Source organism: Dermacentor variabilis, chromosome 8 (assembly GCF_050947875.1).
Source record: "Dermacentor variabilis isolate Ectoservices chromosome 8, ASM5094787v1, whole genome shotgun sequence".
Taxonomy (NCBI): domain Eukaryota; kingdom Metazoa; phylum Arthropoda; class Arachnida; order Ixodida; family Ixodidae; genus Dermacentor; species Dermacentor variabilis.
This window is the reverse complement of record NC_134575.1, coordinates 119,501,887-119,573,975: the sequence shown is the minus strand read 5'-3', so window position 1 is coordinate 119,573,975 and position 72,089 is coordinate 119,501,887. Positions and strand designations below refer to the sequence as shown.

Below are 72,089 nucleotides of genomic sequence, written 5' to 3'. Positions count from 1 at the left end.
TTTTTCGCACGTCACGTTTCATCCTAGACGCCAGCGCTCGCATGGTGCTCGTTTCTCTCCTGGCGGTACGATTGCACCTCCCACAGGTGTACGTTTTCGCCGCTTCCATTCAAGGTCGCGCCGGCGCTTAGCTTGCGCTGCGCGCGAAACGTCTCTTGTTTCCGACGGCGCCTCCTCGGATGACTGGAAATTATTATTGTGTTGTTAACTGTCACAACAGCAGTGTAAACAAAAACAGGGTTAATGCCACCAGTGAAATTCTGCCGATCCACACTTTCAAAGATACTGCCAGAAGGATACCCCAAACGATAAATAGAAATAGTCTCCCGCGAAAAAAAAATGCAGGGTATGCTAAGCTTCAGAAAAGATTGCGCTGGTGGCATAATGGGTATGCTTGCGACGCATTTTCTGCGTTTTTAGAGATGATCAAAATATTTCTGAAGTTTCTAAATGAGAGGCTGCTGTTAATTATTATTATTTGAAAAGCATTGTAAATGGACGTCAACTATACAATGGGACAGTCGGTCTCTGGTCACATCGATATCTGGCGAGCGTGATGGTCCAAAAAGGATACGTTTGATAACGCGTAAGCACTCTAAGCACAGAAATGTTTCTGTGGCTCTGCAAGTAATAATACTGAGACGGTCACACAGGCTTGGTAACTTTTACGATCACGCTGTGCTTTAGAACAAGTCCACTAACCTGCCTCCATGGTTACCTGTATGCTCTCCACTGGAAGAAAAAAATCCCATGGGCAGGTAGAATTCGATCGAATTTGGTTTATTTTATGCTGTGTTTGAGGACTCATTGATATTTCGCAGACAAACGTTGATGCCTCTACTGAACAAAGCTAGCTGTAGTTAGCTTGAATGAACTCAAGGCCGGTTCTACGTCGATATTTGCAAGTGCAGAAATGCTCAGCAACAGAGCAGTTCGTCTCTCAAGTCCGAACGAAGTCCTACTCGGGACAGTCGCGAAATGTCCAACACGAATGACCTAAGGATGTCCGCAGGAGGATAAGAACTGGATGTTGAAATCAGTCCGATAATGATATCCACTGGAAGTCCCCAGGACGACTGCTCTAGGACTTGGACGTCAGGATCTTATCCGGACGTCCGAGGGAGTTTCAATGCCCATTGGGTATATGTTGATTGTGTTAAAGTCTTTCGCAAGGTACAGTACAAATGCTTCATCTTTGAAAGAAAGCAATGGCCCTTGATTCTTCTATGATCACCTGGACACCAGCATTTCCTTGAAGCCATTCTCTACACATTGTAAGCAGCAGCAGAACATCCTCTCATGTTTCAGTTCATTAAGGAGTTCCTCAGGCGATAATGCTTATTGTTTTGTCTATATATATATAAATGATGTCCCTGACAGCACTTCATCGACTGTGCACCAGTTCATTGATGAGTGTGTGATAGTAGTAGTAGTATAAGACTTTTATTCAGCCCAAAATTACAGGCAGAGTACATGGACCACCTGGGTGCCCAGTCGACGCTGTTCTTTCCCTTCAGCGCCAAGGCGGTCGAGCCAGGTGGTGATGGAAATGGAAGGGGGAGGATAGGAACCTGATTGCTGAGCAGCGGGGCAGTAGAATAGGCAATGGGAAAGGTCTGCATACGTAAAGGGGCAGTTGGAATAGGAGGGGTCGGAGCGATAGCGATAGAGAAAGAGGCGGGAAGGGGTAACCAGCGCATTCATTTGGATGTGCCACAGAAGGCGAGCCTCCGGCACAGTGAGTGATGGATGAGGGGGAGGGTAGAGGTACTTGTCGAGACGGAGCAGGAGGTAAACTTCCTAGATGGTGCGGCGCAGGGAGAGTCCCTCACAATCCTCCGGGAGCCTGGACTAGGGGATCAACGGTGCCCGGTCAAAAGCGTCACGGGTGAGCCGATGGGCAAGCTCATTGCCGTCAATCCCCGAATGCCCAGGGACCCAGCGGAGGGAAGCTGTGGAAGGTTGCAGTGCGGAGACCGCTCGTTCGACCTCCTGTTGGAGTGGATGGTGTAGGGTGCGGTTCTGTATGTGGTGGATGGCGGCTTGGTAGTCTGTGTATATCGTGTACTTTGGGAGCAAGGGAAGGGAGTGAAACGATTGTAGGGCATGTACAATGGTAAGGACCTCGAGAGAGTGCATCTGGATGGTGCAGGTACGGCCCACTGGTGTGGGTTTCAGGTTCTGGGAGGTGGGGATGGTAGATAGCGTAGCCGCAGGAACCTCGAGGAGCTACGAAAGAGGCATCCGTATAGGCTACTCCCTGGATAGTAAAGAGGGGGGAATGGTGCTGCGCGGCCGCGTGACGACGGCCGGCATGGAGAATAAGGGACATATTGGATGGGAGGGGGAGGATGCGAAGATTGGGAGCCGGGGTGGATTTTGGAGAGGTAAAGATGTAAACGGGGAGGGATACCCGCCCGGGCCAATAACCACTAACCCTGACGGGTAAGAGAAAGTCGGGCGAGCTGGGAGTCACGGTGGAGAGAGAGAAGAGAACGGAGAGGATGGAAGAGGCCTGTAGCAGAGAGCTTAGCAGTACAGAGATGGTGATAGGGAGGTTGAGAGCTGCCTTGTAGAGGCTAACAAGGGCGGTTTCGAGGGTGTTGAGTGTGGGTGAAGGAAACGGATAGGGCTGGTAATGAGGAGGGAAGATAACCCATGGTCATTAAGGGTTACGAACTGGATTCCAAGGGAAGCGTAGCAGGGGGCGGCAGAAAGTTAGGTGGACGGATGAGATTAAGAAGTTTGCAGGGAAACACGGCCACAATTAGCATGTGATCGGGGTAGTTGGAGAAGTATAGGAGAGGCCTTTGCCCTGAAGAGGGCGTAGCCAAGCTGATGATGATGAAGGAAACGTAGGGTACAAAGTACAGGAACTTGTTGAGGGCAAGCGCATGGGCAACTCGGCACGCATGAGCCTCGTGGAGGCTCTAAAGCCCCTCCATACACGTTTCCACCGACCAGGTTGCGCGTGGATGGAGGGGCTTTAGGAGGGCCGAACGTCGAGTGACCCCGCGCCCCAGTAGGTGACTTACCGAGTGACAGGTCCTGATAGCGTGGTGGAGGGCTTGGACATTCTTGGCTGCATGCAACGGGAAGCCAAGAACTTTGCATTGGGGCCAATAGGAATGGGAGAGCCGGAAAGATAGGAGGAAGATTAGGGTTCTTATCAGACTTTTGCGCGCACAAAGACAGGACGTCGAACGAAGAAGGGACACATAATTAACATGCGCAAAAGTCTGATAAGAACCATGTACAACAAACTCGCCCAAAACGCAACGCTTTTGAAGGTTAAGGCTTTGTGGGAGCGCTGGTCGAGTAGTTAAGGAGAAGCTCTGATTTCTCCGGAGTAGGAGACAGGCCAGCAGTGGAGAGAAAAGAGCTGATGAGATCGCGGCCACATTGCAGGGTGTCCTGTACGTGACCGGGAGAACCAGACGAACACCAGAAGGTGATGTCGGCGTAAAAGATGAGGTGGAGGTCAGGAATTTGGGCTAGTTTGGAGGCGAGAGGGTTCATATCAAGATTAATATGGTAGGAGAGAGAACAGCACCTTGAGGAGTGCCACGGGTGAGCAGGTGGGGGTCGGACAGATGTCTGTATACTCGAAAGCAAGCCACTCGGTTAGAGAGGTACGAGCGAAGATAAGAGTACATGCGGTTGCCGCAGTCCAGGGAGGAGAGTTGAGACAGGATGTGGTCGTGGCACACACCGTTGAAGGCCTTGCGGACAGAGCGTAAGAGCGGTAAGAGCAGAGGTAAGAGCGTGGACCTGGCTGGGGGTGGGCGAGAGAAAGGTGTGATGAAGGATCAGGAACATGTCATGTGCACAGACGCGTCGTCGAAAGCCGATAAGAGAATGCGGGAAGAACTCTCTCGCCTCAAGAAAATCAGAGGCGAGTCAAAGCCATTCGCTCAAAGGTCTTGCCAACACATGACGTCAAGGACATCAGGCGAAGGTTAGAAAGAAAGGGAGGTTTGCCCTACTTCGGAATCATAGAAATAGAGGAGGATGTCCAAGAACTCGGCAAGCAGCCGCTGTCCCCGGCATTGTTGAAAATCTGGAGGAGGAATTCCTTGGCGTGGTCGGGAAGGTTGCGAAGTGTGGTGTATGTGTTAGCGTCCTCACCGGGAGCCGAGCGAGTAGCATTAGCAGCCAGTGCAGCTTCGAGCTCCCGGAGAGTGAAAGGACGGTCCAGGTCTGGGTTAGCTTCGCCCGAGTTGGCTGGGTAGGAAGGTGTGAGAGGGGGCGGGAGATACAAAGAAATGAGCTTGTCAAAGACATCGGAAGGAGCTCCCTGAGTAAGGGCTCCTGCTAGAGTGGGAGCAAGGGCAGGCTTCGTACCCAAGAGAGATTTAGAAAGGGACCACGTGGATAGCGAGTGCAATGCGGGGTCGAGGCTGTCACAAAGCGCACTCCAACGAGAATGCTCGAGGGACGCGCCATGGGCGACTATCTCGGCCCGCAAAGCAGCAATCCGGGAGGAATGGTGGGTATTGTGGGGTTGGGAGCGGAAAGGAGCGTTGGAGACGTTTCCGCCGACGCCATAAACGAAGAAAGTGAGGATCCGGGTCTGTGATAGGGTGACGTGAGCGAAGGCGACGGCTACTGGTCGAAAGCGCTGCGGAGATGCGCGACGTTTAGTCGTCGTTAGATTCAAAGGAGGCGGATGGAGATTCGTGCGAAATGCGTGCCAGTCAGTGTGAGTGATTGAGTGCGATCGAGGGATGTGGGAGAGAGAGGTGCTAATATGAATGAGAAAATGGTCGCTGAGAAGGGTTTCAGCTGTGACCTGCCAGTGAAAGGAAAGGAATCGAGCCCCGTGAGAAAGAGAGGTCGGGTGTCGCGGAGCGCTGTGAGACAGTGCCCGCTCGAGTAGGGGAGTCAGGAGTATTAAGAAGGGTGAGGTGGCGTTACTGGGCAAGGCAGTGGAGAAGGCGGCCGGGCTTGAGGGTCTAAGGGTAGCCTCAGAGCGTGTGAGGGGCGTTAAAATCGCCCCCAAGGAGGATATGGGGGGTGGAGGGAAGAGAATGAAGGAACTTGCCCAAGGCAGTGAATAAAGAGGATGTGACAGGGATATTGTAGAAAGACATAAGGGCGAATGAGATGCGGTTAGAAGGTTGGTAAAACACCACGCCAACTATATATTTATAGAGGCTGGATGGGATATCAAGTGGCTCGAGGACTCGCTCCGTACATAAGTGGACGCAAGCGGCGTGCCCGTCGTGGCGTGGTATATATACAAACTAAATTCATGCTGCAATGACATATCGTGTAATGCGCATTGCTTTTTTCGATTATCGTACGATTCATCGGCAAGTTGCCATCTGACGGTACTTTGCAGCGCAACGTGGATCAACTAAGTTCATAGTGCGCTTATACGACTTCTAAGTATGAATACTTCCGATGACCATGCACAACTCCTTTGCTACCAGGAAAAGTTCTCCAGTGCTAGTGTATCAATAACGTTCCTTTTATAAATAGTTGGGTGTCTATCTCACTTGTTTGTCATGTGATACTTGACAGCCTGCCAGCTCTACGTTGGGTTCCCTTCACCGTCCTTTGTGTTCTTCTTAGCAGTGCAAGTAGCTCACAAAATTTTAGCTCAGAGCTTGAATATGATTCCGTAATAGAAATTCTCATTCAATTACCCTGACAAATCGTTTGGGATCTTTACAGAACAAAGCAACTTGTCGATTCTCCTATGAAAATTAATTTAAATTCGGGTGTTTTACTTGCCAGGACCATGATCCGATTATGAGGCACACCATAGTGAGGGACTCCTGATTAATTTCGAAGGCCTGGGGTTCTTTGATGTGCACACAATGCACAGTAAAGGAGTGCTTTTGCAGTTCGCCCCAATTGAAATGTGACCGCGGCGGGCAAGATTACATCCCACGACCTTGTGCTTAGCAGCACAATGCGATAACCACTAAGCCTGCACGACGGGTATCATTTCATTTTTTCATTTTACGTCGGGCAAGGCAGTGTCTGCTGTAAAGAAGGCTTTCTCGACAAAGCTTTCATGATAGCGGCTCTCTTCACTCTTTTATTTGAGGTATTACTCAATGCCCTCTAATAAAGTTTCTGCTGCTAACCACCCACTCATTTCTGCCAGAAGGGACAACTCTTGAAAACGGTTTTCTTTCTGCTGTGTGCATAATGTAGTATAAACATTCATGTCTACACATCTGTAGAACTAGCTACCTCATAAAGTACTTTGCATGCCTGATCATGCTTATTTGGGCAGCGCTGTTGAACAATACATATTAAGGCAATGAATTTTTCTCACATTTGAAGTATTGCAAAGACGCTTGTTTTACAATTGAGCTCTTTGTTTTCGGAGAGTGTTAGTATTGCTAGTAAGATTTCGTATATGCATGCCCCTCTTATGCAATAACCTTGGTAAGTTTCAGAGTTCAATAAATGATGGTAAATTTATTCTAAGTGCAAGAGCTTTTGTTTTGCTAACGACTCCCATCGAAATGCGACTGCCACGGCTGGCCCTTCCACCAGGCGCCTTGTGTTAGCAGCAGGATGCCATAGTCACAGTAGCAGGTGAATATATTGAACAATTTGTTGAGACAGATTTGTTTTTTCTTGCCTGTGTGTAGGTAAAATTGCAATAAATAATGTGTCATTGAAAAAATCTCAGTGCCCTTCCACTCTGTGAAGAAGGATGACCAGCGAAGCTGTGTATGTGGGCCCCTACTTAATGGTGAACTGCACCTCCACCGCAGGTCGGCCCGGCATTGCACTATCTTCGGGATCGGCCCATGTATAAGGAGCGCTTAATGCCTGCTTCACCTCCGTCGCGGGTATACGCCCGGCACTGCACTATCTCCGGTATCGGCCCACGTATGCGGGTACTGAACGCCTGCTTCACCTCCGCCGCGGGTCGGCCCGGCATTGCACTTTTCGGGATCGGTCCACGTATGGGGGTACTGAACGCCTGCTTCACCTCCGCCGCGGGTAGGCCCGGCATTGCACTCTTCGGGATCGGTCCACGTATGGGGGTACTGAACACCTGCTTAAACTCCGCCGCGGGTAGGCCCGGCATTGAACTATCTCCGGCATCGGCCCACGTATGGGGGTACTGAACGCCTGCTTCACCTCCGCCGCGGGTCGTCCCGGCATTGCACTCTTCGGGATCGGTCCACGTATGGGGGTACTGAACACCTGCTTAAACTCCGCCGCGGGTAGGCCCGGCATTGAACTATCTCCGGCATCGGCCCACGTATGGGGGTACTGAACGCCTGCTCCACCTCCGCCGCGGGTCGTCCCGGCATTGCACTCTTCGGGATCGGTCCACGTATGGGGGTACTGAACACCTGCTTAAACTCCGCCGCGGGTAGGCCCGGCATTGCACTATCTTCGGCATCGGCCCACGTATGGGGGCACTGAACGCCTGCTTAAACTCCGCCGCGGGTAGGCCCGGCATTGCACTCTTCGGGATCGGTCCACGTATGGGGGTACTGAACACCTGCTTAAACTCCGCCGCGGGTAGGCCCGGCATTGCACTATCTCCGGCATCGGCCCACGTATGGGGGTACTGAACGCCTGCTTCACCTCCGCCGCGGGTCGTCCCGGCATTGCACTCTTCGGGATCGGTCCACGTATGGGGGTACTGAACACCTGCTTAAACTCCGCCGCGGGTAGGCCCGGCATTGCACTATCTTCGGCATCGGCCCACGTATGGGGGCACTGAACGCCTGCTTAAACTCCGCCGCGGGTCGTCCCGGCATTGCACTCTTCGGGATCGGTCCACGTATGGGGGTACTGAACACCTGCTTAAACTCCGCCGCGGGTAGGCCCGGCATTGCACTATCTTCGGCATCGGCCCACGTATGGGGGCACTGAACGCCTGCTTAAACTCCGCCGCGGGTAGGCCCGGCATTGCACTCTTCGGGATCGGTCCACGTATGGGGGTACTGAACACCTGCTTAAACTCCGCCGCGGGTAGGCCCGGCATTGAACTATCTCCGGCATCGGCCCACGTATGGGGGTACTGAACGCCTGCTCCACCTCCGCCGCGGGTCGTCCCGGCATTGCACTCTTCGGGATCGGTCCACGTATGGGGGTACTGAACACCTGCTTAAACTCCGCCGCGGGTAGGCCCGGCATTGCACTATCTTCGGCATCGGCCCACGTATGGGGGCACTGAACGCCTGCTTAAACTCCGCCGCGGGTAGGCCCGGCATTGCACTCTTCGGGATCGGTCCACGTATGGGGGTACTGAACACCTGCTTAAACTCCGCCGCGGGTAGGCCCGGCATTGCACTATCTCCGGCATCGGCCCACGTATGGGGGTACTGAACGCCTGCTTCACCTCCGCCGCGGGTCGTCCCGGCATTGCACTCTTCGGGATCGGTCCACGTATGGGGGTACTGAACACCTGCTTAAACTCCGCCGCGGGTAGGCCCGGCATTGCACTATCTTTGGCATGAGCCCACGTATGGGGGCACTGAACGCCTGCTTAAACTCCGCCGCGGGTAGGCTCGGCATTGCACTATCTTCGGCATCGGCCCACGTATGGGGGCACTGAACACCTGCTTAAGCTCCGTCGCGGGTAGGCCCGGCATTGCGCTATCTCCGGCATCGGTCCACGTTAGGGGTACTGAACGCCTGCTTCACCTCCGCCGCGGGTCGTCCCGGCATTGCACTATCTTCGGTATCGGCCCACGTATGGGGGTGCTGAACAACTGCTTGCTGCGGGTCTTCCCGGTATTGCACTATCTTCGGCATCGGCCCACGTATGGGGGTACTGAAACGCCTGCTTCACCTCCGCCGCGGGTCGGCCCGGCATTGCACACTCTTTGGGATTGGCCTACGTATGGGGGTACTGAACGCCTGCTTAAACTCCGTCGCGGGTAGGCCCGGCATTGCACTATCCCCGGGATCGGCCCACGTATGGGGGGTTTTTTGCTTATAACACGAAAATTTCCTTGGATGGTAGAGGTAGACAGCTTCGCTGTAAAAAGTTTTTTTGTGGCCCTTTATTGAATAAACTGAATATTGTGTACACTTGAAATTTTGAAATTTCGCTTACCATCCCAGTGTGTGAAATGGTCTTGCAAGTAGCATGGTACTTCATTACTTACAAAGGCAGTAATGACAGAGGATATCGATATGTGGTTTTACACACTAATAAACGTGATCACAAACTTATTGAAACTGTTATTAGAAACATGGTATAGGCACGGATATTTCTGCACACTTGATTAGCTGTGGACGTGAAAGACCTGTTTATACTTCAAGGATGCAATCATTGACAGGAAGGGATGCAACTGACTGACTTTACTGCAAAGTTGTGATTTTATTTTCTTTAACGTGTTGTCTTACAAGCAGAAACAGGCAGCCTCGAAACGGAGAAGCGAGGACGACTGGTTTCAGCAGGAAGTCAGTTCGGATACCGAAACGCGATAACAATCTACATGGATTATTCACTAGCGGGATATGACGATCAGTCGGTTAAAATGGCCAATACGGGTGTCATACGGCATACTTTCGATCACGTCGCGAGCCCGATCGAGATCTAATTTCTTGGTCATGATTGGCTCCTCTGAGCAACCTACAGGCGGGAGCGATCCGTGATCGAGAAATCAACTCCCGATGCGGCTAAATCGCGGTTGAAGGTGGCTGTGTGATGCTGGCATTACACGCAGCCTCACACATCAGCCGCCACTCGCACTACAAGTGCGCCGATGCCAGAACGTTGCTTATCGATGCAGGCTGGTTTGCTTTCGTACTGCGTCTAATTCAACCTTATCTCGACATCAAAGTGCACGAGGTGCACCACTATCTCTTATTCTGGCGACACATTGCCAATGGTAGATCACTCTGGAGCAGGAGAAAAATTCGAATGCAAAAATAAGTAAATTTCTGTGCGTATGACAGGGCCCTGGAGAAGCAAATCTATAAATTCTCGTTTTCCACTACCTCTAGAAATTATCTTGAGATGTAGGTTTCAGATGAGCTTCACATAGGTGTATTAGATATTTTCAATTACAGATATATAGAACTCTGTTGCGATCCCCTTCAATATCGATATATCTGGGTTGTACTACATATGTGAACTACATGTGTTGCTTGGCTTTACATGTTACCCGTTACGTTTCGCTATCATGCACACTTTGTATCTTGTCTCCAGAGCACTGAAATGCATGACAGCGTGAGCTGTTTGTTCTCTTTCCAATAGAGAAATGGGTCATTGAGTATAGTTTATAAGTGTTCACAAGCTCAATTTTAAAGCAACAGATTTATTACTTCCGCGGTGCGAGAACTGTGAGCCACGCACAGTAGAACCTGGTTCATACGTTTTGAAAAAAAAAAAGACAGCCAGAAAAACGTACTAACCGGGAAAACGCACCATACGAACAACGAAAAAAATTCACGGGCTCAACTATTGTTGACGTCTACGTAATGCGAAGCGTCGCGCGGATCGCCGCGGCACGAGATGCCGAAGCGCGTCGAGCTGGTGGTGCTCAGGCGGTCCGAGACGCGTTTTGTCCTTTTTCGATTGTGTGGCGTTTTAAGAGGGCGGCGGGAAACCGAAAAGAAATAGAGCTGGTAGGCGACGCCGGATGTCGCCGAAGCGAGACGTGATGCCCACATCGCGCCGCCTGCAGCAGGGAGCGGCGGCGCGTTTTGATTATCGCCTACTAAAAGTGTGCAGTACGCTACTAATGGCACTACGCACCATGCACTGTAAAACAGATGGGTGAAGATACTTATCGCAATAGGCTTGGCGGCGATAGCTGTCAGTGTGGCATGCGACAACCGGGGCGGGGATTTGCTGAGACAAAAGACAAAGAATGAAAGTGTCCAACTCGAGATCAGATAGAATTCACGGGACTGTCAGATCTAATCAACAAGGAGAAAATAAGGGATATTCGAAATTATAACGCGAGAAAGACTCGAAGCAGTAAAAAATGGACGCAGCCTGAAACCAGTCAGAAGGAAACTAGGCATCGGACAAACCAAGGAGTATGCACTGAAAGATAGGCAGGGTAATATCATCAGCAATCTCAAAGGTATAGTAAAAGCAGCGGAAGAATTCCATGCTGACCTGTACAGTACCCAAAGCAGCCACGATACCTCCATTCGAAGTAGTAATGAACAAGTTACAGAGGCTACTTCTATAACTAGCGATGAAGTCAGAATGGCCTTGCAAGACATGTAACGGGGATAAGCGGCAGAAGATGGACTACCAGTCGATTTAATCAATAATGATGGAGACATAATGCTTGAAAAAGTAGCGGCCCTTTACACTGTCTATCGACTTCAAGGAACGGGAGGAATGCCAACATTATACTAATCCACAAAAAGGGAGACATTAAAGAATTGAAAAATTATAGGCCCATTAGCTTACTTTCAATATTGTATAAAATATTCATCAAGATAATCTCCAATAGAATAAGGCCAACACTGGACTTTAGTCAACCAAGGGAACAGGCAGGTTTCAGGAAGGGATACTCTACAATGGGTCACATCCATGTCATCAATCAAGTAATCGAGAAATCCGCAGAGTACAATCAGCATCTATATATGGCTTTCATAGATTACGAAAAGACATTTGATTCAGTCGAGATACCAGCAGTCATAGAGGCATTATGTAATCAAGGAGTAAAGGACGCTTACGTAAATATCTTGTAGAGTATCTACAGTGATTCCACAGCTACCTTAATTCTCAACAAGTAGGAAGATACCTATAAATAAAGGGGTCAGGCAAGGAGACACAATCTCTCCAATGCTATTCACTGTATGCTTGGAAGAAGTATTCAAGCTACAGTATTAGACTGGGAAGGCTTAGGAGTAAGGACCAACGCCGAATATCTCAGCAACCTTCGATTTGCAGATGACATTGTCCTGCTCAGCAACACTGGGGCTGACGAGTTAAAACAAATGATTGAGGACCTTAACAGAGAGAGTGTAAGAGTGGGGTTAAAGATTAATATGCAGAAGACAAAGATAATGATGAATAATTGGCAAGGGAACAGAGTTAATTATCGCCAGTCAGCCTCTAGGGTCTGGGAAGGAATACGTTTACCTAGGTATATTACTCACAGGGGACCCCAATCATGAGGAAACTTACACAATAGAAATGGGTTGGAGTGAATTTGGCAGACATTGTTAGATCCTGACTGGAAGCTTACCATTATCATTAAAAAGAAAGATGGACAATCAATGCATTCTACCGGTGCTGACATATGGGGCAGAAACTTGGAGACTGACAAAGAAGCTCAAAAACAAGTTAAGGATCTCGCGAACAGTGATGGAACGAAGAATGTTAGGCATAACGTTAAGAGACAGGATGAGAGCAGTGTGGATCAGAGAGTGAACAGGGATAGCCGATATTCCAATTGACATTAAGAGAAGAAATGGAGGTGGGCAGGTCACATAATGCGTAGGTTAGATAACCGGTGGACCATTAGGGTTACAGAATTGGAGCCAAGAAAAGGGAAGCATAGTCGAGGATGACAGAAGACTAGCTGGGGTGATGAAATTAAGACATTTGCAGGCGCTAACTGGAATTGGTTGGTGCAGGACAGGGGTAATTGCAGATCACAGGGAGAGGCCTTCGCCTTGAAACTAAAAAGACACCGTGCCTGCAAAATCTAAATGCCCAAAGAGCGGGGTTGGCGCTACAGCGCCAACTAGGTGCCACAACGCCAACTAGGCGCCCAACAAAATGACAAAGTAAATTTGGAGGCCCGCCGGCATTGAAGTGCTAGGCCAATGCAGACAACAAGGAGATAATGCAAGCTGCTTGCGGGGTCAGACCAGCAGTGACCACTAGGACATGATGAAAGGCTGGAGGGCAGTGACATCGACAACACAGACACACTCTTTCCAGCAAGTTTCGGTTTCAAGGAGCCTGCCAAGGGGAACTAGTTGTTCACGTAGCTCTCATATGAACTCTGCTACTCAAAATTTGAGAGTTGGCGTAGGTACTGTCAAGGACAGGCCCCAAAGTATTCATTTGCTGTAGCCACCTATAGTTATTAATTAAAGGGTTCATTACTGTAACTTCACTAATTACGCATGTCACTGCAAAAATTGCTCATGTGTTTACACTCGTATGCCAAACATAACGTTAGCATGATTTACATTTGCTTAATTTTAATAATTTGGTGCAGCTAAAAAAAAAAAACACCCTGCATATTGTGTTCTCCAAGAGGTCAAACAAGAACTAGTCCAAGCCTAAACCGTTTTTAAACAACTCCACCAAGAATTTGCATTTATAAAAGCGCTAAAAAAGCAGTGTGTATTGGTATTGCAAGAGTTCCTTTGATGGTCATATTTATCCCACTAAATAGCAAGACGCCCACTGACGATTTCCAAATACAGTATGCTGTTATAAATTTCTGTCTCTCTGGCTACAAAAATACCATTCCCCAAGTGTTTGAGAGCCATCACATGTTAACTGTGAGCATGAAATACCACTCATTACACAGCAGTCGAAACAGGATTTGGTGCTAGGCACTAGAAACGTCATCTTGACATTGGTTCAAGTACATTCTGCCATTGTACATTAGAGTAGATATGCATGGTAATGCAAGAAAAAGTTTTTAAAGCCACTTTCGGAATAAAGATACCAGAAGTATTTCATGGACCTTACATATATTTTGGTAAGTCTACCCAAGCCTGAATATTCATTCAGTAACTGTTAACATAAAATTAACATTCAAGAATTTTAGGAACCCATAAATATTCTAAGACATCTAAGGCCTTGAAAATGTGGCTTTCCGACTAAAGGCCTTTCAAGGTATTCAAACATTCACATGAAATCTGTATCAGAGAAAGATCAAACAGGAGTGGTGTCAAAATTGCCAGTGTCATAGATGAACCACTGTAGGCATGAAGAATAAAAAAAAAAGAAAACAAAACACATGGAACTTAAGAACTGGCTCAAATATTAAATTGCTTATGAATAAGCTATAGCAAATGCATTCAAAGCAATAATAAATAAAACTTGAAAATGCCTCACCAACATTCTCTTGTAGCTTCAAAGCTAATAAAATGGTAAGAAGACTATAAGAAAAAGAATATGTTTATTGACAAATGATTGCAATGGAGGTCATCACTATAAATGCAAGCAAAAAGGAAACATATAAAGAACATTAACAATGCACTCATTCAAGTACAGTAATTCATATAACCCTCCAGAAAAGACAGTGTCAACTTAAGGCAGATCATTCAACTGCTGTAAAGGAATACTTACATGCACAAAGAGAATGACATGGCTCAGAGTATCAATAAAAAAAGTACTAAGAAGGACAACTACATCCAAAAGCCAATAAAAATGTGACATGAATAAAACAGATCGCAATTCTTCATGCCCAACATACACAAACTGACACCAGTCCCACACACGAAGAGAAATGCCCAACAGTACAGCCACTAACAAAAGCTATCACGCAGAGAAAGCAGGGAACAAAAATGTAGCCAATCATGAACCTCTCACACCAGCTGCAAGGCACAATACTAAGTGCACAGCCTTTGCCAAAAGAAATAATGTCACTATGTTACTGATGGGAGCTGAATATAAAATGCCTTGTTTGCCTCCTGCTGCAATGGTCAAAATGCCAGAAAGTACTAGCACCTAAAAGACCTCCAGCACCCCACACTCCTCAATGAGAAAGTGGCGTTTGTGCTTCTGCAGGGCTCATTTCATTTAGCAAAGGCTGCACATAAGACAGGTTATGAAATTTTGCACAATATGAATCAATAAAGGTCCACATGCCAGCACAACATTCTCGTGCAATCCAATGCCTAAAGAAAAGAAGACTAGATACCATGACAGTTTGAATCAATGCATGTTTCTTCTTCAGCTTGCGAGCCCCTTAAACCACTTTGATATAGAGAAATGGATGGTTCAGAAAAATCATCGCTACGAACAAGATTCTACGTGGCATTGATGCAGAGGACCATAATTTGAAATCTTGTTTTTCTATCAATCCATCTTCACTAAGGTGAATCGCATAGCACAGTGAAATCTTATGCAGACTACCTTAAGTTTCAAAAAATAAAAAAATAAAGAAACACAAGTACATTGTCAAGCTCCAGTGAAAAATGCTGGCTTCAAGATGGCTTCTTTAGAAAGGATTAGAAAATGACAAAATGGTGTAAACAGTGTACATCTATGAATGCACCGATAACTCCTTGATGACTATGAAATACTCTTTAACTCCAAAAGAACAAGGCACCCACATACTGGCTGTAGGTTCAGTGTTTGACAGAAGCCTGTCTGCTCAGGATGGAACATGGTGAAAAGGTAGACAAACCCCGGGGAACTCATCTTTTCTCTTAAATTTACTTTGGTCGGCATAGGGCCCCGGGTTTTGTCTACCTTTTCACCATACTGGTTGTCCATGAGCACACAAGTCCTTCCTACAGCTGCGAGGACTAAAGGGGCCCTGAGGAATTTCTAACTAAAGATAGAACGACTTAACTATTACATTATGTCTCCTCAGGTAGGCAATTTTTTTCAGTATCCTTCAAGTACAAGTGAAGTTAGACATGGATATTGCACCGATAAGCAACTTTCTCTCTCCTTTTGTCTCCGCTATTGCCTTGCCTGAAAATTGAGTGTCTCGGCAGCAGTAATGCTCGTTGTGGCACCCCGAGGCAGCCATGGTAGATAACACTATACGGCCCGTTGTTGCCATCTTGGAGGCGATGCGCAGCAACACAACTGTTGTGTGTAGACAGGCAGTGCAAGGATGAAGATTGCAGACATGCGTAAATATATATTTTATTTATTTCATTTGACATTAGCAATTGTAGAATTAGTACTGAGAATGCTCACACGATCACAAAAGCAGCCAATAGCTGTTGGTAGGTCCAACCACTTAAGATAATGCTGCATGACGACATAGTGGAGGCGAGACAAAGGCAATTGTTCCTAGATTTTGACATGACACTGAGAATTCCCTGCTTCCCATATTGGTGATGATATTTGACTTGCACCTTCACAGGAGCTTCTACATATCAGGAATGTTTTCTTACTATGCTCAAAAAGTGTTTCAGGGCCCCTTTACCACTTAATAAAAGTATGAAAGAAAGAAGTTGTCGTCCACATGACTGTAGCATGAAACTAAAAAGGAAATCTATACAGGTTTCTTAGAAAGAAAACTTTGTAGTTGAAAAAAATTCATCTTGGCCTGGGATAAAACTATATGCAGTCAGCTTTTCCGGTGCACGTAAGTACACACCTCTTAAAATGCCTCCCACTGGGCCCTTGTGGAAATTTTGCTTACACCCGGACATGTCAAGATTTGTCTGGGGAGCATTTCACTGCAATAATTTTTCACACTGGTATATGATTAGAGACAGAATGAATTGAAATTTGTGGTTACTATGTTGCCAGGAGGTGAGCTTCACTGCTAACAAAGACACACCCTTTACCTCTACTAGTGCCTACAAGTCACATTTCTTTCCAGCCTTCTCCGATACCTCAGATGAGAAACAACATCACTTGCACTATATATCACGAACCCTCAGGTTCATTCTTTTTGCCTTGTTTGCCGTGTTTTTATGTAAAGGATCCACTGCACTGAAATGGCACTGACACTAACTTAGTCGCCTCTACCGATAGCTTTGCAGCGTGGAAAGCACAGAAAGTCTTGTTACATAATGCCAATTCCCAAAAGTCATATTCACTGCAGTACAACAGTGTTATGCAGTCGAACATTCGCAGTGATTGTGGTGAAGCATACCAAGAGTGGAAAGAGGCCACTGCCCCTAGACAGATGTGTGTGTTCCATAATGTTTTGGAAATGAACAGCGCTAAACAGACAAGGAAAAAGGAAAAGAACACGACACTGGCGTCAGTGTCGTGTTCTCTTTTTCCTTCATCCTTATCTGTTTAGTGCTGTTAATTTCCGAAACATGAATCGCCACCAACTCAGACAGGTTTCTCTTTTTATGTTCCATAATGATACATGCCCACACCTGCCATTTCCTCTCACAGTATGAGACACCAATTAAGTGCACTGACAGGCCTTCAGAGCAATTTTGGATGTGGTTGTGGAAATCTTGAGCCCTTGAGGGCAGTAAATGCCACGAATTTGTTTTTTCAAACTCCACCATTTTAGACATTCTTGCAGTCCCTAGAAAGTCCAAGAAATCTGACAGTGACTTTAATTGGCAAGGACTTTATGTGCGTCCTTGATTCCCCACTTAAACACGGGACCCCCTCCAGAAGAAGGGCGCATAGGCTTTCATTTAAAATCTGAGCTGTTTGCATGCCATGGAATGGTTTCATAGTTTGCTGAACAAATGTCACTGCACGACAAATGCACCATGCTTGTTTGTTGGTAGTGTTCAAATCAGGTCAGGGGTCATTCACCTAACAAGATGTTCATTTAGGCCGCAGCATACTTGGAGGAGATCAACAGGTCTTGATGACTGGCTTAACATTCAGAATTTATCCTGACTACATCAATGCAAACAGCAGTATTTTGAATGCAAAGCTGAGGAATGAATGCTTTTCAGTTTGTCATGCCTGCATATGAAGGGATACTGCAGGAATATGGTTAGTGTAATGGAAGCAATATGAGCCCACTGTCCCTGCAACGCTAGATTATGCCGAAACATCTTGTGAAGTCGCTTGGCAGTTTAACATATGAAAATATACCAACACTTCCTTCCTGATGCACCATAATGCCATGCAGCATACTGCACATGTGTGTAGATTTAAAATTTTTGACTTTGCCTACTACACAATGCATACGTACAGAAATAGTGACTTACTCAGGGCTGTCATGGTGCTGTGTTTTCATATGTCTATTCAAGTCATTACCCCGCACAAAGGACTTGTGGCAGATGGCGCAGCGGTATGGTCGCTCGCCTGAGTGGATGCGTAGGTGAACATTCAGATGGCTGCTATCCACAAAAGTCCGAGAGCATGAAGGGCACTGATATGGCCGCTCGCCTGAGTGGATGCGTAGGTGAATATTCAGATGGCTCCTATCCACAAAACTTCGAGAGCATGAGGGGCACTGATACGGCCGCTCGCCTGAGTGGATGCGCAAATGACCTTTTAAAGCGTTTCTATGTGAGAAGCTCTGAGGGCACAAATGGCATCGAAAGGGACGCTCGCCTGTGTGGACACGCAGGTGTGTCTGAAGAGTGCCCTTTTTTGAGAAGCTCAGAGAGCATGAAGGGCACTGGAATGGCTTCTCACCTGCATGAATGCACAAATGAATAATCAGGCAGGATCTGCGTGAGAAGCTGTAAGAGCACAAAGGGTATTGAAAGAAACACTCACCTGTGTGGACCCTGACATGTGCTCTCATATCAGATGGTTTTCTAGTTTTATAGTCGCAGTGATCACAGTGGTGGAGGCGTCCTTGCTGCGACTTGTCATCCTCGGAAGTTGCTGCGCAGGATGAATGCTTTGACCCTGCACAATAAAAACCGAATTGCACTTAATGCCAAAATCAGAACGCACAGATGCTACTGCTAACGATGAGCTCTCATAAAACCTTACAAAAAGTGAATTCAGTGGCAGAAATAAATCAACTTGGAAGTGCTATCATTCAACTTTTCTGCAGCACCCAACACAATCAACTGCAACATATAGTGGTATTAGGAGAGAGAAGGGCTGCCTTTTTAACAAAGAATTACAATGAAGGCTACTCTATATAGGCGCAAGCAAGGAGCAAACATATAAACAAGAATTACAATCGCAAAGCTCAAACACACATATATTGCTCGAAAACAGACAGTCAATTCATAATGAATACAGATCATTCAATTACTGTATAAGAATGGTTACATGCAAGAAGACCACATGGCTCAAACCACGGTGGAAGAATAGACAGGTATAAACTGAATCGCCTGCCTGCAGAGTGAGCAGACTACATTTCTGTTCAGGCTTCCTCCCTTTACCAACAGAAAACTGCAGTGCTGAGGGATGAAGATTTTCTATCATCTGCTAGTGACAGGAGGTGCTGCGCTGGCGTATTGGGATACGAAATGTCCTTATAACGCACAATGTTGTTTTTTTCTGTGGCACTACTAGCTCTTGCAAATTGTGTGTAACTGCTTCTCATGCTATATGCAAAGGAAAATTGAATACGCAACTAGAAACCATGTAGTGAACTCTCTCTTTGATCTTGATTTGCAGTATGGTCATGCATCGTCGACTGTCTTAGGTGGTGTTTTCGACAAGTTTACCGCCTGTGCCTGCTTGGATGTGCTTGTACTGCATTTCTGGTGAAAACTTCTGCACTGTAGCCTCCAATGTGCATTAGCCTGTAGGCAGTGATAGAGATGTACTGAGCTGAGAAGGAGACCAATGCCATGCACAGATTTTGGTTTGGAAGTACAAGAATTTTCAACATTTTCAATCTGTGAGTACAGCTCATTTTTACACATTGTTTTGGTGACAAACAGTTGTTATAGCATTATTCTCGTTATCGTGTGCATTATTCAAGCATTTATATCCTGTAGGGAGATGTCAGTACAGTCATGTGTTTGCGCTTACTTAATTTTTGAACTTGCACTTTTATTCCTGCAGTACATGCATGTCGAACTATTTGTGGAATTTTATTATTTTAGGTATATACCTGGTGCTCAGGGTATGCTCTCTCACTACTGAGCATTGCAAAATGTTTCTTAACTGAAAGAAATTAGGCAGCTTCCACAGACTGTGGGAATCGATATAAACAAAGCTTGCTGCACCATTGTTGATTAATGCTAAACAGTGGTGATGGTGATTGCAAATGTTTAATTTCTTCAGCGTTTAGTGCAATATGAGAGCAGAGAGTTGATAATAAATGTAACTTATGTGCACCACTGCTGTTTGTCTGTGTAGTACACAGAACACACAGGGAGATGTGTTTGCCTGAGGCATTGTTGTGTGCCATTGTGTATTACCTCTGAGAGGATTGAGCATTGCCATTCATTCACATGGCACATCGCATTGCAGCAGGAATGTTGGCAGAATTACGAGCCGTAAGTGGCAAAACCAAAACCGAATTATGAGGCATGCATAATGGCAGACTCCGTATTAATTTTGATACCCTGGCACTCTTTATCTTTTTCTCTACCACACCCATTCGGCATCGCTAGCCCGCTAGTGCTGGTTTGAAACTCCAGTTTCGAGACCTGCGTTGCTCACGGATGCACTGTGCCACCACATGTGAAGGAGGAGAAGTCTATGTTTATTTCTTAAGCACTTCACTTTCTTCCCACTTGGTGGTGATTTTTGAATGTGCTCCGAAGTTTCCCGACTGTCAAAGCAGAAAGCAACAAAAATGGCTGGCTCCGGATGCGGAGCATGTGCGCTTCGAAAGATTGCAGATCTCACGATTCTGCTGCATCTGTGAACGATTTTATCGATGGACCGAGCAGCAGCGAGCCTGAGGATGTTGCTTTTTCGTAGGACTTGACTCCGAGAGCGACGACGACGTAAACCAGCAACGTTCATCGGTAGCCACAGCCTGATTAGTTTCGTCTTTTGCTTCAGCCTGTCTTTGTTGTCGTTTCGAGTGCTCAAGAGCCTGCCAAGATGGAGACTTATCAAAACTGCAAGAAATGCTACAATGACAGAAAAACCGAGCAGAAAACAAGAGTTCACTGCAAGTCCTGGAACATTCCAGGATGTTTACACTGACGAACTGCTTCACCACATGGCAGACAATACTGTAGTGCTTGCAGTCAAATTTTTGTAGTGGAACACTTGTTCAATGAAAAATTTACATTTCTTTAATGATAGTGCTTATTAGCCGGCAATACATTTTGTATATCTCATAATTCTTGTTATGTTTTATTCTTAGTAGATACAAGCCTGTCATTACAAACTTTGTTCAGTTTTATCCCACAATTTTGATTCTGGAAATTGCCATTCTTTTTATGACAAACATCTTGTTAGTAAAACTTTTATGTGTGAAAAGTCCATTCATTCTGCTTTTTCTCCATCTATTACATAAAATAATGAGTGTAGTAGTGCCAAAAAATAGCTGTTTTCCCCACGGTAGGGAAGAAGTTAACGTGCACCTCACTTTATGTGCATGAACGTTTTTGTATTTCACTCCCATTGAAATCGAGCTGCCACAGCAGGATTGAACCCGCAATGTCAACTAATGCTATAGCTATATAGCTAGCACTGCGTGCACAGAAGTGTTGATTTGACATGTGACCGCTTCTATAGTGTAACATAGACCCTATGGCAATTTAATGTAGCTTTGAATCTTCCATTAGTTTTCCACTTGAAAAATTTCCATTAATTTACTAGTGGTTCTTCTATGCGTGTGCATGGTAGAGGATTCCTATGCACAGCGCCAGCTGCTGTGGTTGACCACCCAATGATCTGCACTATGTGCCGAGAGAGATGTAAACCATGACGAAAAAGGTCATTGCAAGGCAGCCTCATTCAGACGCCTAGTCTATTCTTCCACTGTGGCTCGAAGAAAGCTATAAGGAGGCTCCTGGAAGGAGTACACCTATTACGTCCAACAGGCAATAAAACTATGATTCCGTAACAATTGAATTCTAGGGTTTTATGTGCCAAAACCACGATCTGATTATGAGGCCCGTTGTAGCTGGGCACTGTGGATGAATTTTGGCCAATTGGGGACTAATGTTCACCCAATGCACAGGACACAAGCATTTTCACGTTTCACCCCCACCAAGATATGGCTGCCAGGGCCGAGACGTGACCCCATGACCTCCTGCTTAGCAGTGCAATGCCATAGCTGCTGAGCCACCCCAATGAGGTGTGCCATGTGAATAGAAAAGACAACTTATCATGACCCAGAAAAAATACGGAAGAAATCAGCTTCACAGATAAATAAACATTCACAAACGTACAGCCACTAAAAAATGCCATCAAACATTCTTCAAATGCTACATAGTGGGGATGAGAATACAGCCTTCATCTACTGGTGGTGCACAAATTAGGCAGAGAAAGTGGAGAACCACAGTGTTGTCAAGGATAAATATCTTACACCAGCCACATTGCACAATGCTAAATGCACAGCATTTTCAAAAGCAAGAGCCATTATGTCATAGATGACAGTTGAATACGAAATGTCTAGACAGCTTCCTGCTGTGTTTGTCAAAGCATCAAAAAGTACTTTTTCATCACAGCATTCCAGCACCGAGAATCCCTCAAAGACAAAGCAGAACTTGTGCTCCTATTGGCTTCATTTCATTTGACAGAGGCTCTACATATACTAATTAAACATTGGACAATGTGATTAACATGACTCAATAAAGTTCCATCACGCTACTACAATGTTGTTGCACAATCCACAGTGAGAAAGAACGGGAGGATTAGATACCATGGTAGTATGAATCTATTAATCTGCTGCTCTTCTGCTTTAGAGTATCTGAATACATTTAATTATACATGACAGGATTACGGTACCCGGGTGGTGAAGCGCTGGAGAATCATTTAAAAAACCTGCAGAAAAAGTGACAGCGAAGTTCACCTTCTCCAAAAAGCAGTGCAGAGAATGAACACCTAGAGTAAGCTAACAAGACAATAAAATTTCATGGGTAAATAATGAATGGAAGAAACATTACAGGTATTATCTAGGATGAATTCTGTAATAAGCATTGCTATAAACAAAGTGCTCCATGGTACTGAACCAGAGGACCATATTTGTAAGTGGTATTTTCTTATCAATGCGGCTTCACTAGGCTGTATCTTATGGCACGATGCAATCTGACTGATTACACTTCGTAATTCAAGAAGGAAAAGAATGACAAGTACATAGTCAAGCTGATGCAATAAATGAGTGTTTCAAGGTGTCTTTAAAAGGTACGCTATTGATAAACATGGGACAAGAATGCCGATTACTTCCGATGTTTAAAATATTGTGCGCAGCAAAGGAATGGATGCTGCAGAGAAAAAGGTGCTGTTTAACAAGCTGATGAAATAGGTTCTTTTATGAGTGCAGCCATGTTAAGTCCTGAGAACTTACAGACAGTGTTTATCTCCAAAACAAGGCACCCACCTACAGGTTACATCTCAGCACACAGGTCTTTCCTATTACTGAGGGCATTAACACATAATAATATGCAGTTAGCTGTTACAATAGGCATGCAAACATCACTTAAATTATGTGGTTTTACATGCTAAAATTACAATTTGATTATGAGAAAAGTCATAGTGGGGGATTCCGGATTAATTTTTGACCACCTGGGTATTTGTTCAAATGTGGCTGCTGTGGCTGAGATTCGATACCGCAACCTATTGCTTAGCAGCACAACACCAAAGCCACTAAGCAACCATGGCAGCCCTTCGCCACTCAATTGGAAATTTCAGTAATCCTCATGAAGTTGTAAAAAAACTGACTCGCCATTCCGACCCTGCGAAAGTGAATGGACAGCGAAGCTGTTAGAAAGCCACTCAAATGTCGTCGACGGAGATATGGGATGTTTATTTTTTCGCCTAGTCTTAGCATGACAGCATTCTTGAGCATTATGACTTTGCACTCTTCGACGCTCATCGTATGCATGCTGCTCTTCGGGAGTCTGCGTCGTCTACCCATAGCGGTCTTGCAATGAAATGAACGAGTTGCTAGGCAGGTCTCCCTTTCATATATGAAGTTTGGTGACACCACTCACACATTCGTATGCTGCTGTTGCCCCTTTCCCACTGAAGCAGGTTATGCAACAGTAATCTTTACTGGGAAACACATGAGAAGGAATGTGCCTCGCATTGCTCACAGGCACCTTATCGTCTATCATGCGATTTTGGCACTTGTTTCGTGCTTTTCTTTATTGAAATGAATACTGAGCTGCGTGTTGTATGCCAGATTCCAAAGGAGATATGCACTTTTTTTTCTGTTCAATATTTTTTTTTTGATGGACATGAAAAATCCCGACCAACTAGAGGCAAGCAGCTTTGCTGTAAAAGTGCCACCATGACTACATTCTTTTTCAAAATGGTTCATTATTAGGGGACATAGAAGGAATTAAAATGTCAAGTTACTGCGTTACCAGGAGGCAAGCTTCACTGCCAGCACAGACACCCTGTTTAGGTCGACTAGTGCACAAGCGACATTCCTTCACTGCCTTCTTGGATATTGAAGAGGTGGGATCATATCTCAGGTATCTTGGAAGCCTAGCCTACTTTATTATTTTTATTCTTAAATTTTCACAGCATGATACACCTCCTGTGGTAGCATAGTGCATTCTGCATTTGATGCTTTACCAGTCACACAATTTAATTGATGTTGTAGACAGTGCATCCTCCACAGAGGCGTCAATGTGTGTGACCGCGATTTTCTAGCCGAAAGCGGGGTTCTCACAAAGTTCCCTGAATAATTGTCATCATGTGACCTACGCATTCCTCTTGTCTGTTAGCAAATGCCCAAACCTGGTGAGTGGCTTTTAAACTCACACGAATGTTCATTTACGCAGCAGTAAATTTGGAGGAGACCAAGAAGCCCCGATAACTGGTCATACACTCAGAATTAATAACGGAAAGTTTTGCTGCAAGTAGGAATGTTCTCAAAGCATAGCTGATGGATGATTGCTTTTAACTTTGTTGAGCTTTCATATGCAGGCGCACCACATAAATATGGTTACTATAATGAAATCAGCATCAGTACAACGAATTTCCTAGGAACTTGCTAGACCGCACTGAAATAAATGTTACTTGGATGTTAAAGAAATGCCAAAACATAGCAAAACTTGCGCCCCCTTCCCAATGCACAAGAACAACACACAGTATACTGTGTGTGTACTATACATGGATTCGATATTCAGACCACATCTATCCCAAAAAGTTCTCCCTACTCTACGACATCATGGTGGTGTTTTCAGGTGTCAAGTCATTGGTCTATACAAAGGGCTTGGAGCAGATGGTGAAGTGATTCACAAAAGTCTGAGGGCGTGAGGAGCACCGAAATGGCTTCTAGTCTGTGTGGACCCTTATGCGTGTATTCAGACAGAACACTTTTGCAGGCTCAAGTTCACAGAAGTCAGAGCAGTCGAGGTATCTCTGCTGCACCTTGGGTAGTTGCTGGACAGGATGAATGCCTTGACCCTGCATAACGAAAACCAAACTACAATTACGGAATGACAAAATTAGAACAAACAGACGCTAGTGCTAATAATAAGCGTGTTAATAATAATATTTGGGGTTTTACTTGCCAAAACCACTTTCTGATTATGAGGCACGCCGTAGTGGAGGACTCTGGAAATTTTGACCACCTGGGGTTCTTTAACGTGCACCTAAATCTAAGCACACGGGTGTTTTCGCATTTCGCCCCCATCGAAATGCGGCCGTCGTGGCCGGGATAAATAAGCGTGTTGCTAGTCTAGTGCCTTGAGGGGGATCTCAGAAAACATGAAAAAAAGCACAGCTAGTCAGCCTGTTGGATTTCCTGAATATTTACATATTTGATTTCCTGATGAACAGGTTTGCGAAAGCCAAACATATTTTTACCAATAAACGCACTAAGCTAAAAACCTCATTAAGGTGAGAGGACGTGGAGGGTATTGATTGCATGGGCTGTTGCCTCAGCGAAATAAGACCGAAAAGCTTTCAATAAGTTGAAATGGAGAAGGTAAAACTGTAATTTCTTTGATTATAACAAAGAAGCATGCAAATACTTCAGAATTACTTCAAAAATTCGTAATTTCAAACCCTGCTCTCTCAGCACAGTAGCGTGATGGACCAACTATTCGCCCACGGACTACCCAGTGACCCAGGTACGCCGGAAAGCAGTTAGATACAAACATACGCAGATAGGCAGACAGTTGGCCCCCGGAAAGTGCATCAAGTACCGTAAGTATGCTAACACATTAAAATACGCCAACAAGACAATGACAAAAGGGCTTCGAGTGCATCCGCACTGATTATGTTTGCTACTCCTTTTCCCTTTCAGTGTCCCTGATGGAACAGCACATTTTTTTCATTTTTGCCCCGTCATGTCCCTGATGTCAGATAAGAATGTAAGGACCACACCTGGAGAGCATTTGTCATTATCCGTTTCATTCCTGCCCTTTTACATAATGAAAATTATACCGTTGTATTCGTTTTACAATATCTAAGAAACAAAAACCTGACCCTGGAGGCGCATCACCTCTGAAAGAAACTGGCACTGAAAGGGTTAAAAGTCCTGTCAGGTCAAACACAAGGCATGCACATAATCATGTACCTCAACAAACAGTTTCCTACAAGTGCAGCCACTAAAAGGTTACAAAGGCAACACGCAATTAGCTTTTATTGTGCACTGTAAACATTATGGATTTCAGAAGAGCGATGAAACCGGCAGCAGTTCAGTTGAGAACACCGACATGTTTCAGTGAGACATTAAAATCAGAATTTATCATGACTGAGCACTTTGCTACACACGCTGGTTTCTTTTTTTTTTGAAGGAATAGTTTACTGATGAGCTTTGTTGTGCCTTCACATAAAGGAATTCCAAATTAAGATGGTTACAGAGATGCACTGCGATGTCCCTACAACTTGTTAGATTATGCTGAATCATGCTTCAATACAACACACTTCAATACAATAGGAGACATGCTGACACTTTTGCTTCCAGATGTACCAGAACATAATATGTACATTCCCTATTCAGATTGCATTTAACACATATGGAACACTTTCATGGCCAGTGGCCTACTCCAGTGGTATCATGGTACTGCATTTTCATATTTCTTCCAAAGTGAATGGTCGACACAAAGGACTTGGAGCAGACAGTGCACCATTATGGTCACTCGCCCCTGTGAATGCATAGGTCGTCCTTCAGCTTCCTATAAAATTCTTTGCATTAAGAATTTACTATAGTTGTCAGTGTGCTATCACTGAAATTATAAGGAGCTTACAAAACAGCAAAATGCTATGGAGAGCAAAACTAAGAAAGAGAAAGATTCTTTATTGCCAACAACCACAACAGAGGTTATTGCAGTAAAAGCAAGCAAATAGAAAACATTTTATCAATATTAACAGTGCACTTGTTAAAACACAGTGATTTATATAATCCTCTAGGAAAGACAGTGTTTTCCTAGTGAAGCGAGTTCATTCTATTGCTGTAAAAAAATCACTGACAATTACGATACTCCCTAATGCGTAATTTGACTGCAGCTGTATAAGTGTTTTCATTTCGTGATATATTAAGGCATCACACTAATCACTGCATTGACTGGCAGAGCCACTATGCAAGGTGCTATATATGGACCAGCCACACAGTTGCCGGTTCCTTGCAGCTGCAGCTTATGCCACCGTAATATTTAGTGGAAGATGCCTGCAGCAAATGCTATGAGTGAAAGCCAGTTTTCTGGTTCCTTTTTTTTCTTTCCTCCGCACGGTCGATGCTGCCACTGCCGCAGATGCGCAGATGTGCCATCTGGTGCTGCTTCAAGGTGGCTTCCTCCGCTTTCCTCCTCATACTTCCGCTGCGCCCTGTTCCTCCCCTTTGCGCCTCGCTCTTGCAGCATTTCATCGCCTGCTGCATTCTCTCTTTCATCTTTCACTGTGCTCATCCGCCTGGTTTCACTGACGCTCAACGCAGGAATGGGTGCATAAGAGCTGCGTTCTAAAAATACTTACATGCAAAAGAACAACGACAAGGCTCAAACACAGTAATAAGAAAAAAGTCTTACAAGGAGTTTTATGTACATGCTTTATGTGTAAGATCCAGCAGGCAATAAGAATGTGAGATGAAAACAACCCTTATCATGCCCACAGAAGTACCAAATGCCCCACCTTCACAGATGAAGAAAAATCCGCAAAGGAACTGCCTCTAGCAATATCTGTCACAAATTCCTCAAGTGCTACATAGTGGGAATGAGTAAATAACATAACCTGATTGAAAACTGCAACACATGTAGGCACAGAAAGTACACAACAAAATAATGACCAAGAATTAACTTCTCATGCTGGCTGCAAGGCATAATACCAGATGAACTGTCTTCATCAAAAGGAAGTCACTATCTTATTGGTGGCACCTGAATATGAAATGCCTTGCTCGCCTCTTGATGTGTAGGCATCACTCGAAGCATCAGAGGGGCTAAGTGCTGGCCCTTCAACGCTTCAAGCTTTTCAGCACCAAGTTCTTCTGAAGGACGAAGCCCCATGTGTACTCCTATTGCCTTCATTTCTTTATCAAAGGCTGTACATAAAATACCTTATGAAACGTCACGCAGTATGTTTCAATTAAGTTCCGCATGCTACCATAATGTCTTCGTACATTTCACAACAAAAAGAGGAGGATTCGGATTACTTCAGTTGTGGGGTTTTATTTACATGGTTAAACCATGATATAATTACGAGGCATGCTGTAGTGGGAGACTCCAGATTAATTTTGGCTACCTGGAGCTCTGTACCTTGTACATAATGCACGAGTCAGAAGCCTTTCTTCATTTCACCTCCAGTGAAGTGTGGCCGAGACTTGAACCTGCAACCTCATGCTTACAGTGAAACAAGCAACCATGGAGGGCAACATTTTTTTTTAACCTGGAGGACAACATAGCATAACAGCAGGTCTTCTTAATTTAGGGTGCCTTAAAGTTAAAGAACAGCAGATTATTAGAAGCATCTGGAGAAAAATTTACATTGCGAAATATTTCACCTTATCTCAAAACCACTGAGGAGAATAAACATCTAAATAAGCCCTCAGAGTCACAAGGCAATACAATTATATGGATAAATATCAGGTGGAAGCAATGCTACAGGCATTATCCAGAAATAAGTGTCATAAGCATTGCAACGAACAAGGTGCTGCATGCTAGTTATGCTGAGGACCACAATTTCATTTGTCTTCATATCAGTCCATTGTGACTATGGCGATTCTCATAATGCAGTGCTACCTTGCAGATTGCCTTTTGTTTCAAGTGGGAAACAAAGGAAAAGTACATAGTTAAGCTGGAATTGTAAACGAATCTTTCAATGTTTTTTGGTTTCCTTAACATTTGAAAATGAAAAGATTATGCAAACACAAGACAGGATTTCTCATTATTTTCATTTCTAGATCACTGTATAAAGCAGAAAAATGGTCAGTACAGAAAATCAGATACCTGCAAGACTACAAAATAGGTCCTTTGACAAGTTCAGCTATATTGGTCAAGCTTCTTGACAACACAGAAATACTGTTACTCCAAAACAACAAGGCACCCCCCCCCCCCGCCCCACTGTTTTACCTTAGCACACTGGTCTTCCCTATCATTGAAAGCATTAATCTTTAAGAAAAGCGATATGCAGTTAGCTTTTTATAATGTACATGTAAATTGCTCTTGAAGGTTCCCCCACCACGCCCCACCATAAAGTTTGGCTACATACTGGAACTTGTGAAGTGCCCTCTGGGGAGCATTTTACACCAGGAATTTTTTGGTCGGTTAATTATATAGGCAACAAGAGGAATCGAAATGCCTTGTTGATGTGTTGCCAGAAGGCGAGCATCATTGACAATGTAGACACCCCTTCACTACTACTAGCGCCTGCAAGTGACACCTCCTCCCCCCCACCCCCCCCATTCCTTCCTTGCCATTTTTGATACCAAATACAAAGGACTGCATCACATGCATACATTATGAGCCCAGCCTCCCATTTTGTTTTAATTTCTTGTTTTAATATAATTACTTCTGTTTGTTTCTGACAATGTGGTACACTCACAAGTATGTTCATTTAGCAAGCAGCAAATTTGGAGAGGATCAAGTCCTAATGATTGGCCAAGCAATCAGAATTTATCATACCTCTTTTACTGTATACACAAGTGTTCTGAAGGCCTAGTTGACAGATGATCACTTCAATTTTGTTGTGCCTTCTCATGAAGTCATACCACATGAATATGATTAGTGTAATGGAAGCAGTATCAGCACAACAAATCTCCCTGCAATTTGTTATTGGACTATGTTGGAAGATGCTGTGATTGTTACTTGGTTGTTAAGCACATAAGAACATAAGCCGACCAGCATGGCTGGTGACCACCTCCTCAGCATTGTGGTGCTGTTTTCATATGTAGCCCCACATTACCAGCCCGCACAATAATGTTGGAGCAGATGGTGCAGTGGTATGGTTGGTTCCCTGTATAGATGCGCAAATGCCCCGTAAGATTACTGCTATTCGTAAATGTGTATGGGCACTAGAGGTACTGATATGGCCACTTGCCCAAGTGGATGCGCAAGTGATCATTCAGGTTGCATCTATGTGAGAAGCTCTGTGGGCACAAATGGCACTGAAACGGCCACTTGCCTCTGTGTATCAGCAGGTGTCTCTTCAGAGAGACATCTTGCAAAAAGCTCTGAGAGCGTGAAGGGCAATGAAATGGCTTTTGCCTGTGCGGATTTGTAGGTTGTCCTTAAGGTTAAACCTTTGCCAGAAGCTCTGTGGGAACAAATGGCACTTATATGAATGCTCGCCGGAGTGGGCCCTGATGTGTTTTCACACAGAGCGGTTTTCCAGTCTCACAGTCAGAGAAATTACGTCGGCGGAGGCATCCTTGCTGCGACTTCTCATCCGTGGCAGTTGTAGGTGAGGATGAATAAATTGACCCTGCACAATGAAAACTGTACTTACGAAATGCTAAAGTCAGGAAACACAAATTCTAGAGCTAATATCTAAGCCTTTTACTGATCCAATCGGTCTCGAGGATGATCTCCGAAAAGACAAAACAAAGTACAGCTGGTCAATGAAATGAATTCTGGAATTTTACGTGCCAAAGCCATTATTTCATTATGACACACGCTGTAGTGGGAGGTTCTGGATTAATTTTGACCACCAGGGGATCTTTAACATGTCCCCAATGCATGGAAAATGGCTGTTTTTGCATTTTGCCCCAACCGAAATGCGGCCGCCGCAGCTGGAACTTGATCCCAGGACCTCCTGCTTAGCAGTGAAACACCATAGCCACTAAGCCACTGCATCGGTAGCACAGTTGGTCAAACTTTCTCCACTGCCCATTATAAATTATAGTATCTTTATATGAGCAAAACGTCAAGAAGGTAAAAGGGTAAAAAGGTAAAGGCGACATAGGCTTTCCTCAGCACAGTATATATGGGTACAGTTCTCCTAAAGGGAAGAGGGGGTAATGTGGGTGGATGAAGCCGAGGGTGTAGAACTGAAAGGTGTGCTATTCAACGTCAGTAGAGGAATGTGAGGTAGTGCCATGTGTCAGCTGGCTGACGTGTCACCGTAGGTTCCTTTTTTCATGGAAGGGGCATGGACAACAGGAGGGGGGAAGGGGAGCTTAAAAAAATTAAATTATGGGGTTTTACGTGCCAAAACCACTTTCTTATTATGAGGCACGCCACAGTGGACGACTCCGGAAATTTCGACCACCTGGGGTTCTTTAACGTGCACCTAAATCTAAGTACACGGGTGTTTTTGCATTTCGCCCCCATCGAAATGCGGCCGCCGTGGCCGGGATTCGATCCCGCAACCTCGTGCTCAGTGGCTTAACACCATAGCCACTCAGCAACCACGGCAGGTGGAGGGGGAGCTATCTGCTCCACTAGAGGTCAGTGAACTGTTCTCTCTCTGCAAGAGAGAATAAAAGAAGTGGCAGAAAAGGGTGCTTGTGGAAAAATAAAAATAAAATGGAATATATATATGTATAAGAAGGTAGACAACCATAGTCATTGACTTAGGTGTCTCCTAGTGGCATTTGCACCTTGGCTTTGGTGTTCTTTAGGTTAACTTTAGGTGAACACAACGCACAAACCAAACATGGAGGCAACTGTTTTCCATTATTTTCCGGTTAAATATCCTGCGACCTTCTTGTGTGTGACGTCATTAGTGACATCATTATTTTTGTTTTCTAATTCCAGGTTTCCAGGAATTTCGCTATAGTCTTGCACATGTGGGGTGTCTTTAAGTCTAGGATTCTGTGCTTTGGTGTGTGGTAACCAGTGATTTCTAATTAATTTTAATTATTACAGACACTTCAGTAACTCAACTTGTAACTAAACTTTTGCTCTGATATCATATCTATGATGAAACCCATTAATTTTGTATTGTACTATTCTTTTTCTTTTACTCATTTATTTTGAATATCGTCCCGGGTCGTCTGTGATTCCTAAATAATCATACTTATTTCAAACACTTCAGTAACTCAACTTGTAACTAAACTTATGCTCTGATATCATATCTATAATGAAACCTATGAATTTTGTACTGTACTATTTTTATATTTTTTTTCTAATTTATTTTGAATTTCCTCGCCGGTCGTCTCAGGAGGAGAACTGGAAGTGCTGCTCAAGAAGGAAGAGTCCCACTCAATGCTTGTGCCACTAATAAAAGAACAAAAGAAAGGGAGGAAAGAAATAAAGAAACAAAACATTAAGCAAGCTAATGAAAAATAACTAAGTGCTATGGCCTATTGGTTGCAATGTCTTGAACTTATGGATGAGGCATGATCCTCTGTATTTTCTGTCTTGCACGGAATGGAATTTTGACTGTGGGATGTAGAGTTTAAGATCATCAAAGCTATGACCTGGCTGGTTGAAATGCTTGGAGACGGCTTTGGGAAGTCTTTTAGCTGTGTTTGCGAGATGTCCGTTGAACCTGACATTCATTGGTTGTCCCAGTTCACCGATACATTGTTTCTGACAGAAGGAACATTCAAGCATATAAATCACATCGAAACTAGTGCAAGTAAAGCTAGTTTTCATTTCCTGTGTATAACTATTTGTGGTGCTTTTAATTTTAATGTCACTTTGAAGGTGTCTGCAGGTTTTGTACCTGGGGTGACAACACGCTTTTATTATAGGGGAATGATGTTGGCTGACTTTTGCATGCACTAACATGTCTTTAAGGTTTCTGTTGCGGTGATAGGTCACCCTTGGTAACACTGGGAACGCTTTTCTCAGACGCTCGTTACTTGAAAATATTGGGTGGTATTTTCACAGGATGTTGTTTATGTTTGGGAGGGCATTAGAATATTTTGTTATAAAGGCTGGTTGTTCCTAAGAGTCTGGTGTAGGCTGTTTCTTAGCTAATTACAACTGCCTCTCCAATCTTGATGCAATGTGATAAGCTCTGTCGATGGGGACTTGTGGATAGTTTCTTTCTGCTAACATTTATTTAAGGTCATTTAGGTGGTGGGTATAATTGTTGTCTTTGCTGGAGATTCCTCTTATTCAGTTCACTTGTCTGACAAAAATTCCTTGCTTGCAGTGTCGTGAGTGATGACTGTTGTAGTCTAAATATTGCTGGCTAACCGTAGGTTTCCGGTAAAGTGTCATTCTCAGTTTTCCATTTTCTATGTAGACCGTTGTGTCGAGGAAGGTGATTTGACTAGGAGAGTGGTGAGCAGTAAATTTATTATTTGGGTGAAAGCGGTTGAAATGGCTAATTAGGTCAGTTAGCGCACTTGTGGCGTGTTCCCATATTTTAAGTACATCATCAATGTAACACGGATAGGTGTGGGGTGTTAAAGGGCATGATTTTATTAGGTTTGCTTCAAGCTGTCCCATGGAAATGTTGGCATACATGGGAGCAAATGGTGTTCCCATGCTAGTGCCGAAACATTTGAGCGTGAGAACTAACCTAACGAGTGAAAGGTAAACTTCAGCAGTGGGCGCTTGGGGATTGACTGTGAGGGGCTTCGATATGGCTTCAATTCCATCACTCATGGGTATGCTAGTGTAAAGGGCAGAAACATCCAAAGTGACTAAAATAGCGCAGTTGGAAAGGATTTGGTTGGCACAAATGCCATCGACAATTCCAAGGAAGTGGGGCATGTCTTGAACAAAAGATGATGGGAGGGTAGTGGGGATGTTTGACAGTTGTGTTGTTATTAGACACTAAAGGCCAACCTGGGATTTCTGCTGTAAAAGCTTGACCAGAATATAACAAAAGAACTTCAATTGGTAGCACCAGTACCAGAAGTTGGAGACAAGAAAAAGGTGAAAAATGCAGAGATTGCATCATATCACACAGCACACAATAACACCGAAGGAACCAGTTGCACAGATGCAGAACAATCTATAAAGCTACAGCCACTAACAAAAACTGATATCCCTAATTGTAAATATCTTGTGTAGTAAGAGTGTGAATACATTATTTTACAAGTGACACGCATGGAGCTGGAGAAAGAGAAAAACATAGGTGTTAACAATTAACTTGCCTGACTAGCATTAAGGTACAATACTTCATGCACAGCCTTCGATAAACTGAAGAATGAACAAGTGCAATGTTGCCAAGGGCAGAAAGAGGCACATACACATGCACCTATGTGGCTCTCTTCTGTCTTCTTAGGCCCATGCTGAGCTAGCATTGCTGCACGAATACATCAAGTGTGTAATTTTCTTTACAGTCTTCCTTTTGTGGTTGTTTCGCGTCCACTTCACACAAATTATCATCTATCAACTATACTCATGGACAACTTTCTACGGCTATGAAGGGAAAGCTACGAGGGTGGAGCTTCTGCTCATGTGTTACCGGGCCAAGCAGTCTGCCAGACGCGGAAGGGAAAGGCCGCAAAATACGCAGACTTTTACATTCAGTGGTGTGCTTTTCCTTGTTTGACTGTTGCTTATAAAGTGTTTGTTTTCTTTTCCCCAGCTTAAACTAACGTGGATGAAAACGTGGGACTTTTTTCACAAGCACTCTCACTTGTGCGTGCTTTGCCTTCGTAGCTTTGCCTTTATAGCCACAGAAAGTTGTCTGCAAGTATAGCCCAGCAGCAAGTATTACTGTGTACTTCTAAGTTTGTTATGTGGTCACATAAAGAAGCACCACACGAACACAGTCTCATAAACAGACATAATCTCATTAAAACAAGTGCCCCTTCAACCTTCACTGCAGCCAGTCACACCTACATTCTAACATGTTGAAACACCTCACTAAATCCCGCTGAAATATCATTTGAAGAGACTTTACAGTGTAGTTTACGACAGCACATAATCAACTGTTGTCCTCTTTGATGTACTTGAATTTAAATGTGCTCGTACAGCTCATTGCGCATAAATGTACGGCTGCATTCAAGGTGAGCTGGAACTTATGCCCATTGTCAAAGGGGCTGAAAAACTGTAGTGCATGTTGGCACAGACACACAAAACAATGGTTAATAAATACCAGTAATTGAGACAGTCTTTAGTTAAATATTTCACATGTCGGTGCTGCCATGCAGTCTTGAAGCTCTATAGGCCATGGGTATCGTGTTGCAGCTCACATCGAATGTGACTACACAGCCCCAATTCCAACTGTTTATTCCACAAGCTGCACCTAGACTACTCGTTACCTACTCTGCATGGTGCCAAGCTCTCATGGTGCCTATTCAGGTTAGTGACCCATCTAACACTGATATAACAGCAGTGTGCGGTTGCTCAAGTGGCTGCTCAGGTGGCCAGACTGCACAAAGGATATCAACCAGTGTAGGGAAATAGGCACTTGACTGTAGGTATGCAGGTGTCTTGGAAGTTGCTCTTCTGGAAAAAGTTCCAAAGGCAGTACCAGTGACGGGCAAAGCAACTTCCTGTCCATGTGGTTGCACTAGCGTATGATGAGAGCAGAAAGCCTTGTGGTTGCATAGTCGCAATGGTCACAACAACCAAAGTGCTTCTGCTGCAACTACTGGTTCTTGACTGTTGCTCGGCAGCAATGATGTCTTCCTGTGACAAGAGTTGAAAAAATTTAACCAGATCAGCTACCTGCAGAATACTTTGTTTACGAATGAGGTGTACAAAAAAATAAAATTTTCTAATTTACTCAAAAACTAACATTCGAGAAACGACCTCAGAATATTGAATCAAATGCCCCAAATCTTTCAACTTTCCAAACCCAGTGAAGTACTGTATAACGATTTTGATGGAATCTGTTTGGCGACAAAAGACTTGGTTACATTATTTGATAGATTTAATGCAATTATCAACTGAAGCTTGTAAACAAGAAACAAAGGAAAGTTGGTCATAGAAAAAGCACCACAACAATGAAAGTAATTAAACAAAGAAACAGCACATGTCCAGATGCACTGCATACGATGTAGTTCTCGCCAAAGGAGTCAAGTGCGATATACTAATGTGACACATTAGTATAGTAAATAATATTTTAGTTCAAAGGAACCTAAACATGGGGAGACATACCACATGATAAATCCCTTTGCCTAGACTGAGACATCAAATTTGTAGGCTGTCTAAAGTGTGACAAGCTTATTTGTTGACTGGCTTATTTGCTGACATTATGGAATAGTATAGGCCTACTTATAGATGTATACCGCATCCATAAATGAGCCTCTTTGTGTGTTTGCCCCCCAAAAAAGCTGTGTCTACACAACCATCACGGTTCTTTCTCAGCAGTCAAGAGTCTCCATGTGCATTAGTATTTTTTCCTGTAAACTGCAAAAACTAGTGTTCTTTTTAGCATTAAAGTAGACTGAATATTTTACAATATTGAATAGTGAATTGCTCAATTGAAAAAGAATTCAATAGGAAGGACTATTCAAATGGCACTCAAAACTTCAAATACGACCACACCCTTATGTACCACATTGTAAGAGCTAACAGCAGGCCATTATTAATTTGTGACAAATGGGTGAAATTTGCAGTGGCATGGCCACGAAAAAGTTGTTTGCTAGAAGCGTGCATGGTCGCGGGAAATCACCAATAAATTTTTCTTCAGTAACATGGTCTAAATAAAGACACCATGACAGAGCAATATTTACCCCTCTCTCTCTGTAGAGAGAACTGTTATGCTACTCCTAGTTATTTAATTTACTTCCTTTCATAAGTGTTCTGAGTACCACTTCTTAGTTATCAGTCTCAATGTCCTTAGATTATGTCATCCTTTGTACATAAACCTTTTTCCTTTACTTTTTATACCACAGGCTGTTGTACATTTTTCTTACAGGCAGATGTGGGGCTGAAAGATCAACTTTTGAACCTATGTGCTAATTTTAACAAATTTCAGCAGGAGGCTTTGTCTTCTTGTCGTTAGAAGATGTACTAAATTCGATGAGCCACACACACACACACCCACACCCACACACACACACACACACACACACACACACAAATAGGGCCCGACTCATTTCACGACGAATGTTAACAGTACTGTGAATATCATTCGAGCTATGTAACTACAAACCCCATTTCTGAAATCATGTTCATTTAACATGCGTAGTGGCAATTGTGATGGCCATATGCCACATACTCCGATATTAGCACTTTGCTATGGCAGTCGCTTGCCAAGGTCGCCTATGAGCATGGCGGTATGATGACAACTATTTGACACCGATGCAGTGATGATGGAACGTCGATGGAATAATGAATGATATCGATGGAATGACAAAGGAGGTATAACGATGACGGCATGACAACAATGACATCAGTACAATGATGACGAAGGTGCGATGAAGGCAGAATGATGACAACAGTATGACAACAAATGCACGATAGCGTCTTTGTGATGACGATGCCTTGACAATGATGACATAACAATGGCAGCATAATCACGATGGAATGATGACAGAATTATTACAATAGGATGATGAACAAGGAATGATGCTGATGGATCAACAAAGGTGGTATGATGACGACGGAAGGATGACACTGGGATGACGGTACTCAAGTAAGGGTGATGGTGAAACAACAGTGAGACGACAATAGCATATTGAAAACTGCATGACGACGACCGAGTGACAATGATGGCTTAAGACAACGACCTGACAAGAATCGAATGTCAAAGTTGCAATGACCATGATGTAACGACTGCAATGCCATCACAGTGATGGTATGACTATGAATGCATGATGACGCCATGACGACGATGGTGTGACAACCACATGAGGACAATGGGAAGGTGACGGGTGTATAATGAAAATGGCGTAAAGATCATTGTATGAAACCTGTATGACTAAGATAGTGTGACCATGATGGCGTGACGCGCGTTGGATCACGAATCTGGTGTGAAGACAATCACACAACCGTGACAGCATGATGACAACAGCCTGGCAATGGATGTATCATAGCAACTGTGTTATGATGATGGCACAACAAAAGTGGTATAATCACAAATGAATGATGACTTTAGCATTATAAGAGAATGACGAAGATAGATGTCAATGGAATGATGAAGGCAATATGGCAACAACGGCTTGATGACAAGTGGACAGCAGAACTGAAGTGATGACAATCATAAAACGACCACATCACTACGACGACTGTGTGATGATGGTAGCGCAACAAAGACGGCATGCCGAGATTCAGTTGACAATGCTCGAATCAAGACAGTGCAATGATTGTGACAGAATCACGACTATGAGGCCACTGGGTCAGGGGCAGAAGGCATGACGCCGCCGCCATAACGAGTAATATCACTTAGCTTAAACGACAGTGTAATGACCACGAGCACATATGTATTAATGGCCCAAGCAGTAGACAACAGGGGTCACTATGTCAGCATAAGAGGCTAGATGGATGGATGGATGGATGGATGGATGGGCTCGAAATGGCTCAAATAAGTAAAGAGTGTTTTTTGCATTAATAGCAAAAAGTTATGCATTTGCCACTGAACGAATTGCGTCATTGGACCAACCAGTCCCATCGACGACATCCTAACTGGTAGCCATATTAAACAGCTGGGCGCATACTCACTTTTCCAGTAGGTGCTGGAGCACTTTTCCAGCACTGGAGCAATACCACAAACAGAGATCACTGAATATTTATCCCAGATTTATGCTTTCACAGCTGTGCAAACAGTTTCCCTTACAAGCAAAATACAATGAACCACAGATGTTGTTGCTCCTATGCGCACTACTGCTTTCCGAAATTGTCTACGACTGTTTTCAATGGTTCTTGCTGCTCTGTTCTGGTGATATAGTATCTAACACTGGTCCCGCAACCCAATCCACTGCTGTGCTGGAAATGAATAACTTGCCTGATGATCCGTCATAGCTTATGGCTGCCATTTTTCATTTCTTTAAAGACATCATGCCCTCTCTCTACAGTCAAACAAAAATTAGGCTGAGCTGGTTGCAGACGTAAAGGCAATAAAGGTTAGTCATGAAAGCACTGAGACCAAGATTGGATGCATACAAAACCGACTAGAAGTATTAGAAGAAAATATAAAAAATCTCAATAATTTAAAGAAACCCATAGCTAGCATTCAAACACCAGCAGATAGCTTATCCATCCAGCATAATGCCTTGGAATCACTAGTTGAACTAGAAGAAAGATAAAGGCGTGATCATCTTTTTTGTGTTATTCCCGACTCACACGAATCCAGGAAAGGATCTGAACTGTGCATAAGAAACAGTAGAAAACCTGCCAGAAAGCCTGCAAGAAAATGCAATCGATGTGCTCATCGCTTGAGCCTATATACACAGAGTGAATGCCTTCCCATCATTATAAAATTTTCCAGTTATAAAATGAAAGAAAAATAAAGAAAAATACTAAGTGCTCGCACAAACTTAGAAGCAAAAATTTTGATGGAAGTAAGGACTTTTTGCTTGCTAAGCATCACACCCATAAAAGGTTACTCGAAATCGCCAAAAGCCAGCCCAAGCCTATACCCTTTCAGCTCTGATACAGCACAATTGCCATGAACAAGAAATACTACATGTATGGCTTATCCGCAGGTAAGGCAAACGGGCATGTCTGAAACCAAGGCCCTCATAACATCAGTTAGGTTTGTCTGCAGGCATTGTATCAGCGGCAACAGAGGGGTGTTGTGTTACATGTCCCACATGTCTGTTTATCTGCAACATACGGAGTGTGATTAACAAGCATGATTTTCTGAGCTCTAACATTGATATTCCTAACCCCGGTATTATCATTCCCAACAGAAACATGGCTGCATTTGCAAATATGGGACCAGAAACTTTTCCCGACTGCACCCGTAACTAAACTTATTGACGAGATCACACAATGTGACAGGGAGGTTACCAACTCTTAGCCATTTTAAAAGATTTCCAGTTGCAAAGCATTGACACGTCCAGCGAACTATAAAAGATGTGGGCAGATGAACTTAACCAACAAAAAATATCCCGCTGCATCAGATTACCAACATTTTTGCTAGGTGATTTTAACATTCCTAATATTAACTGGAATTGTGAATCGCCCATTATGAATCTCTTGTCCACAATAGCAAATGTAATTTTAGAACTGTGTTCCCCTTTTTCCTTTTCTCGGCTAATTACGTAACCTACGAGAACAATGAAGTCTACTGCAAATACCGTCGGCCAGTTCTAACATTATGCCTGGATCTCGTTTCAAGTATAAATTATTTACTTGGCTTGACTGACTATTGTCTTTGACATTGCGCTATCGAAGCCAAAAGTTAAGAATCAACTTCAAACCATTTGTGAACATTTTTCAAGAAATTTCACAGCTATTAACAATGAACTTTGCACATTCATGGAAATTTTCCTTACCAATTTTAACGTTTGTACGGTTCAAACTAACCAAACCTTGTTTATACAGTTAACGACTTTACAAACTAGCTCATTCCTACTTGCCCTGTCAGTTTGTTTATCCACTGGTTGCAACTCAGTTATTCCCAAATTTTTAAAAAGCACCAGTTTTTATTCTTCCATTATACTGAGAAAAATATTTCAGCAGTCACTGGGCGATGGTTCTCTCCCTGACGATTGGAAGATGGCCAAGGTGATACCACTTCATAAAGCAGGCATCAAAGACAGTTCACTTAATTATTGGCCCATTTCACTCATTAGCACTCCATGCAAGCTACTGGAACATATTGTTTTCAAATCTGGTCAGGTTTCTTTACTCGAGCTCATTTTTATCACACTCATGACGTCGCTTTTGGAAAACCGATGTCTGCGAAACTCAGCTCATAATGTTCACACATAAGCTGAACATCATCCTCCATCATGGTTCTTTGGTAGACTGCCTTTCTTTTTAGGTTTTTAGAAGGTGTTTGACAAAGCGTACAATAAGTCATTACTTATCAAATTAGGTTTACTTAACCTCAATTCAGAACTTCTCACCTGGCTTGAATGCTTTCTATTAAACAGTTCCTAATTCCTTTTTTCTAACAACATGGACTCCAAACAAACTCCTGTGAACCCTGGTGAACCATAGGGTTCTAGCTTGGCCCCCTACTCTTCCTCACCTATATTAACAACTTGCCTAACTACATCTCTTCTAAAGTACACTTTTTTCACGGATAACCGCGTAAGTTTACACAAAATATCTCACCGTAAGCACAAATTATCTTCAACTCAACCTGAACGCAATTGTAAACTGGTGTACGAAACCAAATATTAACAAATGTTAATTCTCGCACGTAACAAGATTTCAACCACGAGTTACAAATTTATGTCCTGAATAACATCCCATAAGAAGCAGTGAATTCATATAAATACCTCGCCGGTCACACAACAAATGACCTTGCCTGGGACGCCCACATTTGATAACGTAAAACCAATACTGGGATACGTTTTCTGAAACTTTTCACAAGTGCCTTTAACACTTAAGCATTTGCTTTACAGAGCATTAACTTGCTCAAAACACAATAATTCCGCCGCAGTCACCTAGTCATCCAGTCACAGTGACCCTAGTCACGAATTGTTAAAACATTATTTAGAAATAGTACAGAGCACATCTGCCTGCATCATCCTAACTATAACAGAACTACCAGTGTAAGTAATGTGAAATCGAATCTCGGCCTGGCTTCACTAGCACATAGTCGTAAAATTTCTTGTCTGCCTTTTTCACCACATATTTCCCCATAATTTCACTCGTGACAAACAAAATTAACTCCTGGTTACATACTATTGCAGCTAGATCATTGTCACAAGGTTGGCATTCCATCATGCAGAACAAATGTGAGGGTCAGCCAAACGAAAACTGCGAATGTGTAACAAGAAAGCGAAAGCTGGCACCAGTAGAAGCCTGTACATTGGCAGACATGTTCTGAACAGAGTGCCAGATGCTGGGTAGCAGTATCGTGCAGGTGCAGAAACATCAGCACCGGAACAGTGCAAGAATGGCTATCTAATTAGAAACTTCTGTATTTCTCTTTTACAAATTGGGGGGGGGGGAGCATGTTACATTCAGGTGCACATTTATTTTCTTACTCTAAACCCATGAAAACTGAGTGCACATTAAATTGATTAAATATGTATACATGAACATTGATTCTGCTGGTAACAAGCTCATTTTCTGAAACCGTGTCATACATTACATCATATGCATTCGCGTGAGTCTTTTCTTGAAGTTCCAATGAATCATAGTTGCTGCATATGACCATTGTATACAGTACAGGGAAAAATATTTTGGCAGTACAAAGGGCTCTTGAATGTAGTGGTGGATGTGCAATGATTCATCAAGCTTGTTTACGAATGAACGAAGAAGCATTTTCCAACGCTTCCTATTACCATTGACCTTGATGGCGTTTTAAAGTTGATACAGACCTCAAAAGTTTCTGCATGCAGTGGAGTAGATGCTATCAACGCGAAATTTTTTAAGGGAGCTATTACTTATTCATCTATAATTCTGAGCGAAATCATTTCTCCCCCCCCCCAGTCACTTCAAACCACCATCCTTCCGAATGATGGGAAGGCAGGGATGGTGATTCCCGTACATAAGTCTGGCAGTCGGTACTCCCCACTTAATTACAGACCTGTATCCCTAACCAGCGTTCCCTGCAAATTAATGGAGCAGATAATTTACTCACACCTGGTTTCATTTCTCGAGTCAAACTTATTTTTAACCCCTACCAACATGGATTTAGAAAACACTATTCCTGCGAAACACAGCTTTTGTCATTCACTAATGATTTATTCCAGGCAATGGATGCTAACGTTATTATTGACTGCGTTTTTTTAGATTTCGCCAAAGCATTCGATACTGTTTCACACGAATTACTTTTAACTAAATTAAGTAACCTCAACATTCATTCTAACGTGCTTGCTTGGATCAAGTGTTTTTTCTCTTCTCTTCCACTGGTCGAGTAACCTCCGGTGTACCGCAAGGCTCGGTTCTAGGACCATTATTCTTTTTAATTTATGTTAATGACCTCCCAGACCAAATTAAATCATCCATTAAGTTATTCGCCGATGACTGTGTTCTCTATCGTGTCATTTCTAACTCTGGCAACTGTGATACTCTTCAATCAGACATTGGCATAGTAACATCATGGTGTGCTAGATCCCAAATGAAGCTCAATTCTAATAAATGTAAGGCGATGCGTGTGTCCCGTGTTGTAAGAAATACCACCCTTCCTACGTACAATATTAACAACATACCTGTAGAAAATGTATCATCATACAGATATCTTGGTATCTACATTACACACAATCTTACATGGAACATTCATATAAATTACATTTACGGTAATGCTAATCGCATGCTTGGGTTTTTACGGCATAACTTTTCATCGGCAACTGCAGCTGTCAAGTTATTTCTGTACAAATCCTTAGCGAGGCCTAAACTTGAATATGCATGTTCCATTTTCGACCCTTTTACTCTAAAGCTAATAACACCATCGAATCCATTCAAAACCGAGCTGCTCGTTTTATTCTTTCGAATTATTCTCGTCATGCAAGTGTCTCATCAATGAAACTAACCCTTGACTTGCCTAACCTAGAGTTACGGCGTAAATACTTTCGCCTATGCCTTTTTCACAAGATTTATTACTCTAACGAAACACTTCAGGATGAACTAATCTCCCCGCCATCATACATATCGTCACGCACGGATCATCGTTTTAAGGTTGAAGTTCCAACTTGTCGCACCAACATTTATTTTGATTCCTTTTTACCAAGAACGACGAATGACTGGAACCGCCTCCCTGCCTCCATCACTGCCATTTCTGACGCCACAAACTTCAAGAATATTGTTAATGAATTTGTTTGTAATAATCACAACTCCTCTCTGTAATGCCCCCGGGCCTTGAGAGTATGACAATAAATAAATAACTGAAGGCCTTTTTACAGCTGACAAGTTCTGAAGACTGGCGTCTCTGTGTGGTGTTGACAACAATACGACGGTCACTTGAGGGTCCATGCAACAAAGCAAGGAGTATAACTGCCCCTGCTGTTCCATGAGAACTCTTCTAATTAAATCACTACCAAGCAATTAGGGTCCCCGTTTTTTTACCAGTCATCATATATGAGGATCCATCGTGGAGGCTGTCGAAACCGCTAATGCGAGCTTGAGCTGCCCCTTGACAGCACTCACAGTAGTTGCTGTAAATAAATGAAGAGGAATGCAAAGCTATAGGGTGCAAGACAATAGGATGACGACACTAGAATGATTCTGAAAATGACGACAATGGGACGACGATGCTAGAATAACAACTGCATGACAACAGGATGATGAAGCAGGAATGGCTATGACAGAATGATGATGCTGGAATGACCACAACTATTGTGACCACAAGTGCATGATGATGACACAAAAATGACAAAAGCACAATGGCGCTGAAGTCACGAGAATGGAACGATGATGGCATGGCGACGAAACGACAATGTAGTGACAATGACAGTGTAGACAGATTAAAAAGTAACGATGGCCTGAGAATAAAAGAATGATCAGAATGAAATGAAGGCAATGAAACGACAAGAGGGACAGAATAACAACACCATGACAGCAGCATTCTTGTGTTAGAGCATACATAGGCCCTCATGCACATCACCTGCCACCCCAGGCCACCTTGGTTTGCCCCATCTCTGTCTCTGGTGCTTGTTGGGACTATGTTCAGTACTGGGCAATCATGCAATAAAACAGCCAACACCCAAGAAGTAGGGGAAAGCGGAAACAAAAGCACCACTTTAAAGAGAAGTAGCATGTAGAGGGTGACAGGGAAACGTGACTGCAGCTTTGCCCCAGTAGGGTCTGTTGAAAGGTGCCGTGTACAAGAGGCTCAACTGGCAAGTTGCCTCCACCAAAAAACCTTAAAGGCCCAAACAACAGACAATGGCTCAAACATTGATGATGATGATGATGATAAATGGGGTTTTATGGTGCAAGGGCCAGTGTTGGCCAAAGAGCTCCAAGACATGGTATGTACAGATGGTGTGGTCAATAACAGAGTATTTGTGGCATGGCTGTACAGTGGCCTGAACATAGTCCCTGTAGATAGCATAAAGTATGCTATGTATTACTATGGTGCTCACGTGGAAGGTGTGCTAAAGGAATAAAATATAAGCTATGGAGGGTGATACACTAAAAGGCAAGTGCCAGTAGCACTACTGCCTAACCACCACCCTTAAATGCAAGGGCATAAAGGCAACTGCTATACTAAGCGGTACTCTCACAGCAGCAGCCTCTAATGAGAGGCTGTGGTGTGATCGCCAGGGCTAATGACCTGCAATGTGCTAACATCACGTATAAACCTTAAAGCTGATTAAGTGTCAAAAATTGGCTGTGTACCAAGGAACATTGCTGGGTGAAGAGGAATTTGATGTTCATAGGCTAAAGGAAAGCACTTTTTACACTGAGGTTCTGCTTCCTGACATCCCATCAAGACACGGAGGACTGTCAGCCTCTCACCCCAACTACCCCGCTTTGGAGGATCCCCACCAGTTAGCAAATAATTGTGTGTGCCGCATGTATGGTCTATCCTGAGTTCACAGAACAGGTTTGTCGAGTTTTTGTTGTGGAAGGCTAAAATGCTAACTGTGGCTTGATAATGTGGAGTTTATTAAGAGTTCCATTGTCTCACATATGAGGCCAATATGACCTCATTTTCTTGTGTATGAAAGGCTTCAAATCTATGGCAGGAACAGTTACTGAAGAATTGCTAAGTTTTGTTGTTACTGATGTGGCAATATGGTCAACAAGCATATTACCCTCAATGCCTCTATGGCCAGGCACCCAGCAAATAATAATGTGCTATTGATGTGCATACATAATGCCCGAAATTCAATATAGATCAGTAAATACAGGATTTTTGTTCCTTTGTAGAGACATTAAAGCTTGAATGACGTTTAATGAATCGGTGAATTGCCCTTTGTAATTTTGTTTCCTTGATGTGTTTTGGAGCCATCAACAGAGCAAAGGCTTCAGCTGTGAATATGCTTGTTTCTGGGTGCAGAACGTCAAATTGTAGGGATGAACCCATTGCAGCATAAGAAACAGCAACATGCGACTTTGATGCATCAGTACAGAATTCAGGACACGAGTACTTCGCTTGCAATTCCCAGAAGTGCATACAAATATGTAAATCAGGAGGGCGCTTCTACAAAGGATCAATAAGTTTTCTGACCCGCATTGAAGAAGGCTCTCTCAATGAGGGTTGATTACAGAATAGTGCAGCACATGTCATATCGTTAATGCATGTGCATCAAGGATGTCGAGGGCTAGAGTGCACTTTGAAGAAATGTTTGAAACTGCTCTATGGTCTTTGAAGGTGAAGGGATCGCCCATTTGATTCGATGTGTAGACTCTAAAGAGTCTACACATTGCAGCATGGCCTTTAACACGCTTGGTGTGGCAGAGTGATATACCATGGCACCGTAATCCAAACAGACTGTTGTAGAGGTTTAGAGGTAAAGACTGTTGTAGAGGTTTAATAAGCACTTCCTGTCACTTTCCCATGTTGTATGAGACAGACTCCCATATTCTTAAACATGCCTTCACTCAACCATTCTCAGCTCAGCCAAGTCAAGGCGATGGGCCTTCACTGGGTTTCATGAACACTCCTCCATGTTTCCTCCGGCAAGGAATGCTAGGGGTAGCACACTCTCAAGTTCGACCAATGGCTACCGAGAGTGAAAGAAATCGACCGCGTGACGCTGCTAATAAAACAAGCATAGTATAGCCATTTGAGGTCTGCCTGCTTGAGCCCAATACCTCCTGCATGAGGCGCCGCAATAAGCGTAGTTTTATCCTACAGGCTTTCTCCCACACTTATCGAAACATTTTTATTATGTTACAAAGAGTACAAAACTACCACTCCTAATTATACATTGTACTCTTTATTAGTAACTTTGCTCTTTTTTGCCATTATAAACTCTAAATAGTGTTCAGCCTCATCAACCTTCCACGTGACCTCTGGCCTGGATTTAAAATTTTACCAGTAAGTTCACGTGCATGGCCGGCATGGATTCCTTAGTTCGTACACTTAAGCTAGTTGCTTCTTTTGTGCTAACACCAGTTTATTGCACTTCTATACCTCATATTATTTAACTTGGAGTGAAGTGACGTGTTTTGAGCAGAGATGTAAGCCCAAAAGCTAGGCTTCGGTTGTGAGTCATGCGGAACACGTCTGCATCGAAACATGTCAGATTCTGCTGCGACTAGTGACTGCAATATCGGTAAGTCGTTTAACTTGGCTTCTTGAATCATTATATAATATTCGTCTCGTTAAGTTACCGATGGAGACAAGTTAACAAACTAGATCCTGCATTACATATGGGTAGGCAAGACCCTCTGTTGCTGTTTCCAAAATAAAACTTTAGTTGCGAGGCCGTAGTTACACACACACACAACCAGGAAAGAAAAAGAGAGCAATATTGAAATGCGCATCAGATTTTTCATCTTATTGTTGTCGTGGCCATGGGCAACAAAGTAGGCTTATCAACATACATGTATTTTTTTTCAAGCCCGCCAGCAACTTCTTTTGTCTACAAAACCGAGTAATCGTTTGGTAAAGTGAAGCAAAAGTACCGAATGTAATGTATTAAGCAGTTGAATGCATGATAATTTACCAATATTTCGTACTTGGTGGTTCCAAATGTTCTTGCTTTTCAGTTTGGTTTACCTCGGCGCATTTATTTTTGCAGTATTGAAGTGGTGCATCATGTTCGTGTAGAAAAAGAATGCATCAGTTCTAATAGCTTCATGTCTTTCATGTATTTGCCTGTAAAACCAGCAGTGTATCCTTTCTAGTATCTAAGCTATGCACAAATCACACAAATATTCTCATTTATGATATTAATAATACTTAAGCTGTTGACATTCATTGCAGTTAGGCAGACATCAATTTTATGTACAGTAGAACATGCTGCTTGAGCACCCTAAACAAACAGTGTGCATTTGCATGTGTCCCAAATCATCACGGTAGATGTCACCTTTTTGCATTTGATATTGCAAAATTATGCTTTTTTAATTTCTGATTGGCTAGCTAGTCTTGAGATACATGTCATTTGTTTGTAGCAGGTGATATGAATATTTGTTCATATTTACGGTTCAGCATAATAGCTCCAAACATAAAAGAAAACACTACTTTAGTTTGGCTAATCTGTGCTCTATATCATGTGTTATTGTTCTGCCCCAACAGAACCTGCAACAAGCACATCTTGGTCATCACAAGGGCCCCCATCTACACCATCAGGCAGGGGCTGGAGCCAAATTTGCAAGGCTTTTACACCACAAAGAAGTAGATGCAGAAGTATTTGGATGAGATATCAAGTCCACGGTGAACTGTGTCAATACTGAAAAGAGCTTTAGCCATCATTCCACCAGCACGGGTTTGGCCGAGTTGTCCAGGTACCTGAACAAACGTTTTCTAGAAATTCTTCGTGTTCAGATGCACAAGCAACCTTTGAACAAGTACGGACGGCGCTGGCCGAAAAAGTTCTGCCAGTTTGCACTTCCTTGATTAGCTTCCTCGCCATGTCAAATTCCATTTGTGCCAAGTATTAACTTTTTCTATGAATTCAAGCTTTTTCATTACCCATTCTTGTTAAAGATAATTCTTTTTCCTCATCCAAACATAAAGGTCACCCGATTCTTCGCTCATACTTAATAATTGTCACTGCGTAGTAGCACAACATATGTGTGGCAGTATTTTCTAGTGCACGTTGCCATGTGCAATTCCTCTCCTGAAACAGCTCATGTGGCATCGGCATGTGTCTTGCATTAACTTATGCACTATGTGCTATGTAGCATTTGACTTTTCTTAATGTTTTTGGCCTTCAGTGCTTGCAGGGCAGATTTCATTCCTATATTTCATTCCTAGTCTCGTTGAGGATAGCTCTTGCTCGATAGCCTGGGTCTTTGCGCAAGCTACACTGAGGTGATTGATTGCAGAATCTGGTTTCGCTGTCCCACTTGGTCGTGGTCGCCGTGTTACGTTTCTTGGATGTGGCGGCCTGGTCAGTTGCATTGGGAAACAGTCTCTCGAGGTAAGCATTTGCTCCTGCTGTCCGCAGAGCGACTTGGAAACCGAATTTACACGCACCTTGATTGGTGCTCCCCGTCCCGTTCTATCCTGCTGCAGCCGAGGGCAAATTGTGATTGTGGCCTTTCTTGGTTGCGATTTGGCATGAACGGAGACCAGCATACGTGCTTACATGGTCCGACGTGTATGAAGCTGATAGCCACATGGGTGGAAAGGCCCGAAAAAGTGGCTGCCGAAGGCGATGCCCACGAAACCGACCATGTTCATACTGAGACAAAATTGAGCACCAAGTGTGAGCGACACATTAGCGTCCCCCGAAAGAAACGTGAAAGCTGGAAAGGAGTTAACGCCAAAATGTCAGGTAGTCCATGTGGCTGCGGCAGCAGGTGCCTGCGTCACCCGATTGCTTTGCAATGTAAGTTGCTCATCTTCAACGGCGACTGTCGGTGCAAACAGGTGAGACCCTGTTCAATCTGCATGTGCTGCTGGTTGTCTCTCGTTACCAGACCGCCACGTGCGACGACGGAGGTGAGCCGCTTACGAGCTCGCGTTAATGATTCCAACGTATCTCGACATGCAAATTTTATTTCTGCTCTTGTACGAGAAAGTGCACTGCTTGTCTTCTGCCAATAAAGTCGCATGTTCTGTTCACTCACTTGTGGCTTGTTTGTATGGGCGTCAGCAGAGGGTCTTTGGTCTCCTGGCAATTAGAACGCACCAGCTACGTGACAGTCATCGCAATGAGGCATGCCACAACGCCAGCAGAGCGAGCACGGCGCGTATCAGCGCACACCACTGACGGAAAACGACCATATTGAATTTTGTTCTAAAAAAAGAAACAGGCATTTTAGCTATGTGAATAGATGCTATGAGCGTTTCCTTTGAAGCAAGAAAGTGCGTTGCGCCACCAGGTCTTGTGCCAAACGGCCAAACGTTTTGAACTTCTATTGAAAACGTTGTTTCCTGTTCCGGAAAGATGGACGGATGTTAAGAGCGTCCCCTTTGGAACTGGGTGGTGGGTTGCGTCACCAAGTGGGTATGGTAGGGTAATTGATACATGTTAGTTTTAACGTATTATTTTAGAAACGGCTGCGGATATTCGCATCAGATTTCACGTGCTTACAAAAGATGCTCTTGGGTACAACATGATACACTTTGTTTGTGTCTAGATGGTTTGCCTTTCCTCTGGCCCACTCCCAAAAATTTCAGGTGTGTTTAATTATTTGGTGTACCTTTTCTCTGCAACCACGCAGAGGAATGTGATGATATTACACAGTGTTATTATAAATACCCGTAGGTTATATCTGAACGAAAGAGATATCATATCCTCTTTGGTGTTCGTACACCCCCCCAAGAAAATATCACTTGATTCATAGAGCCACAGGGGGGTTTCTTGCTGTGTAATTTTTTCCAGTGTTATCATTCATATTATCAGAATTTTTTTAGTTCAGGATATTTATGACTTGTTGTAGTACATGTGTACAATGTTTCACCGGAATGGGCTCAATATTTTCTGAGAAAAGGTACATTGAATTTTAAAAACTTATAAAAAACACAATTTGAGAAAAATGAAGTTTTATGTTTGCATACTGCATGTGGATGCTCAAAATGCCCTAGAAGAATCAATCAATCAATCAATCTATTCGCATCAATCTTTTGATGCGAATAGCATTGTTTGCCTACTTCAGCCATCTTAAGTCTATCTATCTATCTATCTATCTATCTATCTATCTATCTATCTATCTATCTATCTATCTATCTATCTATCTATCTATCTATCTATCTATCTATCTATCTATCTATCTATCTATCTATCTATGTGCTCCTGGTCGTCACGCCGTGGTGGTCATTCCACTGTCGTCATTCCAGTTTCCTGATCCAACTCTTGTCATGCCGTCGTCGTAGTCGGTCCTTCTGCCACGACCCAGTAGTCGAAGTTGTCTAATAACGTCGGCCGCTAGGTATGGCCACTAGGCTTGTGGTCGCCATGCCCTCGTGCTCGACGGTACTCGATTGTGTCTTATATCATCGACAATTAAGTGTAGGCAGACCATGCTTTTAAAAGCAAATCTATTCCTCGGAAACATTGCCGGATTTTTTGACCGTGGCTTCTGCCTGGTTCTTCCCTTGTTGAAGAGGCCAACCAATCACACAGGAGCACGCGCGCAGCGAGCGCCGCTGGCTTCCATGCAGCGCCATAAGATGCCGCTCGCCTCCGCGAATCCGGGAAGACTACAAATGAAGCTGTGCAGGGTGATATAGGCTGGACAAGCTTCGAAGTGAAGAAGCTCAGAGTGAAATTGATTATGAAGAGCGACTGAGGATTATGGAAGAACGTAAGTAGGCTGGGACAGTTTTCAAGTATTTGTACAGGAAAACCATTGATTCACAGTGGAGGAAGAGAACTAGGATGTATTACCAGCAAGTATGCAACCTATATGGTGGGCAACATTGCAACAAATAACGTCGAGCGGATAGTCAGAGAGGCTGAGATAATCTCATGGGTGGCGGCAATGGAAAAGAAACCTGATGTGAGTAAATACTTAAAGAAAAAACGAAATCAGGAAAGAAACAATTTACAATAACTCACACAGACGCACATTGCTTTTCGAAGTGCGATCAGGATGCCTTAGAACACGCACTTATAAAGCGAGATACAAAAAGGAAGAAGAAGCATGTGCTTTCGCAGTAAGGCTGGGGAAACAATGGAGTATGTTTTATTAGAATGCGAAGATATCAGTCCAACAGTCGATTTAGGCATCTCTGGCCTCCTTGAAACCCTTGGGTGCAGCGAGAGCAAGGAGAAAGTAAACATGCATGTCAGCAGTAGAGATTATTAAGCGAAGATTGGAAGATTGGTTGAAGAAAAGTAGGGAAGCGACAAACAACGGAGGCGTGCAAAAAGAAAGTTCACAATAGGGGTTCAGAAAGTTTGGTTATGGGAATTCAACGTGTTTTTTCTTTTCTTTTTTTCCTTCTTTAATATAGGTAAAAATTAGGCAGTATAATAGCAAGATCTTGGTGGCGTAACCCACCACTCCGTTCCAAAGGGGGCGCTCATAGCATCCATCCAACCATCCATCCAACCATCCATCCATCCATCCATCCATCCACCCACCCGACCCGACCCGTCCGTCCGTCCATCCATCCATCCATCCATCCAGCGAAACTGTGTTGGTTAAACCGAGTGTTACCCCATGCAAGTCAAACTTCGCAAGTTGTCTATATTGTAAGTCTGTTTCAGTATTCTTTCACCTCATTTTCGCTTCTGCGTGCTTAGCCTGGTGAGCATGTTTTTTTCGGCGGTTCTCTCAGTGTTTTTATTTTTTGCGCGTGAGGCAGGCCCTACGACGACGAGCCCGTTCACCAACCAGTTCCCGCTGACGCTCGCGGTAGACAGATTCTTCCTCAAGAGTTCGCACTACTCGTGGTCTTCCCAGAGTTGTAGCTGGGATGGAATGTGCGGAACCACTAATTCAAAGCTCCGTATATTGGGCGCAAGGCCCACTACTGGAAGTGCGGGCGCGGCAACCGTTTTGACGATTGGTTGGATTGGTTTGATTGACGTCTTTGTGTTCCTTAACGAGGTTACACACACACGTTTGGCTGTGACAGAAAGAAATACGTCAGTGACGGTATGCCCGCGGTCCGCCCTTGTCGCTCGCGTTCGAGGTCTCGAGCGTGCTCGGTGGCATGGTTAGCAGCATCCGCCCGGCATTGCCACTGGCCATTCTTCAAAACTAAATTGCTTCAAAATTAAATCTGTCCGTCACCTCACACCCCCTCAAGCAAAGGATTATAACCCCGTAAACACGGCCTCCCCATTACGACGACAGGACAGAAGTAAAATTGTACGCTGGTATGATGAGCGGTAATGGAGCTAGCGACAGAAGGCGACGACGCTTGAGCCATTGCTGATAGTGATAGTTTTAGCGAAGTCCCACAGCGACGGCGCAGGGTCCGCATAAACAGCTTCGCTGTAAAGAAAAATTCGCAGTTCCGCCAAAAGGCAAAGCACCGATTGCAACAGCAAATTAGTAGATAGCTGTACCAAGTAAGGATAGTAATTTTATCGGCCGTATAAAATTGTAAACATTCGCTTTCTAACTAAACAATGATAGAATATGTAGGCGTGACTCAACGAGAACGTAGAAAGAAACAGACGCACAGAGACAGCGCTGTCTTTGTGTTCCCTTCTGTCTACGTCCTTGTTCAGTCGCGCTTACGCATTCTATCATGGGCTCAAACAAACTAGCGCGCCAACACGTTTTAGCTAAATTAACCAGCACGGTGTCACGCGCGCACAGGTAAACATGAACACGTATCGCTCGATGAGCGCGGAAACTCGCCGCGAAAATTCTGCAGTGACGAATCGAGGCAGTAGCAAGCGAACTGACCTTCATGCCTGTCTCGCCTCAGCGCGAACGAAACGTCGAAGGCACAGCGCGTACGAAACTACCGGCACTACGCGCACTCTGCAAAAATCGCAGATCGCTTTGAAGATGAGGGCCACACGGGCGCGCACTTTGGCCACGTCGCAGATCGCATCCCAAGCTATCCACTATTAACGCGATAGCGTTAACGGGCTCGTGCCACAGAAAAGCCGGTGTCGGCGGCGTTGGCCGTGAGTGATAAATCCCGGAAGGCAATTAATAAATAAAAGCAACTTGCAAGATGGGCTGGGTGGGAATCGAACCAGGGTCTCCAGAGTGTGAGGCGGAGACGTTTCCACTCAGCCACGAGTTATTTTTTTCTTTCTTTCATGGTATTTATTATAGTAGCATTCAACCAGACGTTCAACAGTTCTGCATAGTCGGAGAATGGAGGGCGCAATGAAAGTCACACACAGAAAAGGCAGCGTTCATACTGTGAGTAGAAACGTCCGTTTCACTTTAGAAGGGTGGCAAGGATAAGCACCTCACCAAAATAGGGTACCAGTCCAGTTGTACACCGAGTCCATCATAAACATGTTTTAGGTGTAGGGTCATTTGGATAAAATGTACCCTTGTAGGTACCACCGTTTCGGCGTTTCGGTCCATCATTCGCGTTTTCCGCGAACTGTGCATTCCCATGACAAAAAACATATCGAAAGGTGCACTATTATCAGAGGTTGGCAGCAGGTATCGCACAGTATGAGCGTTAATCTCAAAGTCTTTCTTTAAAGTCCGTTGGAGGTCATCCCAAAATAGTATGCCGTTGGTGCAGCTAATGAAACAATGTTGAATTGTCTCTGGTACATCACAAAGGCGACAGTTAACAGAAGAGACAAAGATACCCTTTTTTTTGTAGCCATATATTAACCGGTATGGTTTCACTATGAACTTTATGAAATAATGTTTTGCAGCAAGGGGATAAATATATTTTGCGAACTCGCTTTAGTACATCGTGGCCTGGCCATTTAATGTATATTGATCACTAAAGTGGAGGCGGAAATAGCATGGACAGTAAGTCTTTGTACAACGTCTTGCGCGACGCAGAATACAAATATTCAGTGGAAAACCGCACTGTCAGGAAACGAACCGCCAAGTAAACTTCTTGCATGAACCCTCACAAGCATAAGCGTGAAGAAAAATTTGAAGAAACAACTAAATCAGGTAACGCATTAACAAGTGCAACTTGCATGTATGACCGAATTATATGATGCGAAGTATCGCGAAAAAAGAAGAAACGGGACACTATTTGCGCACATAAAGATGTACTAAGCCCAGCCCACCTTCACCTACAGGCCTAAAAATATTGTCTTGCCTCATAGGCTCAAAAGTTGAAGACCATACGAAGGTTGCAAAGATACGGTGAAAGCGTTGGATGTATAGCCTAGCACAATGAATAACTTGCAATACATAGAAAATTTTTGTTGCCAAGAACTTATTGCAGACTTCGGCTTTCCCAAAAATAGAAAGTCGCCGTGGAACGAATGTCTGGGCGTAACTTTGCAGGGCCGAAACCCGTTCTTTCCAATAGTGTGCGCTTAATTTATATGCGTCTAGCGGCACGCCAAGATACTTTGGCGGGACATCAGTCCACTTAACGCCTGCAAACTGTTCTGGTGTATAGCACCATGAGCCAAACCATAAGCCTAAACTTTTTGAGGAGTTCATTCACGCTCCTGATACGCTTCCAAATTCTGCTATTATCGATACTACCTTTTCAACACTGGACTTATCCGTGCAGAAGAACGCTAGATCGTCTGCACAAGCTAAGACTTTTACTTCATTACCCAGTATATTGAAGCCATGGATGGATGGATGGATGGAGTAACTTTATAGAAAGGTCCTGCGAGCTACGGGGCGCAAGGTCCCATAGAGCGGGCTACTCCCACGTTGGGACCGGGAGTTGTAACTCCCTGGCCGCATCGTGGGCTCGCTGGACGGCCCAGAGCTGCTCCGCCAGGTCCGTGCTGCGTAATGCGTCTTGTAGCCTGGCGGAGTCTTGATCCTTGTTTGCGTGGGTCCGACCACACGGCCAGAGCAAGTGATGTACGTCTAGTGTTCTATGGCAATTTTCGCAATATGATGTTTTGTATAGGTCAGGCATGTAGTGGTGGAGTCTGTTCTGCGTGGGGTACGTGTTTGTTTGAACCATTCTGAACGTCAGGGCTTGAGGCCTGGTGAGCTTATTGTGAGGTGTGCTGTATATTCTGCGGTCTAGATAAAAGTGCTTTATGATCTCGTTATATGTGGAGGGAGGGTCCCGATTCTCGCTGGGATGGTCACGACCAGAATAGGGGGCGTCGCGGAAGGTGAGGTCTCGCGCGCTCCTGTGAGCCATCTCATTGAGATTGCGAGGGGCGTCCTCGATCTCTCCGAGGTGTGCCGGGAACCAGCAGATGGTGTGATGCTGCAGCGTTGCGGATCTATTGATTATTTGTAGTGCTTGTCTTGCAACTGCTCCTTTCTGAAAGGCTTTGACGGCCGAGCGTGAATCGCTGTAGACGTGGGTGGTAGTCGGGTCTGTGAGCGCGAGTGCAATGGCAACCTGTTCTGCTATCTCGCTCGGACTTGTGGGTCTTGACTGTGAGAGCGTTTCTCACTTGACCTTGCTTATTGATCGTGGTGGCAACGAAGGCTTTCCTGGTTGGGTACTGTGCCGCGTCAACGAAACAGGCTAGGATCTTCTTATCACGTATTTCGCGCAGGATGAACGATCCGCGTGCCAGCCTTCTGGGTTGATGGTGCGCCGGGTTCATGTTCCGCGGCAGTGGGCGAACCGTGTAAAAGTTGCGTATGTCCGTCGGAACGCTTTGATGTAGATTCTCGATTACTGTGGTGTCATGACCTAGTTTGGCTAGGATGTCTCTACCCGGTTTGGTTCCAGAGAGTCTTGTCCATTGAGCCCGTTCTTGAGCTTCGGCGATTTCTTCAAGTGTGTTGTGTACCCCCAGTTGCAGCAGGAGCTCTGTCTCGGTGTTCTTGGGGATTCTCAGCGCTAGTTTGACTAGCTTCCTCAGTTGTACGTTGAGTTTGTCCTTCTCCGCTACCTTCCATCTGTGCATGGCCGCCTCGTAGGTGAAGTGGCATAGCGCAAAGGCGTGTGTTAGCTTGAGAAGATTTTCTTCCTTAAGGCCGTGTTGTCTGTTGGCTACGCGTCGTATGAGGTTCAATGCATTATTCGACTTTGTCACGATCTTCTCCACTGTAGCGGCGTTAGAGCCGTTGCTCTCAATGAACATCCCAAGGACTCTGATTTTGCTGACGTGTGGAATGGTTCCTCCGTCTTTTGTTCTGAGAGTAATGACGTGTGTGTCTCTGATTTCGTTCTTTGGTTTGGGACCGCTCCTCGATGGTTTGTAGACGAGGAGCTCCGACTTCGCAGGCGAACATCGCAGGCCGGTGGGAGCGAGGTATTCCTCGATCACGTCTATCGCTTCCTGCAGAGCGCTTTCAATTGATCCCAGGCTACCTCCGGGGACCCAGAGCGTTACGTCATCGGCGTATATCGTGTATTTGACGTTCTCGATTTGATCCAGTTTCTTGCCTAGGCCAGCTAGCGCAAGGTTAAAAAGCGTCGGAGAGATGACAGAACCTTGCGGGGTGCCCCTGCCTCCGAGTTTGTATTTCTGGGACTTGATTTCCCCTAGACGGAGGGTGGCCGTTCTGTCGCTCAGGAACGATTTTGTATAAGCGTAGAGTCTCGTGCCGAGGTCGAGGTTGGAGATCGTGTCGAGTATGTAGTCGTGTGATAAATTATCGAATGCCTTTTCGAGGTCTAGCCCTAGGATTTACTCTCGCGTCTCTCGTGTCTGCGTCAATGATCTGATGCTTGAGGAGCTTCATAGCGTCTTGGGTGGATAGCCCGGGTCTAAAGCCGATCATTGCTGCGGGGTAGACATCTCTATCTTCGAGATGTTTCGAGAGCCTGTTTAGGACCGCGTGCTCGGCTACCTTGCCGACGCAAGACGTCAGCGAGATAGGTCTGAGGTTATTGATGTTGGGCGCCTTGCCAGGCTTTGGGATGAGCACGATAAGGGCCGTTTTCCAGTCTTCTGGTAGTGCTCCATTCCTCCAGATTTTGTTGATTTCCTCTGTGAGGGTTTCGATTGAGATTTCGTCGAGGTTTCTAAGTGCCTTGTTAGTTACGCCATCCGGCCCCGGCGCTGACTTGCTGTTTAGGTTCTGAAGCGCCGTGCGCACCTCTTCGGTTGAGAAGTCCCGATCAAGCTCAGGGTTGGCTTTGCCGCGATATGCATCGGCGGTCGTGCCTCTAGCATTTTTGGCCAGCGGGAGGTACTTGTCGGCAAGACGGTCAATGAGCTCATTTTCCGTAGTAATTTTGAGTTCCTCGTGCATGATCTTGTTCAGCGTACGACCCTGGTCCGCTTTGGTTTTGGTTCTATCTAAAAGATGTTTGAGCAGGTGCCACGTCGTCCCGCTGTTGATGCGGCCGTCCGCGGCGTCGCACACCTCGTTCCATTGCTGGTTAGATAGTTGCGTGCAATATTCTGCAATCAGCCGGTTGAGGGAAGAAATTCTTTTCCTGAGCCGTCGATTGTGTCTTTGTTCTTTCCATCTCCTGGTGAGCGATTGTTTGGCTTCGAGCATGTGGGCCAGTCGGCTGTCCATGCTTTGAACGGGAAGATCTGTCTCTATTTCCTTCGTGGCCGCCTTAATGTCGGCCTTTAGTTGCGACGTCCATTGTTCCATTGTTTCGTTGCCTGTTCGGCGTTCGTGTCTGAACTCGCGGAACTTGTCCCAATCGACGTACGTCATTTTTCTGGGTCCTCTGGATGGGGTGTCAATTGTTGTCTCAACAATGTGATGATCGCTGCCCAGATCCTCGAAGAGGTTGTTCCACTGATAGTGTGGAACGTTGCGGACGAAAGTGAGATCTGGCGTTGTGTCGCGGTTGACCGAGTTACCCGTTCTTGTGGGGTACTCGGCGTTCGTGATGAGCGTTAGGTCTAGTTCATCGGCGTCGTTTAGCAAGTCCTTGCCTTTGGCTCTGCTGGCGACGTATCCCCAGGCCGTGTTAGGGGCGTTGAAGTCCCCGGCCACGATCACGGGGTTGTCGCCGGCACGGTTGCGGGCGAGCTGGAGTATTTGCTTAAATTTTTGTGCTCTGTGCTTGGGGCTGCTGTAAACGTTGAGGATGAATATGCTCTTGGCGTTCTTGGCTCTAGGGAAGACTTCCGTGAGAATGAATTCGCAATTGCTGCGGTCGTGATTAATGTTGTGTGTCGTGTGGGCTAGCTTGTTGCTGACCAACGTGGCGATACCTCTACATTTGTGTTGCGGTGTCGTTGCGGTCACGTCATAGCCGGGTAGCGAGGGTGTAGCGGTATTTGTCTCTTGTAGGAGAATGACTTGGGGTTTGTCTTTTTTGGCTCGAATGTATTGTTGCAGGGGGGCCTTTTTACGGACGTAGCCCCTACAATTCCATTGCCAAAGGCGAAACGTTTCAGTTTGGACAGCCATCTTTGTTGTTGGCGTTGGGTGGCCTTTGTGAGGCCACGTTGTTGCTATGTCTATCGAGCGACAATGCTCGAGGTAGCTTGGTGGTAGTAGGCTGTGACGTCACAGCCGGGTGGTCTGCCATTTCTAGCGCGTTGAGCCTTGCGCCATGGATGTTGATCGTCTCCATCATGTGGTTGATCTGTAGCGTTATCCTGTCGTAACCTTCCTTGAGGGTCCCTATTGTCGTCGCAACTTTGTCTTGCCCTTCCTTTAGTGACGCGACGGTAGTTGCAAGCCCGCTGAGCAGTTCCCTGATTTCCCTAATGTCGCTGTCCGTGCTCGATGGATGTGTGTTTGTCACGGCTTTTCTCTTATGCGGTTTGCGCGTGGATTCCACGACCGGTACTTCCACTACCATGGGTTCTGATGTGACTTCGGTTTGATTAGAGTCGCGGGGTGGTGGCGTTTTGAGTTGTCTGATTTCCTCGACAAGTTGTGTGATGGTTTGCCTTAACTCTTTGTTTTCGTGTTCTAGTCTTTTAATCGTATTTGCTATTTCTACTTGCTCTGGCCGTGCCATCGGACTCACCTGGCTGGCGGCCTGCTGTTGGTGCTGCTGTTCTTGTCGCTCCTGTTGTTGGTGCTGCTGAACTCGTTGGGCCCACGTCAACCGGTCATCACCGCCAACTCGTGGGCTGGGGGCGAATCGTATCCTTGACGAGGATCGCTGGCTCGGGTTCCTGGAGCGTCCTCGCGATCGTGACGACAATCGACCGCGGTTCCTCGATCTCGAGCGGCCCCGCTCGCCGGACAAGCGAGCATCTGCGTTGGCGGCCACGTTGTCGCCGATGGCGCTACTCTCGGCGTCCTTGAGCGGCGGGAAGTCGTGCTGACTCAGGGCGATTGGCCCTGATCTCGTGGTGCTTTTGCTTGCGTTTGATGCGATTTTTCTTTCAACTCGCCGTCTTCGGACGACGTAGGGGAGTTGGAAGCGGTTCTTGCATTCCTTGCTTGCCGTGACATGATTTCCCTCGCAGAGCGCACATTTTATCGAGGTGCACACATGATCTGCGTTAGGGTTAGCTAGTCCACAGCCTTTGCAAATTGTGTCGTCGGGCGAGGGGCATACGTCGGCACGATGGCCGAGTCTGCCGCACACATGGCACATGGCGATCTGCTTTCGGTAAAGGGAACACTTGATCAGGGCGTTGTCGTATCTGACATAGTTCGGGACTCGAAAGCCGTCGAAGGCGATGATGACCGTGCCAGTTTCCTTGATTCTCTTTGCCGCCAGAGCGAGCGGGTTGCGTGGGTTGACGATCTTGCGGTTTATGGAGTCCTGCGTCTCATCGAGCGGAACCCCTCTTATAACGCCTTTGCATGTTTCGTGCGGCGCCGTCCTATATGCAGTAGTTTCAAACGTTTGCTCTCCTATGGAAATGCTGCGGATCCTGAGGTATTTTGCTGCGTTCGCTTCGGACGGTGTGCTGACCACCATGATGTTTTGCTTCAAATTGGGGCATATCGTGTCCTCGCTTCGCTCGGTAGATTCGATGCAAGCAGCCATGCAAATTGCTTTAGTGACCGTAAGTTGGCCTACCTTGGCTATGTTGATACCGCCACGTATGCGAATCACGATCTTGATGTCATCTTGGAGCAGCGCGGGCATCCTGCTTGCTTTGATCAAGGAGTTTCTGGCTGTTGAGACACTGGCGTTGGTATTTCCTCCCTTTCGTTGGTGGTTAACGAGGTTGGGCTGGCTCAACGCAGTCTTGATTACTGACGGGCGCGGCGCCACGATAGTCCACCCTGCGTCTGCGGTGAAGTCTTCCGGGCGCATGTCTTGGCCATTGACTTCGTATGCCATCGCTGTAGGGTCGTTGTTGGGTGGAAGGCTCGCTTGTTGTGATCGCTGGAGGCCACCACAGCCGGGGTGGGCGCGGGGACGTCTGGGGTCGGCGGCGGCTTGGTCGGAGTCGAGAAGTGCGTTAATGGCGGCGGCCGTACTCGCCGTTAGGCTTAGAGCCCGAAGCGGGGCGGCGAGAGCTGAAATCACTCGTAAAAAAGTCCAGAGGTCACGCACTTGCCGAAATGTGGTCTCCCTAGGTAGAAGAGAACTTCAAGAATCCGATTCCGAGTAGAAAAGGCACAAAACTGGGCAAAAGGCACATCGAAATTGGCGAGAAAGCGGGAGCCGGCGCGGACGCGTCCGCAGCAAGCACATGCTTCTTCCTCCAAGCCATGGATGTGGCTCGACTGAATTACTATTAAGCATAATGGTTCCAGGTAAAGGGCGAATAGTAGTGGGCACATCGGGCATCCTTGTTTTACTGATGAGCAAATAGAAATGGGTTCGAGAGTTGGACATTAATAACTAAACAAGTAGTACAACAGGTGTAGCAAAGCCTAACGCCTTTAAGCACAATGGAGCCAACATTGACATGCTCCAGAAGAGAAAATAAATAGGAGTGACTGACACGATCAAAACCTTTAGCAAGGTCTACCTGGAGCATTGCAAGCTGCTCAGTGGAACCATAACAGTATTGAAGAAGTGTACGGGCGATATGTATGTTGGTTTGAATTGATGGGCCCCTGATTCCACACGTCTGATGGGAACCAATTAGAATTGACATCGCAAATTGCATTCTATTAGATAGAACTTTCGCAAAAATTTTGTAATTCACGCCGGACAATGTGATTGGTTGGTAGCCTTCAACAGAACGCAGTTTCTCTTTATCCGAACTTTTGGGAATTAAAACTGGGAGTTCTGCAAAAAGACTGCGGAAGGGCGTCATCCTCTAAACTTGTAATAAAAATATCCAATAATATGGGGCTGATAATTGATTTGAATGCTTTGTAAAATTCACTTGAAAGTCCATCAGGGCTGGGTCTTTTCGCCAAAGGCAGCTGATCAATAGCTAGCTCAATTTCTTGGATCGTAAGGCTGCACCACTGATGATTGCACAGTCATCATCCTGTAACGGTTTTACAAGAGATACAAAACTCTCTAAAACTTTTGCATCGTGATCGTCCGGAGGGGCACTAAACAACATAGTGTAGAAAGTTTCGAACTGAGAAATTATGTCATTAGTATTTGTTAGAAGACTACCTTCGGAGGATATTTCCGGAATTACTTTGGAAATACCGTGACGTCGCTCGTCAAGTAAAGCTTGACGAGTTGGTTGCTCAGACTGCAGAGCACGCCTATTTCGAGATCGAATTCGCGCTCCTCTGTAACGTAGTTTGTCATACTTTTGTAACTCACATTTAATATTTTCTATGTCAACAATGTAAGTGTCTGGCATTTCGCATTCAATCTTATAAAGGCTACATAGGCTCTTAAGAAGCATTTTTTCTTCATTCTTTCTATAGAATGATTTCACGGAGCCAATTTCTACAGCCACTGTACGAACCTCTTGTTTAAAGAGTTCCCAAGCAGCAAATAATGGCAAGCCAGCAGAAAGAGAATTGGTTAGGGCCATGCGCACGAGATTAATCAATTCCTGATCATTTAGGAGCTCACAATTAAGCTTCCAGAGTGCCCACTGTGGTCGGAAATTAGCTACAGATTTTTCACCAATATTTGCGATAACCATACAATGATCAGAGAAAGAAACTGGGATAGTTATACGGGATAGTCCTCGAGAGAGGAGTGATGAAGAAACATAAATCCGATCAAGCCGGGCGTAGGAATGACCTTGAATTCTTGTATAAGAGCGAGCTCCCTGTCCCGGCACTCCTATATCGACGAGCCCTGCATTTTCTATTATGTTAGACAAAACTTCCCCACTCCTGTCCCGCTGAGTGTTAATGCCGCTTCGATCGTTCGGACCGCATACACAATTGAAATCTCCCATTAAAACAATGCAACGATCACAGTCCAATAGACTAGACACAGTATCAAATAAAAGAGTTCGTTTTCCAGCGTCATTAAATACCTAGACGGTGACTATTCGCCATGGCACACCCTGTAACACAAAATCACAACATATAATCGGCCTTCAGAGTCGACATGGTAACTAAATGCTGAACAAAGTAGGCTCTTTTTCAGAAACAGGAAACAGCCCGCGGGTAAACCAAGAGCGTGTGAAGCGCAAACATTATACTCAGACAGAAAAGGTCACAAAGCCCTTTCTGTCTCGTCGTCACTCTCAATCTTCGTCTCCTGCACGGCGACGAAGTCGAGGCGCTTCCTAAAAAAAGCCAGCGAAGCTGCGCCTGTTTCTGCAAAGACCTAAGGCCTCGTACGTTCAAGGTTGCGAAAAGAAGTTGCTGGGACAGGGCCATGGTGACTACCAACTATTTGGACCTAATGATCTATGTGGTCGGTCCTAGAGGGCAACGGTGAGGCTCCCTCCGAACCCCCACCAGGCCTTCTGGACCGTGATCGTTGGCACTTTCTTGAGTGTTTCGATGTTTTGCGGTGACGTGCTTTTCTTGTGGTACTGGTCGTCTCACTGTCCGTGCTTGACTCCGATCCGTTAGTCTCACGGCGCTTCGGAACTGAAGTATCCGCGTTACTTCGTCTGTCCACTGCCGGCTCAGCGCACGTGTCTAGATGCTTGGTTGCATCAGATGAGTCATCTCCGGCTCCCTCTTTCGCTTGCTGGGCAGCAACTGGCTCCGTGGTAGCGGGTTCTCCTTTGGGTTGTTGCTTCGGTTGGTCATCTTTCTCTTCGCTACTTTCTTTATTCACGGGCAGTTCTGCGATGCCATTGTCTTTAACAGGTAGAGGGGCCTTACTGGCACAGCTGGTCTCCGCGGAAGAGGGAACATCTCCAGTCGCGTCGAGAACCTCCGTAATATCCATTATGTGTTCTTGCAAGCTTTCACCCGGAGGCTTCGTTCTGTGTCCTAACTTATCGGCGTATGTTACGACACATTCTTCAGCTGTGTGGCCAAAGCGCCGGCAGGTTTCACAACGTAGGGCTCTGCAGTTTCGACGAATGTGCCCCACCTTGTTACAGCGCAGACAAAGTGGGGGTCGGCCTGGAATTAATACGAGACTCTGCACTCCACAAACAGGTAGTAGATGTGGAACGTCTCCCACGCTGACTCCATCGGCAAGAGTCAACACCACGTCACGATTTAGCGTACGCATTTGTTCAATCTCCGATACTCTCCAGCTTTCTGCTGATATAGACTTGACTTTCCGGTAAGCCTGGAGCGCATCTCGAATGTAGTCATCTTCCAAACGCTCAGGAAGCCACAAAAGCTTCATTTTAACTTCCGTGGGCTCAGGTTCAATAGTGACGCAGCGTCTACCTTTTACGAAAATTTCCCCGCATGTGACTAGCTTTGATTTTGTCATCCCTGATTTGCACGCCACCATCCACACGTGCGACATCTGAAATTGACCGATGGAACTTATTTCCTTCAGGTCAATAACGTTCCGAAGGGCGTCTCTGAAGTCTTGGGCTCTGCACGGTTGACCACTTAAGTCAGCATGCAGGAAAACGGAGTCCACAACCAGCTTACCGGTAGGAAGACAGGGTAGCACAACACGGTAGTCATTGCTGCTGGCTGAAGCCTGAGCAGCACCTCGGCCAGGTGCCGATAAATCCTTTGAAGCGGAGAACATGAAAAGGGACAAAAGCGCCTATAGTGAATGCGGTGTTGCCTTAGAAACGTGCCGTAGAAACCTATACTGCGGTGTATATCGGTAATTATGAGCATGTAAATTACAGAAGTCGCAGTTAAACGCGTAGCGAAGTACGTTTCCCCTACATTTCTTCTGTGCTTGTCGAGCGCGCAGAGCCAGCTTGCGGCAAACACAGAAGACCCCCTCCTCGCAATGTACGGCACTGCTCCGACAGCTGGCGCGCCACTCGCCCGCTTCTCTCCTTCGTCTCGTTTGAGCGCATTGGGGCCCTGCGGGGCCGGTGCGAGGATGCCCCAATACCCTTGCGTTTAATGAGCTTTCTCGCTCTCTCCCCTTCCAACTTCCAAACCCTCGTGTTTAGGCGACGCGGCACCTCTTTCCGATCACAGCCATTTCTAGGTGGCTTTGTCACAGCGCGATTCCTAGGTGCAGCGTCCTATGCGGGACGCCTCCGACGTGTTGCTGTACCGTAGCGCGTCTGGTGGGAAAGCGTCCCCTGCGATGTGTGCCGTGCTGCTGGCGAGGAGTCATGCGTCTGCGTGGTGCTCCCAAGCGAGATACAGGACGGTCCCATCGAGGCGTCAACCCGATGATCTCGTCCGCCTTCATGGCGCGTCGCGGCCCGGCTGTCCGTGCCGATCACGACGTTTGGCTCGCGTAGATCGTTTCGCCCTCCGAGACACCGATTTCTTTGGTTCGTTCCGCTTGCTCAGGCGCACGTTTCGTCTTTGTGTGACCTAAGGGCGTGCCGAGCGAATGAGTGGGCGATGCGAACGGGGTGCGATAACGCTCTCGTGTTCCACTCTTGAAGGCGAAGCTTAAGCGTCCTCCAATTTTTTACCCACTCCACTCGAGAGTACTGGGAGGCGACCCTGTTCAGCAGCTCCGGACTAGAGCAAGAACAAGCTATGGTCTAACGGGCTCAAATGGCGGCTTCGACCAATGACGTCCCGGACTATGGACGACACCTAGTTTAGTGGAGCCCATGAGCTTCACCCTCTTTGTCGAATAAATGTTTTCAGTGCCACCGACAACGCGTCCCTATGGCGTCCGCCAAAAGGCTGTTTCACATGACACGATTGGGGCGAAAAAAATTGTTCTGCCGCGCACGTCGAAGAACGATTTTCGCTGACAGCTTTCACATGCGCTTGCGGCACCGCGATTTCCGTCGCAGCGATGCGCAAGGTTTCTGCCTGCATCGTTAAATAAAAACAACATGGAAACTAGTGAAGTATTAGAATTTTCCTATTATTATGTGATAATAGAAAAAGTACACAATTTTTTAACGCTTAAAAGCGTGGAGACCTAACGACAGCTTGCAGATGCGGTGAGTGAGACGCTGCACAACACCGCAAGTATGAGTGTGCGGCTTGTGCGGCGTCGGTGGGGTGGTTCCGTTTAGTACACTCTAGTTTCGTTGTTACTATGGGAGCCACAACTTTTTCCCTGGATGAGTATTTGCTTTTGCAGAAGAACAAGCTACTGTTGAGTGAGCATATGTAAGCAGCAGGCGCAATTTGTAGCGATGAAGGGGTTGAGGACGGTGGCGATCGAGTAGTTACGTGCCTTATGTTGAAGCGGCGTCTTTCTCTTGACCTGGATAGCGTGCAGCTTCTCCTTTGAAACGAATTCTGTAAGCGGGAGAAAAAATATGTTTATGAAGCTCCTAAGCAGCAGGCGCTGGTGGGTACACCCTATTAAAACATTACTAAACCTGGCGCGCGACATTGCTCCACAGAGCTACCAGCGCGCAGTAAAAAAGGAAAGCGCCTATTTTGACGGCGCTTTGTTTCGTCATACATTGCCCCTCCCTCATCGTGCCGGTCGCTGCGACTCAGCGACGGCGCGACGAACTTGTTGGAATCCAGTTGCGGAGAGCACACGACGTCGCGGCTGTGGCAAAGCGACGGAATTCGCTGAGTCGCTGACTGAAAATCGCGCCATGTGAAACAGCCTAAAGACATATACTACGGCGTCCGCGACTCGTGTGGTCAACGTCGTAGGAGGAACCGCAGTTGTCTCCAGTCTGTACGGAGCGGTGGGCGAGGAGGCCATCCAGGCACCATATACGTCGCCGGGGAAGAACGCCGCTCCTCCGTCGCCTAACCCCCCTGCCTCGCGCTCCACAGAAGAGGGCACGGATCCGGGCAGCGTTCCCCGCTCGCGCTCGCGAGATTAAACCGCGTTCGCCGGCTCACCATCACACGCTTTCACTCATACGGAACCTCGCAGCGACGCCGACATCAACAGCGACGCCGACGGCAGAAATGCGCCGGGGTGTCCGTATAATTGCTATCGCAATCAAGTTTTTGCAAAAATATTCTACGAGGTCTAATAGCGCAACCAAATTGATCGACCGCGATTTTTTGGTATGGAATCTGAGAGGGTCGAGAGCAATGTCTGGGACTTTTGGCGTGGAATGACCATCGTGCTTTGCGACGTCATTGTTATTTAAGCGCAAGGCAAACCGTGAGAATAAAATTTTGGCAATCTGCCACTTTAGCCTTAAACATTTCTTGAAACTTAATTTACAGTGCTGTGCCAGTGGACATTGAACGCATAATCCATCAGCGACCCATTTTAGGTGTTGTGTTAGTGATAAGTCAAATGCGCATTGGATAACTTGCGCCCCATGTAAGTAAGCAGAGAATGGCCCAGCTTTACGATGCCGTCTCTTGCATACTTACCTGATGCCGGGCTCTCTGGCGATCAATTAGGTCGGGGCCCCGTGTCAAGGCCTTACCATTGCACTACGGTTGGCTGAAGCACGCCACTACCCCAAACCGGGGCAGCTGGGGCATGTAATTTTTGGTAGTGGGGTTCGGCGTGCGCGCCAGCCCCTTCTTATCGTATTCAAAAATCAGATTAGAAAACACTCGTCGTATGACGTCGACTCCATGTTGCGATCGCTGAGCAGTTCGTGATCCGGCGCCATGCGGCCATGTGGAACCACGCTGGACGGTGAACCAGAAGTCTCGAACACACTCAAGTTCCAGTGATCGCCACAGAAGGCGAGAAACCAACTGCGGTGCATTCCAGCATGGAGCGCGTAAATGGAGCTATTGTAATTGGCCGTATACTATGACGTATTTTTGTTGGTACTCTTGCTTCTTGCGCAGCACTTTCGGTTCCCCTCCCGATTCGACCGGGGAGGAAATTCAAAATAAATGAAAATAGAATAATATAGTACAGTACAAATTTTATGGGTTTCATTATAGATATGATACCTGAGCATAAGTTACAAGTTGAGCTACTCAATCATTTCGAATAATTATAAATAATGAGAAATCACTGACACGACCGCGGACGACATTCAATATATAAAGAAAAAAACAGAATAAAATAGTACACTACAATATTAATGAATTTCGTTATAGATATCATATCAGAGCATAAGTTTAGTTACACGTTGAGTTACTGACGTGTCTGGAACAATTAGAATTAGAAATAACTGATTACCGCACACCACAACACAGAATCGTAGACATTAGAGACCCGCCACGTGAGCACGACTTTGGCGTCATAATGGTGTCACTAACGACGTCACATACAAGAAGGTGGCATGATATTTATTTGGCTAATTAATGGAAAAGAGGTGCCTCCGAGTTCGGTTCGTGCATTACGTTCGCCTAAAGTTAGCCTAAAGAACACCAACGCCGACGTGCAAGTGTCACTAAGAGACACCTATGTCAAAGATTAGGGTCACCTACGTTTTTTTTTTCTGCTAGAAGTGCTCGACGCAGCTTAATGTTTCATCTGCAAATGTACCTATAATAACCGCCAAACATTATTGGCATTTTATTTTTTACAAAGTGAGTAGATATCTCAGCCAGTTTATGCGTCCAACTTTCGATAGCCGCCAACAAGTGAACGTTGTTTTATCAACTGCGGCGTTTCGCTGACATAACGGCTACACGGCTTCCGTCGTTAGTGATCTGCTGCCTGTGGCTACGTAATGACGTCTTGCTTAAAAAAAAGAAATGTGCTAGCTAGCCTGAAAATTCATCGCTTGAACCAAGCACAGTCCGCTTGGAGACTTCCACGAAAGCGAATTAACTTTGCATCCTATGGTTGTGTGCACCGGTGAGTAAACAAAGCACCGCTTTGCGTTTTCAGCTTTGAATTTGTTTGCGAGTGAGGCGGATGAAACAGATTCTTTAGTAGCTAAATATAATGATAATAGTAAAGTATTTGCTCTTCATCGGCAATTCTAACGAGGCTTTTGTTATTTTGCCACGTCACTAAAATTTCTAACACGGAGTATAGCATAAATAATAAATAGCTTTGGCTGTTTCTGCATAAATGGCACACTGCGAAAAGATTCACTGCACATTAGTGGCAAATGTACTTCCGGTGACACAATTAGAATAATGGCACTTGAGACAATAAAAAATACTGTTTTTTACGTTGTACCTGGCAGAAAAAAATGTCTAATTGAGGCTTCACTACGCAAAGCCCACACGAAATACCATTGAAAGAAATGAACACAACGCAAAGCGTTGTGTGCGCTCACTAACATTTGCACCGTAGTAAGTGAAGTTCTTTTTTGTTTCGACTTCAGCCGCCAAGACGCTGTTCATATTTGTTCACTCCTTTGCACTCTATTGCCTCTGGATGTACAAGTCAAAAATGAATGTGTCACCACTGGAAGTAACCTCAAAAGCTTGAATCCTCACAAAGTATGTTTCTTAACACGTCACCTAGAGCCATTATTGGTTCATTTATTGGACTAACGTTTGTTTCCCCATTTTTGGTTGCTTGCTTGTTCCGGATTCATCATTTCGTCTTGAGGCAGACAAACAAAAGATAAATTATTGGCCTGCAAGGTGCTCACGCCAAGCCATAAGAACCTCAATGGTTATCATAATGACAATAGGTCGTGTTCGACTATGTGCCTCACCATGAAATGTTTGCAAGATTACCAGATGGAAGGAGTTGATATCCTCCTCGATGTCAATGAAGGAAACTTGAAGGTGTTGTTGATGTCACGAAGTCACATTACAGTAGGCAAGGCTGTAACGATGATTGCAAGGGGTTAACTGGTCATTAAGATGGAGGAAGCAAGTGGCTGAATGGAAACTTTCTACACAGACATCAAACGAGAAGGAGCGAAAAGTAAAGGTGTTACAATTTCGATCTTCTTTCTTAGCCGAATCTCCACCGAGTTCCCCCCCCCTCCTACGGCTCTGCACGTACTTAAAAGCATCTCCAACGTCACCCTCGCCGCATCGTTCGCCCAATCACACTGTGGTCCGCGCAGATTGCCCGCAAAGGGACTCCAGGGTGGCATTATCTGGAGTTCCAACTTCTCGAGACCGTTGCCATAAATCCTTTGCAGCGCAATCTCTTGTCTTACAGTCTCTCAACACACAGTCCCCCAAAGAAAACACTTCCACGCGCGTTGGGTCATCTGTACCGTGCGCGGAATGTCTCGGCATGGCTGTGGTCCAGCGGTGGTAGATTGACTTCAAAACCACGTGCGGCACTGTTGCCGCGAACCGAACTGTGGGATCCCCGACTTACAGTCAACCCGCTTACGCACTCTGCGTAAACCGCGGCTACCCCACGCACCGACGGGTATAACTCTGCTCCGGCGTCTTGTCATGGCGTCTCTTCTTGGTCACACTACAGTCGCAGGCACAATCAAGGCTGAACTCCACTCCTCCGCACGAAGAACGACATGGGGATATTTTTTGTCAACGTGGTATTGCCCACACACCATCCGCAAATATCGCACACCACACCACGAAGTAGCCTTGTAATTTTTGAAGGAAGGGCACAAATCTGCTACCAGGTTCATCACACCGTATATGCACGGTCAAAGCGGCACAAATAAGTTTTCTGTCGACCGCAGCGCTCGCGAACACTGAAAATGGGCCTGTGCGTACTAACCTGCACACGCACACACACAGGCCTATGTACACACGAAAGCTCGCCAGAGCCACATTGGCCGCGCACTTCTCATATCAGGTGTTACTCTCCCTTGACCGTTATCTAATTTGTAGTTTTGTAGCACAAGTGACCCTTGCATCAGCCTCGGTCTGGTGGATCCACAGCCTGCCAGAAATGCTTGCGAATTGTGGTCTGTGGCCGCCTTTATTCTTGCTCCAAATAGCCAGATGCGAAGTCTCCCTAGCGTCCCCACAGTAGCAAACACCCCTCTCTCTCTATGACTAGCCGCTTTGCCTGTGCTACCGTCAAAATTTGATTCAGAAATGCGTCCGGTTTTTGTCCTACTTTTACAAGCTGCGATAGGCATGCCCCCACCGGTACCTCGGAAGCATCGGTTGCCAACAGATTAATCGTGACCATGACCAGGGGCCACAATCTGCAGCAGTGATGCTAACACATTCTTAGTCCAAATCAGTGCCAAAGATTGGTTAGAAACATTTGCGCATATTGCGCAATTAGCCAGCTGGTCTAAACAACAACATCTAACTACTATTCACCTCATGCTGCAGGGATTGTTCAAGGATTTGGTGATCTCGTCCGCAACAAGGTGCCATTCACGGCATGAGTTTGTGGCTGCGTTTAAATCAGTCTTCGTGGCTGAGCAATGCCCTCCGGACTTATGGAGAATGGCCGAGCGAGTGAAGAGTTGTGAAGAGGATTTGATGAACTACATCGCAGAAAAGAAAATGCGCCAGGATCAAGCTAAGCCTGCTGGACAGAATCGTTGAGATAATCAGATACCTCTGGTCAACCGAAATGAGAGAGAAGCTGTAGAAGCGTGGAGGAGTTAATTCAAGCTATCGGAGCCAATTAAAACTTTGCAGAAAGCCGCAAAAGACCATTTCCATTGGCACAACGATTCGATGGCACAACGGGTTGTGTTTTAGCTGTGTCCTGCGTCAACCCATGTAGATGATGCTATACTCGGCAGTAACGTGCAGGAAGGAGGGTGGCGCGCGGATGGAGGACGTCGATGCGACTGCACACAAGCGGGCTACCTGTTGAGTCAGTGTCCTGAGCCATGACGCCCACTTCATTGCACGAAGTGTAACCATTATGGGCACGGTGTGCAATCGTGTCCCATTCACGGTCTCTCAGAAAGTGTGACCAACAATGTACCCACCCCGCTTTCAAAAAGGCTGTACAAAGCGTTTGCATTGACTACGAAAGGATGATCCCCCGTCTTGATACGGACTCAGATGTGAGTTTGATAAAGCTGACACATGCCGTGTGGTTTAGCAACGAATAAAATTGAATTCTGGGGCTCTACGCGCCAAAACCACAATTTGATTATGAAGCACACCGTAGTGGGGGACTCCGTATTAATTTTGACCACCAGGGGACCTTTATCGTGCTCCCTATGCAGGGAACCGGGCGCTTTTGCCCTTCTCCCCCGTTGAAATGCGGCCGCCGCGGCCGGGATTTGATCTCGCGACCTCGTGATTAGCAGCACAACACTACAGCTGCCAAGCCAATGCGGCGGGTGGTTTAGCACGGAGCTTTCGGCCTCTCTTGGGGCGGCCATACGCGGGGCGCGTGAACAGCAGTCGTCCATCGATGAACGCAACTTAAAGGTGCACGTCAATCATGTTGAATTCCTTGCTGTCCATTTCTATGTGATCATCAATCACGCCTTTGTTGGACTGGACGTCACCATTGGAACGGACGTGATCGATTTGTGCGATCTGCTACTGGTCCGTAG

General features: G+C 45.3%; 1 long non-coding RNA gene and 1 other non-coding gene across 4 annotated transcripts; one reads left to right on the top strand and one right to left on the bottom strand.

Moving 5' to 3' along the window:
• Positions 1-29,462: 29,462 nt before the first annotated feature.
• On the bottom strand, positions 29,463-49,757 carry LOC142590553 (uncharacterized). Of its 3 annotated transcripts, none has more exons than XR_012830178.1 (3): positions 49,600-49,757; positions 35,161-35,526; positions 29,463-30,466 (listed from the first exon to the last, which is right to left on the bottom strand). It is a non-coding gene; the product is annotated as an uncharacterized LOC142590553 (long non-coding RNA). The 3 variants fall into 3 exon arrangements; XR_012830177.1 differs by lacking the exon at positions 29,463-30,466 and adding an exon at positions 43,975-44,063 and having other exon boundaries at positions 33,688-35,526; XR_012830176.1 differs by lacking the exon at positions 29,463-30,466 and having other exon boundaries at positions 33,688-35,526.
• A 17,357-nt stretch (positions 49,758-67,114) lies between these two features.
• LOC142591743 (U1 spliceosomal RNA) lies at positions 67,115-67,278 on the top strand. The gene has a single exon (XR_012830507.1). It is a non-coding gene; the product is annotated as a U1 spliceosomal RNA (small nuclear RNA).
• Positions 67,279-72,089: the final 4,811 nt, after the last annotated feature.